The 72,089-nt window shown below is 46.8% G+C and overlaps 2 protein-coding genes across 2 annotated transcripts; both read right to left on the bottom strand.

Annotated features, from left to right (window-relative positions):
- Window positions 1-21,372: 21,372 nt before the first annotated feature.
- On the bottom strand, window positions 21,373-29,885 carry LOC142201039 (retinoic acid receptor responder protein 2-like). The gene is made up of 6 exons (XM_075271854.1): window positions 29,731-29,885; window positions 26,917-27,141; window positions 24,650-24,754; window positions 23,363-23,461; window positions 22,714-22,828; window positions 21,373-21,647 (listed from the first exon to the last, which is right to left on the bottom strand). Exons 2-5 carry the CDS (start codon window positions 27,106-27,108, stop codon window positions 22,733-22,735), a joined length of 492 nt encoding a protein of 163 aa, XP_075127955.1. The 5' UTR covers window positions 27,109-27,141; window positions 29,731-29,885; the 3' UTR covers window positions 21,373-21,647; window positions 22,714-22,732.
- An 11,187-nt stretch (window positions 29,886-41,072) lies between these two features.
- On the bottom strand, window positions 41,073-54,364 carry LOC142199981 (retinoic acid receptor responder protein 2-like). The gene is made up of 6 exons (XM_075269924.1): window positions 54,071-54,364; window positions 52,898-53,103; window positions 48,051-48,158; window positions 46,118-46,216; window positions 45,864-45,952; window positions 41,073-41,446 (listed from the first exon to the last, which is right to left on the bottom strand). Exons 2-6 carry the CDS (start codon window positions 53,057-53,059, stop codon window positions 41,425-41,427), a joined length of 480 nt encoding a protein of 159 aa, XP_075126025.1. The 5' UTR covers window positions 53,060-53,103; window positions 54,071-54,364; the 3' UTR covers window positions 41,073-41,424.
- Between the last annotated feature and the right edge of the window lie 17,725 nt (window positions 54,365-72,089).

Below are 72,089 nucleotides of genomic sequence, written 5' to 3'. Positions count from 1 at the left end.
AAGTAAGGGGCACTGTGAGGACCCCCACATCATGTACTATGGCACAAGTTGTCTAATATTTTTGGGTTACCCTGCTGTTTTAATGGTTCTGTGACTGAAAAGCCTGCAGGCAGATGGAAACCGTATCCTGATATAAAAGACGTATTTTACACGCTGTACGTCTACAGCGACATCATACAACTGTAGAGATTGCCGGAGAAAACAACCAAATTTGTCACATTACACTACACGACCCCTGACTATAGCTCGCCGTGTAAGCAGCACTTCAACTCCATTACAATTTCATTTTTAAATGATCAGGCGCGACCTATTAAATTCAAGTACAGCAAAAGCATCGCACGATTGCATTTCAGACCGGGCAAGGAGGTGACACTCTAAAATACTGTTCCAGCGTGTGTACGGCGATCCTGGCGTGTATGCCCGCTACTATGTTAAAGGGGTCGGCCACTTTCAGACCAATATTGACAAACAAATGTACAATAAAAAGATACAATTTTCCAATAGACTCTCTGTATCAATTCCTCACGGTTTTCTAGATCTCTGCTTGCTGTCATTCATTCTGTTACTTCTAGAGGATAAATGTCTGACCGTGGTCATGTGATGAGTTTTAATGGATTCTACCATTAAAAACTTTTTTCTATAGATAAGATGTCGGAGTAGTCTTTATAGAAAGGTTATTGTTCTCTTTCCTTTAGATGTGATCTCCGCTGCGCCGTTCCTTAGAAATACCGGTTTTTACCGGTATGTACAGTCCTATGAAAAAGTTTGGGCACCCCTATTAATCTTAATCATTTTTAGTTCTAAATATTTTGGTGTTTGCAGCAGCCATTTCAGTTTGATATATTTAATAACTGATGGACACAGTAATATTTCAGGATTGAAATGAGGTTTATTGTACTAACAGAAAATGTGTAATATGCATTAAACCAAAATTTGACCGGTGCAAAAATATGGGCACCTCAACAGAAAAGTGACATTAATATTTAGTACATCCTCCTTTTGCAAAGATAACAGCCTCTAGTCGCTTCCTGTAGCTTTTAATCAGTTCCTGGATCCTGGATGAAGGGATTTTGGACCATTTCTTTCTACAAAACAATTCAAGTTCAGTTAAGTTTGATGGTCGCCGAACATGGACAGCCTGCTCTCAAATGATCTGAAAACAAAGATTGTTCAACATAGTTGTTCAGGGGAAGGATACAAAAAGTTGTCTCAGAGATTTAACCTGTCAGTTTCCACTGTGAGGAACATAGTAAGGAAATGGAAGAGCACAGGGACAGTTCTTGTTAAGCCCAGAAGTGGCAGGCCAAGAAAAATATCAGAAAGGCAGAGAAGAAGAATGGTGAGAACAGTCAAGGACAATCCACAGACCACCTCCAAAGAGCTGCAGCATCATCTTGCTGCAGATGGTGTCACTGTGCATCGGTCAACTATACAGCGCACTTTGCACAAATAGAAGCTGTATGGGAGAGTGATGAGAAAGAAGCCGTTTCTGCACGTACGCCACAAATAGAGTTGCCTGAGGTATGAAAAAGCACATTTGGACAAGGCAGCTTCATTTTGGAAACAAAAATTGAGTTGTTTGGTTATAAAAAAAGGCGTTATGCATGGCGTCCAAAAAGAAACAGCATTCCAAGAAAAACACTTGCTACCCACTGTAAAATTTGGTGGAGGTTCCATCATGCTTTGGGGCTGTGTGGCCAATGCCGGCACCGGGAATCTTGTTAAAGTTGAGGGTCGCATGGATTCCACTCAGTATCAGCAGATTCTTGAGAATAATGTTCAAGAATCAGTGACGAAGTTGAAGTTACGCCGGGGATGGATATTTCAGCAAGACAATGATCCAAAACACCGCTCCAAATCCTCAGGCATTCATGCAGAGGAACAATTACAATGTTCTGGAATGGCCATCCCAGTCCCCAGACCTGAATATCATTGAACATCTGTGGGATGATTGGAAGCGGGCTGTCCATGCTCGGCGACCATGTAACTGAACTGAACTTGAATTGTTTGTCCAAAATCCCTTCATCCAGGATCCAGGAACTGATTAAAATCTACAGGAGGCGACTAGAGGCTGTTATCTTTGCAAAAGGAGGATCTACTAAATATTAATGTCACTTTTCTGTTGAGGTGCCCATACTTTTGCACCGGTCAAATTTTGGTTTAATGCATATTGCGCATTTTCTGTTAGTACAATAAACCTCATTTCAATCTTGAAATATTACTGTGTCCATCAGTTATTAGATATATCAAACTGAAATGGCTGTTGCAAATACCAAAATATTTAGAACTAAAAATGATTAAGATTAATAGGGGTGCCCAAACTTTTTCATAGGACTGTAAATTAGTTATCTTGCAGCAATGGGGGCGGGCGCCAGCGCTGAAAATGCAATGGGGGCGTCCCCACTGCTGCTAGAGAACATGCTCCTGCGACGCCTCTATCTTCTGCTGGATCCTCCCCTTCTTTCCTCGTCTTTCTTCGGCGGCATCACCTTCGATGTCTGCGCAGTCAGCTTTGACAGTTCATAGTTCTGAGGCCGCAATTGCGCGCATGTGCAGTTGTCTCTACTAGAAAGACGAGGAAAGAAGGGGAGGATCCAGCAGAAGATAGAGGCGTTGCAGGATCGTGTTCTCGAGCAGCAGTGGGGATGCCCCATCGCATTTCCAGCACTGGGACCCGCCCCCATCGCTGCGAGAGAACTTCTAAGGAACGGCGCGGCGGAGATCCCATCTAAAGGTAAGAGACGAATAGACTTTCTAAAGGCTATTCCAATGTCTTATCCACAGAATAATAGAATCCCTTTAAGTAAAATCTATTTTTCTTGCAGATGTAAGATTCTCCCGTCCCTGTCCGGTGCACTTCATGTGACTCCTGCTCTCTGGCTTATATTATGTTACTGTCAGCAGTTACTCCTTAGTTTTCTGTCTCTGCTCTCGTGTCTTCGGTCACACGAACACTCTTTGAGGAAGTATATTAGAATGTGACGACTTCATGGATTTTTATCTTCTTAGTCCTGTACAATAAATCTGCAGCGTTCTATATCATTGATACATTCTGTAATGTGATTTGTTGGACTCTTTGGCTCCTTTCTGTGACATCCCGCATCGGTTTATTCTCCTCCTTTTCTTTTGAGATCTTGTTTTGCTTCTCATTGTGTGAAATGAAGTGAAAATGAGGGGGGAGGGGGGGTCACTTCAAACGTCTGTATCTCGGGAAATATAAGACATAGAAACATTGTTTGTAATGTGATAGGAAGGAGAAGATTCCCGTATTTCTACTGCCTATAAATATCCCAATCACAACTGTTTGCAGGTAGAGCGGCCTCCATTGTATCCTATAAAGATGAGATTCTCCTGTAGGATTCTATGTTCTGTCGTTCCCTAGATATCGCCATCTGACGTCCCCCTCCCCCTTATTTCGCACAGCCCCTACTCCATACACATTGAGAAGCAGAAACAGATCTCAACAGAGAAGGAACAGAAAGAGTGAAGAGTGCAGGATGTCACAGAAAGGAGACAAACCTGCCAATAAAGTATATTTCGAATTCTGGAGAGTCCGCTGTGCACCGCGGTGTCGGAATCTAGAAGGGTTTCGCCTATACAGAGGAGGTATAGCATGCCGAAGACCGACATGGTCTGTATATAGTAGCCATCCAGATGATGAATGAGACATGCGGCATGTCTGCCATGTTACGGTCCATTCACATGGAGTAAACGCGCGCTCATTTTGGCAAAATACACAATAAAACTGTAAAAATAAGACTCCCATTGACTTCAATTACATTTTTTACATGAGCGCGCGTTTACTCTGTATAAATGGACCCTTAGAATCCCAGGAGGTGCCAAAGCGTAAGCACGTATGCGCCGGCCGCATCACTGACGTACCGTGTGACCGCTATAGTGTTGCCGCATCACGTGAGCCCAGCACATGGAGGAGACCCGCACCACATGGTATTAAATGAAATAGGGAATGCACATCTCTACTGTGAGCCCAATACATGGAGTTATAGAGAGAGAGAATAGAAATGAAATAGGATAATCCATAGAACCATCCAGACGAAATCACACCGCGCATTAAAGAAACAACGCGCGCATCTCATTATATCATCCTACATAAAACCCGGTGTAATATTACATGTAACATGTCTGCCGTCATACATCACACCATGTGTCCGTGTAGCCTGATATCGCTCGGCTTCACCACCAGAGTTTTGAGCATTCAGATTTCCGAACACATTAGTAATAGCAGGACAGCAGCTTAGGCCTCGGGATCGGAGAGGTTTTCTACAGTCTCTCTGTGATGACCCGGCCCATAATCATGACTGTTCATTAAAGGGGTTGTCCCATCACACGGATCCTATCTATACTGCTTGTTAATGTGGATGTAAGACTTTTCCTAAATACATTGCTTCAGCAAAACTGCTTTGTTTGTCCACTATATCACTTTATTCATTTTTTTGGAGGGGGGGGGTAGTTTACCCTTTGGGGGAAGGGGCCGCCAATACAGGGTTAGACCATACCTCCCAACCATCCCGATTTCCGCGGGACAGTCACGATTTGGGTGACATGTCCCGCTGTCCCGGTTGGAGGGAGGTATGTCCCGATTTCAACTCAGATCTGCGTCCAGAGGACGCAGATCTGAGTTGAACACATATGCGGCTGAAGCAAGGAACTGCGTGTCTCTCTCCCTGACACATATGCGGCTGAAGCGAGGAGCTGACCTGTGTCAGCTCCTCGCTTCGCCACTGCCGCCGGTCTCGCTGACACATATGCGGCTGAAGCGAGGAGCTAGGTCAGCTCCTCGCTTCAGCCGCATATGTGTCAGCGAGAGAGGCGCGCAGAGAGCGGCGTGGGAGCGGAGGAGAAGGTAAGTGTAATGTGGAGGTGGAACGTGAAACTGGGGGCAGATGAAGGAGGGGACGGCATGACACTGGGGACAGAGATGGGGGGGACGGCATGACACTGGGGGCAGAGATGGGGGGGACGGCATGACACTGGGGGCAGAGATGGAGGGACATGAACCTGGGGGCAGAGATGGGGGGACATGAATCTGGGGGCAGAGATGGAGGGACATGAATCTGGGGGCAGAGATGGAAGGGGGACATGAAACTGGGGGCAGATGAAGGGTGTATATGAAACTGGGGGCAGAGATGGGGGGGACGGCATGACACTGTGGGTAGAGATGGAGGGACATGAACCTGGGGGCAGAGATGCAGGGACATGAATCTGGGGGCAGAGATGGAGGGACATGAATCTGGGGGCAGAGATGGAAGGGGGACATGAAACTGGGGGCAGATGAAGGGTGTACATGAAACTGGGGGCAGAGATGGGGGGGACGGCATGACACTGTGGGTAGAGATGGAGGGACATGAACCTGGGGGCAGAGATGCAGGGACATGAATCTGGGGGCAGAGATGGAAGAGGGACATGAAACTGGGGGCAGATGAAGGGTGTATATGAAACTGGGGGAGAGATAGAGGGGGGCATATAATTTACGGGTGACTGTAGGAGGATTATACTGTGTGCGGGCACATGGAAAATTAACGAGTGGGCGGAGTCAACACAAAAGTGGGCGGGGCTAAATTTTCTGTGGTGCGCTACAAGCGCCACACATTTTGTCCCTCTTTCAGTTCTTCAAAAGTTGGGAGGTATGGTTAGATGCCGGCACAGGGTTAGACGCCGGCACAGGTGAAGCCAGCAACATCGCTATGCTTCTGCCCTGTATGAAGCCAGCAGCGGCAGAAGCGATGCTGTTATTCCGCTCCGCTCCGGGGTCACATATGCAAAGCCAAGCGGCAAGATGCCGCCGGCCCTGCGTGCACGCTCATAGACCAGTCTAGCCTTCACAATGCGAATACAGACCCGGCACCCTGTCGGGTCTGTATTCACATTGTGAAGGCTAGACTGGTCTATGAGCGTGCACGCAGGGCCGGCGGCATCTTGCCGCTTGGCTTTGCATATGTGACCCCGCCCACCAATGACGCAACAAAGCAGGAAGACAGAAGATTTCACAGAAACAAAGACAGGTTAGTATGCGACGTGGGAGTACCCCTTTAACATATCCATGTGAGCTCGTTCGCTCCACAGGGACTTTCCTACAACACAAGGGCTGATAGGAATACTCTTAGACTTTGTGGTGAATCATTGGTGACATCAAAGAGTTCTACGGATTTATGGGAATATTGCGACAGGGAAAATGTTACCACTATGACAATTAGATCTTCAGTTGCGCAGTACCAAGAAACACGTTGTTAACCCAAAAACTATATGCCTACGGCCTAGGAAAAGCCCAGACGCTGATCTCGGTACTCATAGGGGTTTGGGGTATCATGCTTGGTGTCTATGTGTCAGGGACCTCGCTGTGAACCCCGTCATGCCCCTGGCTAGACAGTATGATCATGTGATGAGGAATTATGACCATTTATTTGATTGCTAAGATGGAGGGTGGGTCTGAAGCCTGATGACGTCATTCCAGGGTGGAGCCCAGGGTCAATTTATGGTTGGACCTGGGGCAGGGCTTCGGTTTCTTCTCTCTGTTCCCTGAATCTGGACACACAATGTGAGCAAGTCGGCTGTGTGTGTGTGTATGGCCCCCTCCCCCCTTGCTGGGGGGAAGGGCGGGGACTAGGAAGCCATGTGCTTATGGACTCTGATCATGGAGTTATGGATTATGAGGAGTATGATGTAACTCTCATCTGATCATGGACTATGATGAATTCTTATGGACTTTTATACCGGTATGGACTAAAAACTCTCTTTATTGCTATGTGTTATGTGGTGGAGCTGTATGTGCCCCCACCATGGACACTATTGGACTGTAATCTCTTGCCTTATGGATACCATGCGCTGGCTGTGGAAAGGCCATGTGCCGAAGGACTGTTTCTGTTTCTAATCTTGTTACCTTACTGTACAGTATCATACCTTTCTGTAACCGTATAAGCTTGTATCCGCCAGGGTATATCTTTATGTATTTCTGGCTGACTAGTATCGGCCCTCTTGGGTTATTAAAACTTTAAAACTTTAGAAGACTCTTCTCGTATTATCCTATAAGGCCCGGTCCTCTCTCAGGTTGTGGGGGTGGACGGTAAAGATAAGAATGCGATCGCGGTTTCGCCTGTGGCAAAGACCAGGTAGGCCAGAGGCTGCGGTCGGGTGGCTAAGGTGGAGGCGGAATCCTTGCACCTTAGGGCGATCCCTCACATTCTCTATACAATTCCATGTATTGGGCTTATAGATGTGCGTCCCCTATTTCACTTAATACGATGTGATGGTTGGTGCGCGTCTCCTCCTATGCCACACTTTCCCAATTTCCCTCTTGGTGCACCCTCCATCGACGCGGGGGGCTATGAGGACTGTCATTTATGATGCCGCTCTTTATGGATCTGCCCCAATATTTGTAGATTAGGAAATGATGTAAATAAAAAGTTCTGCTTTTTTTTTTTTTTTCTTCCATTTTTTTAATGTAACCCATGACATTCTGGGGTCTGATGTTACTCTGTGTGATTGAGTATAATCTGCTGAACACTATAATAAAGGTCACACAGAAATGGGAGGAGAAGACTCTGCCCCACGAGAACAACATTAATGCCTGAAAGCTTTTCATAGGAGTCAGATAGAGGGTCAATACATTTGGATTTATAGAAGCTCATTGAGCTGCTGGGGGTCACCGTACAGGAGTCAGACACACGGCCCCGTATTCAGCTCCTTAGATAGCATTTATCCTAAATATTATTAGATACCGGGGGCAAATCCTGGTGAATCCGCTTACTAATGGGTGACATTGTACAGATGTTACTGGGGTGTATGTCAGACCATGTTACTGGGGTGTAGGTCGGCTCATCTTATTGGGGTGTAGGGCGGCTCGTGTTATCGGGGTGTAGGGCGGCCAATGTCCTAGCGTTAATGTCGATTCTACAAATGGGAGATACATAAATGTCCTCAGTTTCACTTCCAGAAATGAAAAAAGAGGAACCTTATATAAGAGCAGACCCCGACTCTGAGAAAGCAGCAGGCGAGAAGACACAGCGGAGAGCATGGCGGCCGGCGGGAGCCCCAGAGGTGACAGCACATTACCCCAGTATTATATTAGTCACAGCACATGATGCATTTTTTTAATGTTACAGGTCAAACAAATTTAACATGTTTCACTTGAAAAATCAGAAATTGTCTTCTAATGCAGTGGATGCAGCTTAAACTTTTATCACTGCACTGTGTGAATGCGCGACTACCGAGATATGGGAATATTAGTGGTAGTCAGGAGCGTAACTATCGTAGAGGCAGCAGAGGCGGCTGCCACAGGGCCCGGGCTATTAGGGGGCCCGGTGACAGCCGCTACCGCTGCGTTTTTTTTTTTAAATAGGCCGTTACGGGCCCTACTCACTTGCCGATCTTGGCTGGGCCGGGATCGGCAAGTGACACCGCGGGCCCCACAAAGACTATCATTATACTCGGGGGTCTTTGCAGACCCCTGAGTATAATGATCGGTGGATCAGGAGAGGTAAGGGAACATAACAAGCAGAGTTACTTACCTCTCCACAATCCTGCCAGGCCTCCGTCCTACTTTGTCTGACGTCTCTGACGTCACATGAACCCGGCATGCTTCCCGGGTCATGTGACGTCCGACGTCATTAAAGAAGGACAAGAGCGGCAGCCGACAGCATAGGAGCCGGGGGACAGGTAAGCAACAGTGTTTTATTTTAATGTTTTTATTCCCCCAGGTCTCTGATTATTATACTCTGGGGTCTGAAAAGATATATAGAGTTTAATAATTGTTTATGGGTGTCCACAGAGGGACATAATACTGTGTACAGGGGTCACTATGGGGGATAATACTGTGTGCAGGGGCCACTATGGGGCATAATACTGTGTGCAGGGGCCACTATGGGGTATAATACTGTGTGCAGGGGCCACTATGGGGGATAATACTGTGTGCAGGGGCCACTATGGGGCATAATACTGTGTGCAGGGGCCACTATGGGGTATAATACTGTGTGCAGGGGTCACTATGGGGGATAATACTGTGTGCAGGGGCCACTATGGGGCATAATACTGTGTGCAGGGGCCACTATGGGGTATAATACTGTGTGCAGGGGTCACTATGGGGGATAATACTGTGTGCAGGGGCCACTATGGGGGATAATACTGTGTGCAGGGGCCACTATGGGGGATAATACTGTGTGCAGGGGCCACTATGGGGCATAATACTGTGTGCAGGGGCCACTATGGGGTATAATACTGTGTGCAGGGGCCACTATGGGGGATAATACTGTGTGCAGGGGCCACTATGGGACATAATACTGTGTGCAGGGGCCACTATGGGGGATAATACTGTGTGCAGGGGTCACTATGGGGGATAATACTGTGTGCAGGGGCCACTATGGGGTATAATACTGTGTGCAGGGGCCACTATGGGACATAATACTGTGTGCAGGGGCCACTATGGGACATAATACTGTGTACAGGGGCCACTATGGGACATAATACTGTGTGCAGGGGCCACTATGGGACATAATACTGTGTGCAGGGGCCACTATGGGGTATAATACTGTGTGCAGGGGCCACTATGGGGGATAATACTGTGTGCAGGGGCCACTATGGGGGATAATACTGTGTGCAGGGGCCACTATGGGATATAATACTGTGTGCAGGGGCCACTATGGGACATAATACTGTGTGCAGGGGTCACTATGGAACATAATACTGTGTGCAGGGGCCACTATGGGACATAATACTGTGTGCAGGGGCCACTATGGGGTATAATACTGTGTGCAGGGGCCACTATGGGGGATAATACTGTGTGCAGGGGCCACTATGGGGGATAATACTGTGTGCAGGGGCCACTATGGGATATAATACTGTGTGCAGGGTCCACTATGGGACATAATACTGTGTGCAGGGGCCACTATGGGACATAATACTGTGTGCAGGGGCCACTATGGGACATAATACTGTGTGCAGGGGCCACTATGGGGGATAATACTGTGTGCAGGGGCCACTATGGGACATAATACTGTGTGCAGGGGCCACTATGGGACATAATACTGTGTGCAGGAGCCACTATGGGGGATAATACTGTGTGCAGGAGCCACTATGGGGGATAATACTGTGTGCAGGGGCCACTATGGGACATAATACTGTGTGCAGGGGCCACTATGGGACATAATACTGTGTGCAGGGGCCACTATGGGGGATAATACTGTGTGCAGGGGCCACTATGGGGGATAATACTGTGTGCAGGGGCCACTATGGGGGATAATACTGTGTGTAGGGGCCACTATGGGACATAATACTGTGTGCAGGGGCCACTATGGGACATAATACTGTGTGCAGGGGCCACTATGGGGGATAATACTGTGTGCAGGGGCCACTATGGGACATAATACTGTGTGCAGGGGTCACTATGGAACATAATACTGTGTGCAGGGGCCACTATGGGACATAATACTGTGTGCAGGGGCCACTATGGGGTATAATACTGTGTGCAGGGGCCACTATGGGGGATAATACTGTGTGCAGGGGCCACTATGGGGGATAATACTGTGTGCAGGGGCCACTATGGGATATAATACTGTGTGCAGGGTCCACTATGGGACATAATACTGTGTGCAGGGGCCACTATGGGACATAATACTGTGTGCAGGGGCCACTATGGGGGATAATACTGTGTGCAGGGGCCACTATGGGACATAATACTGTGTGCAGGGGCCACTATGGGACATAATACTGTGTGCAGGAGCCACTATGGGGGATAATACTGTGTGCAGGAGCCACTATGGGGGATAATACTGTGTGCAGGGGCCACTATGGGACATAATACTGTGTGCAGGGGCCACTATGGGACATAATACTGTGTGCAGGGGCCACTATGGGGGATAATACTGTGTGCAGGGGCCACTATGGGGGATAATACTGTGTGCAGGGGCCACTATGGGGGATAATACTGTGTGTAGGGGCCACTATGGGACATAATACTGTGTGCAGGGGCCACTATGGGACATAATACTGTGTGCAGGGGCCACTATGGGGGATAATACTGTGTGCAGGGGCCACTATGGGGGATAATACTGTGTGCAGGGGCCACTATGGGACATAATACTGTGTGCAGGAGCCACTATGGGGGATAATACTGTGTGCAGGGGCCACTATGGGGGATAATACTGTGTGCAGGGGCCACTATGGGGGATAATACTGTGTGCAGGGGCCACTATGGGGGATAATACTGTGTGCAGGGGCCACTATGGGGGATAATACTGTGTGCAGGGGCCACTATGGGGGATAATACTGTGTGCAGGGGCCACTATGGGGTATAATACTGTGTGCAGGAGCCACTATGGGGGATAATACTGTGTGCAGGGGCCACTATGGGACATAATACTGTGTGCAGGGGCCACTATGGGGGATAATACTGTGTGTAGGGGCCACTATGGGGGATAATACTGTGTGCAGGGGTCACTATGGAACATAATACTGTGTGCAGGGGCCACTATGGGACATAATACTGTGTGCAGGGGCCACTATGGGGTACAATACTGTGTGCAGGGGCCACTATGGGGGATAATACTGTGTGCAGGGGCCACTATGGGACATAATACTGTGTGCAGGGGCCACTATGGGGTATAATACTGTGTGCAGGGGCCACTATGGGACATAATACTGTGTGCAGGGGCCACTATGGGACATAATACTGTGTGCAGGGGCCACTATGGGGGATAATACTGTGTGCAGGGGCCACTATGGGGGATAATACTGTGTGCAGGGGCCACTATGGGACATAATACTGTGTGCAGGGGCCACTATGGGGTATAATACTGTGTGCAGGGGCCACTATGGGGTATAATACTGTGTGCAGGGGCCACTATGGGACATAATACTGTGTGCAGGGGCCACTATGGGGGATAATACTGTGTGCAGGGGCCACTATGGGACATAATACTGTGTGCAGGGGCCACTATGGGGGATAATACTGTGTGCAGGGGCCACTATGGGGGATAATACTGTGTGCAGGGGCCACTATAGGACATAATACTGTGTGCAGGGGCCACTATGGGGGATAATACTGTGTGCAGGGGCCACTATGGGACATAATACTGTGTGCAGGGGCCACTATGGGGGATAATACTGTGTGCAGGGCTTACTAAGGGACATAATAGAGTGCGGAGGAGGGGGTCAGTGGAGGTCTTCGGCGTCAGTTGGGATGGGGGGGGGAGGGGGGCATGTCAAAAGTTCGCCACAGGGCCCCGCCATTCCTAGTTACGCCACTGGTGGTAGTGTTATCTATACATGGAGTACTGCCCATCCTGTGTACTATACACTGTGTGCTGGTGTTATCTATATACTCTATAATATACACAGTGGCGTAACTAGGAATGGCGGGGCCCCGTGGCGAACTTTTGACATGGGGCCCCCCCGACACCAAAGATCTCGACCGAGTCCCTCCTACGCATTCCTGCGCGCTCTATTATGTTCCATAGTGGCCCCTGCACACAGTATTATATCCCATAGTGGCCCCTGCACACAGTATTATCTCCATAGTGGCCACTGCACACAGTATTATGTCCCATAGTGGCCCCTGCACACAGTATTATCCCCCATAATGGCCCCTGCACACAGTATTATGTCCCATAGTGGCCCCTGCACACAGTATTATACCCCATAGTGGCCCCTGCACACAGTATTATGTCCCATAGTGGCCCCTGCACACAGTATTATCCCCCATAGTGGCCCCTGCACACAGTATTATCCCCCATAGTGGCCCCTGCACACAGTATTATCTCCATAGTGGCCCCTGCACACAGTATTATCTCCATAGTGGCCACTGCACACAGTATTATGTCCCATAGTGGCCCCTGCACACAGTATTATGTCCCATAGTGGCCCCTGCACACAGTATTATACCCAATAGTGGCCCCTGCACACAGTATTATGTCCCTTAGTGGCCCCTGCACACAGTATTATGTCCCTTAGTGGCCCCTGCACACAGTATTATCCCCCATAGTGGCCCTGCACACAGTATTATGTCCCATAGTGGCCCCTGCACACAGTATTATGTCCCATAGTGGCCCCTGCACACAGTATTATGTCCCATAGTGGCCCCTGCACACAGTATTATCCCCCATAGTGGCCCCTGCACACAGTATTATCCCCCATAGTGGCCCCTGCACACAGTATTATCCCCCATAGTGGCCCCTGCACACAGTATTATCTCCATAGTGGCCCCTGCACACAGTATTATACCCAATAGTGGCCCCTGCACACAGTATTATGTCCCTTAGTGGCCCCTGCACACAGTATTATGTCCCTTAGTGGCCCCTACAGGACTAAATACTGTCATGTCACCCGCTGACCGCTATACCAGGACAAATTGTGGATAAAAAATCTGGTCCTGTGCATTACAATTTAGTAACTCCATGTGCCTCATATTAATAGCAGTTAACCCCATCATCTCCCTCACATTAACCCCTGTGTGCCTCACCATAAGAGTTACTGATATGTGAGAGACATGGAGGTAATAATAAAGTATCTTCATTATTATTACCCCCATATGTCTCACATATCAGTAACTCTTATGGTGAGGCACACAGGGGTTAATGTGAGGGAGATGATGGGGTTAACTGCTATTAATATGAGGCACATGGAGTTACTAAAACACAAGTAATCCCCCCATATGCCTGATAGTAATAAGTAACCCCAGTACGTACCTGTGTAGCTTTAGTTTCACTTTCCTTCTTCCTTTCTTCCTCTTCAGTGCAGGACGGCAGGGATAAGCCCCGCCTCCTCCTCTCATTGGTGGGCAGAGGACAGCAGAGAAAGGGAGGGGGGAGAGAGGGGGAGCGTCCTGCAGCGCTGACAGGAGCCAGAGCTGCAGCTCCTGTGTCTCAGCCGTTGCTGCAGCTTCAGGGCCCCCTGTTGGTGGAAAGTATTCCACCAACAGGGGGCCCCGATCATTATACTCGGGGGTCCGAAAAGACCTCCGAGAATAATGATAGCAGCGGTAGCAGCTGTCACCGGGCCCCTAATGTCCCGGGCCCTGTGGCAGCTGCTACCGCTGCTATGGTGGTAGTTACGCCACTGAATATACACTAGTTGGCGTCTTGGTGAATCAGTGAATGAGATTTCCATTGTTAGTCTCATAATCTCCAGCTGTATACGGCTGAGCACAGCAGTGACACGTATGGTCTTCTAGTGGTACCGAGTGAACTCACGCTCAATGAGTGGGGGGCAGTAAGGTTGGACCTGTAGACTAGCGCCATAGTGTCCGGGGGTTTCTTCTTACCCCTATAGCACAGGAGCAGATACATTATGTTTGGTAACATTGAGTCTAGTACTACGATAGTTATGTAGCGATCCTCGTCTGTGAGAAGATGTGGACCAACCTCGTGGTCTGATGGTAATGGGCCTATGGCTGGTGCCCAATGTCCTAAGAATCACCTACCGTAGTCAGCTCTGCTACATCACCAGTCGTAAAGCACAGTGTCTGACAAGAAATACTGCCAACATCCATGACCTACCGGAGCAGCGCTCACCATCTTATATATATATATATATATATACTTGCAGGTCCTGGACCCGGTGTAGAAGATTTGTCAAGAATCTTGTGGATTAAATCAACTCGTGATCTATCAAAAGCTGCAGATGATTCGGGGCCCGTGGCCGTCTACAACATGCACTTGGAAAGTGACCCCAACACCAAGAAATGGCAATTTGGTTCCGAAATTCCGGAGATAAATAACAAGGTCATAATGATGATTGGTGAGTCCGGACCTGCTAAGACCACCCTGGTCAATGCCCTGGTCAACTACATGTTTGGGGTCCAGTGGAAATATGATTGCAGGGTCCGATTAATTGCTGAAGAAGACCCAGTGATGACCCAAGATCCCGATCAAGAATCGAAGGTCAAGGTTTACCAGATCAACCATTGCCCAAATTTCTATATCCCATACTCCTTGACCATCATTGATACTCCGGGACTTCTGGAGAACCAAGGTCAGAAGATGGACAACCAGCAGATCCGGCAGCTCTTCTATGACTCGGAGTTGGACCACATTGATGCCATTTGTTTTGTGACCCAACCATCGATGTCCGCTTTATCTCCAACTCAGAAGTTTGTGTTTGATTCTCTCTCCGCCATGTTTGGCTCAAAGATACAAGACAATATAGTGACCTTCATGACTTCTACTGAAGATGACCAAAGACCACCAGCCCTGGCAACCAACATTCACGACCAAGGTCCATGTGATGAAGACCAACTATATCACTCCATCCTCTTCAAGTTTAACATCAACGTCTTATATGCAAATAATTCCCCTGACGTCCATGACGCCAAGATGGCCACCGAGCAGCAGTGGAACTTGGGGATGGAGAACATCAACAACTTTTTCCAATTTTTGGCCGAGACTTCCAGGGTAAATATCGTTCTACCAAAGGACAATCCCAAACTGAGCAAAGCCATCGAGATCACGGTGGATGGAATGGGGCGTAGAATCGAGGAAGTGATGGCCAAGCTGCACGAACTGGACGAGATCGAGAATAACCTCAGAGAACACGAGGTCGAAATCGAAAAGAATGAATCTTTTGAGTTCGAGGTGCACAAACAGATGAAGACTAAGGTCCGTACGATGGCCAACTGCACCAACTGCCAAGACTGCAGCTTCACCTGCCACCACCGCTGCTTTGTAGCCTACGACTGGTTTGTCCCTTTGTGTGAAATCTTTTACCTAAATTTCTTCTACTTTAAAGCGGTTTGTCGGGTTTGTGGGCACGGCGTGAGTCGACACTCCGCCCAGAGGTTTCTATGGCAGAACTTGGTCGTCCACCAGAAAGTCACTTATAAGAGTATAAAGATGAAGTATAAGAAGGAGAACGAAGATGACTTGACCTGTCAAATGGTCCTGGAGAGGGTCCAGACTGAGATAGCGCAGCTCACCAACGATGGCACCCAACTGATCCTGAAGGCAACCGATCAGATCAAGCAATTGACCTCCCTCAGGAATTCAGAAGAATTTGTTGACCAGCTCATCGAAACCGAGAGGCAAAAAAAGAAATGCGGCTACCAAGGGAGAATCGAGAGGCTGGAAAAAGCCAAATTTTGCATTAAAAGAAGATGCAGAGACCAAGATGGCTGAAAGACCACCAGTGGATGTAAGTCATCGTCTCCGATACTGCTTCTGTGTCAGTCACTAGTTTACAACATGGAGCACTCAAAGCCTCCTGGACCTCGATGGAGCTCTGAATGTGAGGCCACCTCTCCAATAAAATGGACTAATGGCTCATGAGTGTAGAGTCCGGTGGTTTCCCCGATGTCCACCCAACTACCAGATCTCCTCAAATATCAGACTGGAGGAATGTGACCTATAGGAAGGTTTCGTTAACCATAGACATTATGTAGAGATCTACAACCATCTAATCCAACATCTTATATCAATAAAATACTCACACACCTCTCCAGCTGTGCTGCCTCGTTCCTGGGACTCATCTCCTTCAGTGGTCGTAGTTAATGGGGTTTGGGGGCGGCCATGAAACTTATTATGGTGAATACTTTATATTAAATGTCTGACTTTGGGGTTGATATTCATGGCTAATAATGCTTTACTGTAGATGGTTCAGGCCAGTGAAGAGGTTAATAGTAAAATCCCTGGTGGTCTAGGATAGTAATGGAGAGGAGGTAATGGTGACATCCCTGGTGGTCTAGGATAGTAATGGAGAGGAGGTAATGGTGACATCCTCAGTGGTGTAGGATATTGGAGAGGAGATAATGGTGACATCCCTGGTGGTCTAGGATTTTGGAGATGAGATAATGGTAATATCCCTGGTGGTCTACGATATTGGAGAGGTGATAATGGTGACATCCCCGGTGGTCTAGGATTTTGGAGATGAGATAATGGTGACATCCCTGGTGGTCTAGGATATCGGAGAAGAGATAATGGTGACATCTCCGGTGGTCTAGGATATTGGAGAGGAGATAATGGTGACATCCCCAGTGGTCTAGGATATTGGAGAGGAGATAATGGTGACATCCCCGGTGGTCTAGGATAAAAAGTAATTTCTTTCTAATATCCCATGTGCTCGGGGACAGTGAAGGATCTCAGAGTAATAGCCCTGGTGGTCTAGTATAGTGAAGCTGGTAATAGTAATATTCCTGGTGGTCTGTGGTGATGAAGGAGTTAATCTGTCCATACTTGATATATAAATAAAAAAAACATCCAATTATTCCACCTCTGACTCAGTCCTAGAAATGACAAATCCTTTATGGAATAACCCTCAAAAGCACCAGAGGGGCGGGACTGTGACAACCTCATTCATCTCTGGAAAAAAACATGGCTGTCATCACCATGCTTTGAATAAATATCAGACCCGTCGGCCCTGTCCCCTCCTACCCTGCCATCACCTCCCCCTCCTCCTCATACATCACTGACACCCCATGACATCACCACCCCTCCTCATACATCACTGACACCCCATGACATCACCTGCCCCTCCTCCTCATACATCACTGACACCCCATGACATCACCTGCCCCTCCTCCTCATACATAACTGACACCCCATGACATCACCTGCCCCTCCTCCTCATACATCACTGACACCCCATGACATCACCTCCCCCTCCTCATACATCACTGACACCCCATGACATCACCTGCCCCTCCTCCTCATACATCACTGACACCCCATGACATCACCGCCCCTCCTCATACATCACTGACACCCCATGACATCACCTCCCCCTCCTCATACATCACTGACACCCCATGACATCACCGCCCCTCCTCATACATAACTGACACCCCATGACATCACCTCCCCCTCCTCCTCATACATCACTGACACTCCATGACATCACCGCCCCCCCTCCTCATACATCACTGACACCCCATGACATCACCGCCCCTCCTCATACATCACTGACACCCCATGACATCACCTGCCCCTCCTCCTCATACATCACTGACACCCCATGACATCACCTCCCCCTCCTCATACATCACTGACACCCCATGACATCACCTCCCCCTCCTCATACATCACTGACACCCCATGACATCACCTGCCCCTCCTCCTCATACATAACTGACACCCCATGACATCACCTCCCCCTCCTCATACATCACTGACACCCCATGACATCACCTCCCCCTCCTCATACATCACTGACACCCCATGACATCACCTCCCCCTCCTCATACATCACTGACACCCCATGACATCACCTGCCCCTCCTCCTCATACATAACTGACACCCCATGACATCACCTCCCCCTCCTCATACATCACTGACACCCCATGACATCACCGCCCCTCCTCATACATCTCTGACACCCCATGACATCACCGCCCCTCCTCCTCATACATCACTGACACCCCATGACATCACCGCCCCTCCTCATACATCACTGACACCCCATGACATCACTGCCCCTCCTCCTCATACATCACTGACACCCCATGACATCACCGCCCCTCCTCATACATCTCTGACACCCCATGACATCACCTCCCCCTCCTCATACATCACTGACACCCCATGACATCACCTCCCCCTCCTCATACATCACTGACACCCCATGACATCACCGCCCCTCCTCATACATAACTGACACCCCATGACATCACCTCCCCCTCCTCCTCATACATCACTGACACTCCATGACATCACCGCCCCCCCTCCTCATACATCACTGACACCCCATGACATCACCGCCCCTCCTCATACATCACTGACACCCCATGACATCACCTGCCCCTCCTCCTCATACATCACTGACACCCCATGACATCACCTCCCCCTCCTCATACATCACTGACACCCCATGACATCACCTCCCCCTCCTCATACATCACTGACACCCCATGACATCACCGCCCCTCCTCCTCATACATAACTGACACCCCATGACATCACCTCCCCCTCCTCATACATCACTGACACCCCATGACATCACCGCCCCTCCTCATACATCTCTGACACCCCATGACATCACCGCCCCTCCTCCTCATACATCACTGACACCCCATGACATCACCGCCCCTCCTCCTCATACATAACTGACACCCCATGACATCACCTCCCCCTCCTCATACATCACTGACACCCCATGACATCACCGCCCCTCCTCATACATCACTGACACCCCATGACATCACCGCCCCTCCTCATACATCTCTGACACCCCATGACATCACCTCCCCCTCCTCATACATCACTGACACCCCATGACATCACCGCCCCTCCTCATACATCTCTGACACCCCATGACATCACCTCCCCCTCCTCATACATCACTGACACCCCATGACATCACCGCCCCTCCTCATACATCACTGACACCCCATGACATCACCTGCCCCTCCTCCTCATACATCACTGACACCCCATGACATCACCTCCCCCTCCTCATACATCACTGACACCCCATGACATCACCTCCCCCTCCTCATACATCACTGACACCCCATGACATCACCTGCCCCTCCTCCTCATACATAACTGACACCCCATGACATCACCTCCCCCTCCTCATACATCACTGACACCCCATGACATCACCTCCCCCTCCTCATACATCACTGACACCCCATGACATCACCTCCCCCTCCTCATACATCACTGACACCCCATGACATCACCTGCCCCTCCTCCTCATACATAACTGACACCCCATGACATCACCTCCCCCTCCTCATACATCACTGACACCCCATGACATCACCGCCCCTCCTCATACATCTCTGACACCCCATGACATCACCGCCCCTCCTCCTCATACATCACTGACACCCCATGACATCACCGCCCCTCCTCATACATCACTGACACCCCATGACATCACTGCCCCTCCTCCTCATACATCACTGACACCCCATGACATCACCGCCCCTCCTCATACATCTCTGACACCCCATGACATCACCTCCCCCTCCTCATACATCACTGACACCCCATGACATCACCTCCCCCTCCTCATACATCACTGACACCCCATGACATCACCGCCCCTCCTCATACATAACTGACACCCCATGACATCACCTCCCCCTCCTCCTCATACATCACTGACACTCCATGACATCACCGCCCCCCCTCCTCATACATCACTGACACCCCATGACATCACCGCCCCTCCTCATACATCACTGACACCCCATGACATCACCTGCCCCTCCTCCTCATACATCACTGACACCCCATGACATCACCTCCCCCTCCTCATACATCACTGACACCCCATGACATCACCTCCCCCTCCTCATACATCACTGACACCCCATGACATCACCGCCCCTCCTCCTCATACATAACTGACACCCCATGACATCACCTCCCCCTCCTCATACATCACTGACACCCCATGACATCACCGCCCCTCCTCATACATCTCTGACACCCCATGACATCACCGCCCCTCCTCCTCATACATCACTGACACCCCATGACATCACCGCCCCTCCTCCTCATACATAACTGACACCCCATGACATCACCTCCCCCTCCTCATACATCACTGACACCCCATGACATCACCGCCCCTCCTCATACATCTCTGACACCCCATGACATCACCGCCCCTCCTCCTCATACATCACTGACACCCCATGACATCACCGCCCCTCCTCATACATCTCTGACACCCCATGACATCACCTCCCCCTCCTCATACATCACTGACACCCCATGACATCACCTGCCCCTCCTCCTCATACATCACTGACACCCCATGACATCACCGCCCCTCCTCATACATCTCTGACACCCCATGACATCACCTCCCCCTCCTCATACATCACTGACACCCCATGACATCACCTGCCCCTCCTCCTCATACATCACTGACACCCCATGACATCACCGCCCCTCCTCATACATCTCTGACACCCCATGACATCACCTCCCCCTCCTCATACATCACTGACACCCCATGACATCACCTGCCCCTCCTCCTCATACATCACTGACACCCCATGACATCACCTGCCCCTCCTCCTCATACATCTCTGACACCCCATGACATCACCTCCCCCTCCTCATACATCACTGACACCCTATGACATCACCGCCCCTCCTCATACATCTCTGACACCCCATGACATCACCTCCCCCTCCTCATACATCACTGACACCCCATGACATCACCTCCCCCTCCTCCTCATACATCACTGACACCCCATGACATCACCTCCCCCTCCTCCTCATACATCACTGACACCCCATGACATCACCTCCCCCTCCTCCTCATACATCACTGACACCCCATGACATCACCGCCCCTCCTCCTCATACATCACTGACACCCCATGACATCACCGCCCCTCCTCCTCATACATCACTGACACCCCATGACATCACTGCCCCGCCTTCTGATGTAATAATATCACACATATCTTTATTTTATGGTATTTTATTAGGTTCAGTGCACATTATTCTAGACTTGAATGCTATAGACACCCCGGGGTCACATAGCCATCTCCCATCACGCCCTCTTCTTTCGGCAGGTGGCGCCATCATCTGGGCTTCTCCGAGTCCTCTAGAGCTCAGTGTGTGATATATCTATAGTGCTGATATGCTATATACTGTACAGTACAGAGTATAGGCCGCTATGGACGGGTCTCTTCCCTCCCGTACATTGGGGGGCGCTCCATCTACATCCCACGGAGGATCTGCAATACAAGTCATACATGAGAGGAAGGTGCAAAAATACTCACACCCCTGTACTATACACTATACCGCCAGCAGGGGGCAGCGACACATCAGGAACCCCTGTAATATGTGCAGCATGTTATATACAGGTATCTACATATAGCGTATCAGTATATCACTGTGCGGGGGAGCAGGAGCCACAAAATGAAGGGAAGGGACAGCTCAGTATATAGTATCACACAGGATAGGATTAGATACACAGCTCAGTATACAGTATCACACAGGATAGGATTAGATACACAGCTCAGTATACAGTATCACACAGGATAGGATTAGATACAAAGCTCAGTATACAGTATCACACAGGATAGGATTAGATACACGGCTCAGTATACTGTATCACACAGGATAGGATTAGATACACGGCTCAGTATACTGTATCACACAGGATAGGATTAGATACACAGCTCAGTATACAGTATCACACAGGATAGGATTAGATACACAGCTCAGTATACAGTATCACACAGGATAGGATTAGATACACAACTCAGTATACAGTATCACACAGGATAGGATTAGATACACAACTCAGTATACAGTATCACACAGGATAGGATTAGATACACAGCTCAGTATACAATATCACACAGGATAGGATTAGATACACAACTCAGTATACAGTATCACACGGGATAGGATTAGATACACAACTCAGTATACAGTATCACACAGGATAGGATTAGATACAGCTCAGTATACAGTATCACACAGGATAGGATTAGATACACAGCTCAGTATACAGTATCACACAGGATAGGATTAGATACACAGCTCAGTATATAGTATCACACAGGATAGGATTAGATACACAGCTCAGTATACAGTATCACACAGGATCGGATTAGATACACAGCTCAGTATACAGTATCACACGGGATAGGATTAGATACACGGCTCAGTATACAGTATCACACGGGATAGGATTAGATACACGGCTCAGTATACAGTATCACACAGGATAGGATTAGATACACGGCTCAGTATACAGTATCACACGGGATAGGATTAGATACAGGTTCTTACCATTGGCCCATAGTCAGGCTCATTGAGAGGTCAGGAAGCCATAGGTCCCCGGTTTGAGTTCTCCTTGCTTCAGCTCCACCTCTTTGCAGCTCCTGTTCCTGTTCTCGGTTCTCCTCTGGGTACATATAGAACAGGGATCTTCATCAGGGCTTAGACATACAATGAGATAATATGCGCAGGTAGATCCAAAAACAAACATCCCACAAAATCACTCGGGTGCATTCACACGGAGTAACGTGCTGTGTGACCTGGCACGTATACGCTGTATGAGATTTTGAGCGCCATATACGCTCCCATTGATTTCAGGGGGAGTTCACACGGAGGAAAGTGGAGCGCAATCTGTCAGGTATACACGTACCGGCAGATGACGCGCTCAAAATGCTCCTATTCATTTCAATGGGAGTTAGGAGCGTATACCCCACGTTATTTTGTGGCCGTGATTATATGGCGCAAAATAACGCGGCGTATACAATCCCGGCTCCCATTGAAATCAATGGGAGCGTATACGGCGCTCAAAGTCTCACACGCCGTATATGTGCCACATCACGCGACACGTTACTCCGTGTGAATGCAACGCTGACTACATGACGTAACGGCAAAATAGATGGAAATGAATGAAAGCAAATGCAAGAAATATTGTAAATGTTACCTGATCCACCTGGTGCTCCCGGACACACTCAATGAGCTGAGACAGGACCTTATGGGAGTCGTAATAGAACTTATAGCAGCCGAAGCAATTAAATGTCCTCTGTATGGGGGAGAGAGAAGAGGTAGTCACCAACCAACATCAGTGTCTGCACCAGCAGAATAGTGAGCGCAGCTCCGGAGTATAATACAGGATAAGTAATGTAATGTATGTACACAGTGACTGCACCAGCAGAATAGTGAGCGCAGCTCCGGAGTATAATACAGGATAAGTAATGTAATGTATGTACACAGTGACTGTACCAGCAGAATAGTGAGTGCAGCTCTGGAGTATAATACAGGATAAGTAATGTAATGTATGTACACAGTGACTGCACCAGCAGAATAGTGAGCGCAGCTCTGGAGTATAATACAGGATAAGTAATGTAATGTATGTACACAGTGACTGCACCAGCAGAATAGTGAGCGCAGCTCCGGAGTATAATACAGGATAAGTAATGTAATGTATGTACACAGTGACTGTACCAGCAGAATAGTGAGTGCAGCTCTGGAGTATAATACAGGATAAGTAATTTAATGTATGTACACAGTGACCAGCAGAATAGTGAGCGCAGCTCTGGAGTATAATACAGGATAAGTAATGTAATGTATGTACACAGTGACTGTACCAGCAGAATAGTGAGTGCAGCTCTGGAGTATAATACAGGATAAGTAATGTAATGTATGTACACAGTGACTGCACCAGCAGAATAGTGAGCGCAGCTCTGGGGTATAATACAGGATAAGTAATGTAATGTATGTACACAGTGACTGCACCAGCAGAATAGTGAGCGCAGCTCTGGTGTATAATACAGGATAAGTAATATAATGTATGTACACAGTGACTGTACCAGCAGAATAGTGAGCGCAGCTCTGGAGTATAATACAGGATAAGTAATATAATGTATGTACACAGTGACTGTACCAGCAGAATAGTGAGCGCAGCTCTGGGGTATAATACAGGATAAGTAATGTAATGTATGTACACAGTGACTGCACCAGCAGAATAGTGAGCGCAGCTCTGGAGTATAATACAGGATAAGTAATGTATGTACACAGTGACTGTACCAGCAGAATAGTGAGCGCAGCTCTGGGGTATAATACAGGATAAGTAATGTAATGTATGTACACAGTGACTGCACCAGCAGAATAGTGAGCGCAGCTCTGGGGTATAATACAGGATGTAACTCAGGATCAGTACAGAATAAGTGCAATTTTTCTTTTTAAAACAGGTCCAGAGAAACAAACTTACCCCATTTTTCACCAACTCACAGTCTGGCTTACTCCAGAGATTTTTATGGCAAATTGTCTGTTTCAGAGCAAATTCTAAGTTCACAAAAATACCAGTTCTATAGTCCTAGGAGGAAACAAGAGAGAAATTGATCTGTCATAACAATTAATTGATAAATAGGAATGTCCCTCTTACGCTAGGTTCACACCTGTGACGGTTTTCTGTTCTTTGGGGCCACATGGGGACTTAAGAAAACCAATTCACTTAAAAAGCCAGTCCACCAGGAGTCTGCTCAAAAAATACTTGTAGAACTTTTCTCTCCGCATTTTTAAAGCAGAATGGGCAACCAAATTCCAAAAGTAGAGCAAGCGGTGACATGAATCTAGTTTAATTATTATTATAGTGTTCCTATGTACAAGAATATAACTACTATAATACTGCTCCTATGTACAAGAATATAACTACTATAATACTGCTCCTATGTACAAGAATATAACTACTATAATACTACTCCTATGTACAAGAATATAACTACTATAATACTACTCCTATGTACAAGAATATAACTACTATAATACTGCTCCTATGTACAAGAATATAACTACTATAATACTACTCCTATGTACAAGAATATAACTACTATAATACTGCTCCTATGTACAAGAATATAACTACTATAATACTGCTCCTATGTACAAGAATATAACTACTATAATACTGCTCCTATGTACAAGAATATAACTACTATAATACTACTCCTATGTACAAGAATATAACTACTATAATACTGCTCCTATGTACAAGAATATAACTACTATAATACTACTCCTATGTACAAGAATATTACTACTATAATACTACTCCTATGTACAAGAATATAACTACTATAATACTACCTCCTATGTACAAGAATATAACTACTATAATACTGCTCCTATGTACAAGAATATAACTACTATAATACTACTCCTATGTACAAGAATATAACTACTATAATACTGCTCCTATGTACAAGAATATAACTACTATAATACTACCTCCTATGTACAAGAATATAACTACTATAATACTACTCCTATGTACAAGAATATAACTACTATAATACTACTCCTATGTACAAGAATATAACTACTATAATACTACTCCTATGTACAAGAATATAACTACTATAATACTACTCCTATGTACAAGAATATACAGTAACTACTATAATACTACCTCCTATGTACAAGAATATAACTACTATAATACTACCTCCTATGTACAGGAATATAACTACTATAATACTACTGCTCCTATGTACAAGAATATAACTACTATAATACTACTCCTATGTACAAGAATATAACTACTATAATACTACTCCTATGTACAAGAATATAACTACTATAATACTACTCCTATGTACAAGAATATACAGTAACTACTATAATACTACCTCCTATGTACAAGAATATAACTACTATAATACTACCTCCTATGTACAAGAATATAACTACTATAATACTGCTCTTATGTACAAGAATATAACTACTATAATACTACCTCCTATGTACAAGAATATAACTACTATAATACTACCTCTTATGTACTAGAATATAACTACTATAATACTACTCCTATGTACTAGAATATAACTACTATAATACTACTCCTATGTACAAGAATATAACTACTATAATACTACTCCTATGTACAAGAATATAACTACTATAATACTACCTCCTATGTACAATAATATAACTACTATAATACTGCTCCTATGTACAAGAATATAACTACTATAATACTACTCCTATGTACAAGAATATAACTACTATAATACTGCTCCTATGTACAAGAATATAACTACTATAATACTGCTCCTATGTACAAGAATATAACTACTATAATACTACTCCTATGTACAAGAATATAACTACTATAATACTACTCCTATGTACAAGAATATAACTACTATAATACTACCTCCTATGTACAAGAATATAACTACTATAATACTACTCCTATATACAAGAATATAACTACTATAATACTACCTCCTATGTACAAGAATATAACTACTATAATACTACTCCTATGTACAAGAATATAACTACTATAATACTACTCCTATGTACAAGAATATAACTACTATAATACTACCTCCTATGTACTAGGATATAACTACTATAATACTACTCCTATGTACTAGGATATAACTGCTATAATACTACTCCTATGTACTAGGATATAACTGCTATATACTGCCCCCTACGTGCTGTTTGCCTCTCCTTCAGGACACTTACTATCTCGATGGCTTTCTTCAGTTCGGTCACTTTGAATCCGTTCTTGATGTGATCCTTCTTATGGAAATACTCCATGATCATTTTCAGCGCTTTGTTCTGGATCTCTGACAACTCTTCTGTTGTGCTCTGACTTTCGGTGCTGACAACCAGTAGAGCAGATACGATGCCCCAGGCTATGGCCGCTGTCTTCATGGTGAGCAGTGTCAGTTTCTTTGTTCCCTGTGACTTGTAGAAGACAATAATAGATTATTTGCACTGATCTACTAGATATTACATATTACATCTGTGGGAGTCCAACCGCCAGGACCTCTGCAGATCAGCTACTCCAGGACAATGCGGCTATAGGTAATGGTGACAATTCTAGGAGCCGCGCTGCTCACTGGCCATATAGAGTATTAGGGTTTAGGTTGTGCAGTGGTGAGCAGCATGGCTCCTGATATATTATTACCTTTAGCCAGTCTGTCTTGGTACAGCTGATCTGCAGGGGTCCTGGCAGTGGGCCCCTAGACACCCCAGTACGACACTGGACCCTCAGAGCACCAGTACATGGCAGCCGTGAGTGTCCTCTTCTGACCCCGACTTTCCCCCGGTCCGGCCTCCTCTTGGCATTGAACATGGAGATCTTTACTCTATGTATTGTTTGGGGCTGTTGTCACCATCACTGAGGCCCTTTTACTACCTCCTGCTTTACTGCTAATGTTTGTCCATGGAGACTGGTGGAAATGGCCGACACCATCAATGAATAGCGGGTACCGGTATGTCTGCTCATGTAGTGACAGTGTGAATTGGTACGTCACGTCTTATACTCCAGTCACAGCCAGAGCTGCAGTCATGAGAATAAAGGACTGCTTATTATTAGAGATGAGCGAGTAGTATGCGATCAAATACCTCGCTGCCATAGGAATGCGTGTAAGCGGCCGAACACCAAGGGGTAAAGCGCATCGAATCTTCCTATGGCAGCGAGGTAATCGATCAAATACTACTCCCCCATCTCTAGTTATTGTCCCTTATATACTGGGCCGTAATACAAAGGGTTAAGAATTCTTGTTTATCCCAAAACAACAAAACTGCTTTCCCTCAGGACACATTTAGTCACCGACCAATGGAGGAAACAATTAGTCACTGTTTACAGGAAGCGACAACATTCCAGCAGCGAGGGGCGCCGCAACACCAACCTGAGAGTGATCTGCAACATGGAGGTGAAAGCTATTACTATCTGTTATCAGCCATGTCAGGAGAGGAGAGGCCGACTGTAGGACAGGGGAATACAATCTATTACTATCTGTTATCAGCCATGTCAGGAGAGGCCGACTGTAGGACAGGAGAATACAATCTATTACTATCTGTTATCAGCCATGTCAGGAGAGGAGAGGCCGACTGTAGGACAGGGGAATACAATCTATTACTATCTGTTATCAGCCATGTCAGGAGAGGAGAGGCCGACTGTAGGACAGGGGAATACAATCTATTACTATCTGTTATCAGCCATGTCAGGAGAGGCCGACTGTAGGACAGGGGAATACAATCTATTGCTATCTGTTATCAGCCATGTCAGGAGAGGAGAGGCCGACTGTAGGACAGGAGAATACAATCTATTACTATCTGTTATCAGCCATGTCAGGAGAGGAGAGGCCGACTGTAGGACAGGAGAATACAATCTATTACTATCTGTTATCAGCCATGTCAGGAGAGGCCGACTGTAGGACAGGGGAATACAATCTATTACTATCTGTTATCAGCCATGTCAGGAGAGGAGAGGCCGACTGTAGGACAGGAGAATACAATCTATTACTATCTGTTATCAGCCATGTCAGGAGAGGCCGACTGTAGGACAGGGGAATACAATCTATTACTATCTGTTATCAGCCATGTCAGGAGAGGCCGACTGTAGGACAGGGGAATACAATCTATTACTATCTGTTATCAGCCATGTCAGGGGAGGAGAGGCCGACTGTAGGACAGGGGAATACAATCTATTACTATCTGTTATCAGCCATGTCAGGAGGGGAGAGGCCGACTGTAGGACAGGGGAATACGATCTATTACTATCTGTTATCAGCCATGTCAGGAGAGGAGAGGCCGACTGTAGTACAGGAGAATACAATCTATTACTATCTGTTATCAGCCATGTCAGGAGGGGAGAGGCCGACTGTAGGACAGGGGAATACGATCTATTACTATCTGTTATCAGCCATGTCAGGAGAGGAGAGGCCGACTGTAGTACAGGGGAATACAATCTATTACTATCTGTTATCAGCCATGTCAGGAGGGGAGAGGCCGACTGTAGGACAGGGGAATACAATCTATTACTATCTGTTATCAGCCATGTCAGGAGAGGAGAGGCCGACTGTAGGACAGGGGAATACAATCTATTACTATCTGTTATCAGCCATGTCAGGAGAGGAGAGGCCGACTGTAGGACAGGGGAATACAATCTATTACTATCTGTTATCAGCCATGTCAGGAGGGGAGAGGCCGACTGTAGGACAGGAGAATACAATCTATTACTATCTGTTATCAGCCATGTCAGGAGGGGAGAGGCCGACTGTAGGACAGGGGAATACAATCTATTACTATCTGTTATCAGCCATGTCAGTGACATTTACATTCCCTTATTATTCTCCGTATATCCTTATCATTAGAATTTCCGACCCTTTACATATCACGGAGGAGATGATACATTTGTTGTCCTGGAAAAGACACTTTCACGTACAAACAATAGTCCTGAAGTACAAATAACCCAAAAAGAGATTCCAGAATCAGTAACTGAACAGGAAGAATCAGGACAAGACACAGAAGTCATGTAATACGTACACAGCTCCACACGGTGCGGCTCTCGACTGTCCTGGGGTCCCTCCGTGTACAGACTGGGGGGATTATGGCAGTATGAGAGGAAGCGAGCGATAGGAGGGGAAAAGGAGGAAGCAGCGGTGACCTCACGAGAACAACAACTCCAACAACGGAAGGACAAAGTGACTGCAGAGACCCGAACTGTGAAGAGTCTGGTGACTGCTCCGAAGCCTCTCATGTCTTGATGTTTTGCCAACTATTTTAAAGGGGTCGGGTCCGGCTGTAAAGAAGGCGACTCTGAATGCTTTACTAATTTTATTATATGAAGAATCAGTGATTACTAGAGATGAGCGAACAGTGTTCTATCGAACTCATGTTCGATCGGATATTAGGCTGTTCGGCATGTTCGAATCGAATCGAACACCGCGTGGTAAAGTGCGCCATTACTCGATTCCCCTCCCACCTTCCCTGGCGCCTTTTTTGCTCCAATAACAGCGCAGGGTAGGTGGGACAGGAACTACGACACCGGTGACGTTGAAAAAAGTAGGCAAAACCCATTGGCTGCCGAAAACATGTGACCTCTAATTTAAAAGAACAGCGCCGCCCAGGTTCGCGTCATTCTGAGCTTGCAATTCACCGAGGACGGAGGTTTCCGTCCAGTTAGCTAGGGCTTAGATTCTGGGTAGGCAGGGACAGGCTAGGATAGGAAGGAGAAGACAACCACAACAGCTCTTGTAAGAGCTAAATTCCAGGGAGAAGCTTGTCAGTGTAACGTGGCACTGACGGGCTCAATCGCCGCAACCCAGCTTTCCCAGGATCCTGAATGGAATACACTGTCAGTGTATTCCCGTATACCCGATATATACCCCCGATACCCGTTCCAACGGTGTGCCCCCCCCCTTTCACCCCAGAAATACCCTGCAAGTCCCCTAGCAATAGAATTGGGGCTATATACACCCACTATTTTTGCTACTGCCATATAGTGCCAGTTTCTGACTGGTAATTCAAAGAATATATTGGGGTTATAAATACCCTCATTTCTTGCTACTGGTATATAGTGCCATTGTCTGACTGGGAATTCAAAGAATATATTGGGGTTACGTGCACCCACAATTTTTACTACTGGTATACAGTGCCATTGTCTGACTGGGAATTCAAAGAATATATTGGGGTTATAAATACCCTCATTTCTTGCTACTGCCATATAGTGCCAGTTTCTGACTGGTAATTCAAAGAATATATTGGGGTTACGTGCACCCACAATTTTTACTACTGGTATACAGTGCCAATTTCTAACTAGGAATTCAAAATGCGCAAGGCTCCCGGAAAGGGACGTGGACGAGGCCGTGGGCGAGGTCGGGGGAATGGTTCTGGGGAGCAAGGTAGCAGTGAAGCCACAGGGCGTCCCGTGCCTACTCCTGTGGGGCAGCAAGCATTGCGCCACTCCACAGTGCCAGGGTTGCTTGCCACATTAACTAAACTGCAGGGTACAAACCTTAGTAGGCCCGAGAACCAGGAACAGGTCTTGCAATGGCTGTCAGAGAACGCTTACAGCACATTGTCCAGCAGCCAGTCAGACTCTGCCTCCTCTCCTCCTATTACCCAACAGTCTTGTCTTCCTTCCTCCCAAAATTCCGAAGCTTTACAGAACAATAACCCAAACTGTCCCTGCTCCCCAGAGCTGTTCTCCGCTCCTTTCATTGTCCCTCAACCTGCCTCTCCACGTCACGATTCCACGAACCTAACAGAGGAGCATCTGTGTCCAGATGCTCAAACACTAGAGTCTCCTCCATCTCCGTTCGATTTGGTGGTGGATGACCAGCAACCCACCCTCATCGACGATGATGTGACGCAGTTGCCGTCAGGGCATCCAGTTGACCGGCGCATTGTGCGGGAGGAGGAGATGAGACAGGAGTTGGAAGAGGAAGTGGTGGATGATGAGGACACTGACCCGACCTGGACAGGGGGGATGTCAAGCGGGGAAAGTAGTGTGGATGTTGAGGCAGGTGCAGCACCAAAAAGGGTAGCTAGAGGCAGAGGCAGAGGTCAGCAGCTTAGGCGAAGCCAGGCCACACCCGGAATCTCCCAAGATGTTCCAGTTCGTACCCAGCCCCGAAAAACTCCCACCTCGAGGGCACGTTTCTCGAAGGTGTGGAGTTTTTTCAAGGAATGCGCCGAGGACAGATATAGTGTTGTCTGCACAATTTGCCTCTCGAAATTGATTAGGGGCTCTGAGAAGAGCAACCTGTCCACCACTTCAATGCGCCGTCATTTGGAATCCAAGCACTGGAATCAGTGGCAGGCAGCAACGGCAGGACAAAGGCCACCTGCCGTTCACGCCACTGCCACTGCCTCTGCCACTGCCTCTGCCACTGCCACTGCTGACTGTGCTGGCGATGCACTCCAGAGGACGAGCCAGGACACCACTTCATCTGCCTCCGCCACTTTGTTGACTTCTCCCTCATCCTCCCCTGTTCCTGTCTTATCTCCTTCTCCTGCACCATCAAAGGCACCATCAGGCGCTTCTTTACAACAACCCACCATCTCTCAGACATTGGAGCGGCGGCAGAAATACACTGCTAACCACCCACACGCGCAAGCCTTGAACGCCAACATCGCTAAACTGCTGGCCCAGGAGATGTTGGCGTTCCGGCTTGTTGAAACTCCCGCCTTCCTGGACCTGATGGCAACTGCGGCACCTCGCTATGCCGTCCCTAGCCGTCACTACTTCTCCCGGTGTGCCGTCCCCGCCTTGCACCAGCACGTGTCACTCAACATCAGGCGGGCCCTTAGTTCCGCGCTTTGCACAAAGGTCCACTTGACCACCGACGCGTGGACAAGTGCATGCGGACAGGGACGCTACATTTCACTGACGGCACACTGGGTGAATGTAGTTGAGGCTGGGACTGCTTCCCAAACTGGCCCGGTGTACCTCGTCTCCCCGCCTAACATTCCTGGCAGGGACACGAGAAGAACACCCCCCTCCTCCTCCTCCTCTACCGCCTCCTCCTCCGCCACCGCCTCCTCCTCCGCCACCGCCTCCTCCTCCGCTGTTAGATTGACCCCAGCTACGAGTTGGAAACGTTGCAGCACTGGCGTTGGTAGACGTCAGCAGGCTGTGCTGAAGCTGATCAGCTTGGGGGACAGACAGCACACTGCCTCCGAGGTGAGGGATGCCCTCCTCGATGAGACGGCAATATGGTTTGAGCCGCTGCACCTGGGCCCAGGCATGGTCGTTTGTGATAACGGCCGGAACCTGGTAGCAGCTCTGGAGCTTGCCGGACTCCAACATGTTCCATGCCTGGCCCACGTCTTCAACCTAGTGGTGCAACGTTTCCTAAAGAGCTACCCCAATGTTCCAGAGCTACTGGTGAAAGTGCGGCGCATGTGCGCCCACTTTCGCAAGTCGACAGTAGCCGCTGCTAGCTTAAAATCACTCCAGCAACGCCTGCATGTGCCACAACACCGGCTTTTGTGCGACGTCCCCACACGCTGGAACTCAACGTTTCAGATGTTGAATAGAGTGGTTGAGCAGCAGAGACCTTTGATGGAATACCAGCTACAAAACCCTAGGGTGCCACAAAGTCAGCTGCCTCAGTTTCACATCCATGAGTGGCCATGGATGAGAGACCTTTGTGACATCCTACGGGTGTTTGAGGAGTCCACAAGGAGGGTGAGCTCTGAGGATGCGATGGTGAGCCTTACAATCCCGCTCTTGTGTGTTCTGAGAGAATCCCTGATTGACATCAGGGATAACTCAGATCACACAGAGGAGTTAGGGATAGCATCCGATCCGTCACAGCTGGAGAGTAGGTCCACACATCTGTCCGCTTCATCGCGTTTAATGGAGGAGGAGGAGGAGGAGGAGGAGGAGGAAGAAGAGTTGTCCGATGATGTGATGGTGATACAGGAGGCTTCCGGGCAACTTCGAATCGTCCCATTGTTGCAGCGCGGATGGGTAGACATGGAGGATGAGGAGGAAATGGAGATTGAACTTTCCGGTGGGGCCAGAGGAGTCATGCCAACTAACACTGTGGCAGACATGGCTGAGTTCATGTTGGGGTGCTTTACAACCGACAAGCGTATTGTCAAAATCATGGAGGACAACCAGTACTGGATCTTTGCTATCCTTGACCCCCGGTATAAAAACAACATCTCGTCTTTTATTCCGGTAGAGGGGAGGGCCAATCGCATCAATGCTTCCCACAGGCAATTGGTGCAGAATATGATGGAGATGTTTCCAGCATGTGACGTTGGCGGCAGGGAGGGCAGTTCCTCCAGTAGGCAACCAAGTGCTCACCGGTCCACACAAACGAGGGGCACACTGTCTAAGGTCTGGGACACCTTGATGGCACCCCCTCGCCAAAGTGCCGCCACGGAGGGTCCTAGTGTCACCAGGCGTGAGAAGTATAGGCGCATGTTGCGGGAATACCTTTCCGACCACAGCCCTGTCCTCTCCGACCCCTCTGCGCCCTACACGTATTGGGTGTCGAAGTTGGACCTGTGGCTTGAACTTGCCCTATATGCCTTGGAGGTGCTGTCCTGTCCTGCCGCCAGCGTCCTATCTGAGAGGGTGTTCAGTGCAGCCGGTGGCATCATCACTGACAAGCGCACCCGTCTGTCAGCTGAGAGTGCCGACCGGCTCACTTTGATAAAAATGAACCACCACTGGGTAGAGCCGTCATTTTTGTGCCCACCTGTGTAAAGCACCCCAACATGAAACTCCATGTCTGTACTCAACCTCTCCAATTCCTCCGCATCCTCATACTCATCCACCATAAGCGTTGCACAATTCTGCTAATACTAGGCTCCCTCCACCCTGATTTCCCCCAACTCTGCTGGTTAGAGGCTCCCTCCACCCTGATTTCCACCAACTCTGCTGGTTAGAGGCTCCCTCCACCATGAATTGGTCCAAACTGGGCTGTTTAGCGGCTCCCTCCACCATGAATTGGTCCAAACTGGGGTTTTTAGAGGCTCCCTCCACCATGAATTGGTCCAAACTGGGGTTTTTAGAGGCTCCCTCCACCATGAATTGGTCCAAATTGGGGGTTTTTAGAGGCTCCCTCCACCATGAATTTGCCCAAACTGGGCTGTTTAGAGGCTCCCTCCACCATGAATTGGTCCAAACTGGGGTTTTTAGGGGCTCCCTCCACCATGAATTTCCCAAAACTTGGCTGTTTAGAGGCTCCCTCCACCATTAATTGGTCCAAACTGGGCTGGTTAGAGGCTCCCTCCACCATGAATTTGCCCAAACTGGGCTGTTTAGAGGCTCCCTCCACCATGAATTTGCCCAAACTGGGCTGTTTAGAGGCTCCCTCCACCATGAATTGGTCCAAACTGGGTTTTTTAGAGGCTCCCTCCACCATGAATTGGTCCAAACTTGGCTGTTTAGAGGCTCCCTCCACCATTAATTGGTCCAAACTGGGCTGGTTAGAGGCTCCCTCCACCATGAATTTGCCCAAACTGGGCTGTTTAGAGGCTCCCTCCACCATGAATTGGTCCAAACTGGGTTTTTTAGAGGCTCCCTCCACCATGAATTGGTCCAAACTGGGCTGGTTAGAGGCTCCCTCCACCATGAATTTCCCAAAACTTGGCTGTTTAGAGGCTCCCTCCACCATTAATTGGTCCAAACTGGGCTGGTTAGAGGCTCCCTCCACCATGAATTTGCCCAAACTGGGCTGTTTAGAGGCTCCCTCCACCATGAATTTCCCAAAACTTGGCTGTTTAGAGGCTCCCTCCACCATTAATTGGTCCAAACTGGGCTGTTTAGAGGCTCCCTCCACCATGAATTGGTCCAAACTGGGCTGTTTAGAGGCTCCCTCCACCATGAATTTGCCCAAACTGGGCTGTTTAGAGGCTCCCTCCACCATGAATTTGCCCAAACTGGGCTGGTTAGAGGCTCCCTCCACCATGAATTGGTCCAAACTGGGTTTTTTAGAGGCTCCCTCCACCATGAATTTGCCCAAACTGGGCTGGTTAGAGGCTCCCTCCACCATGAATTGGTCCAAACTGGGCTGGTTAGAGGCTCCCTCCACCATGAATTTCCCAAAACTTGGCTGTTTAGAGGCTCCCTCCACCATTAATTGGTCCAAACTGGGCTGGTTAGAGGCTCCCTCCACCATGAATTTGCCCAAACTGGGCTGTTTAGAGGCTCCCTCCACCATGAATTGGTCCAAACTGGGGTTTTTAGGGGCTCCCTCCACCATGAATTTCCCAAAACTTGGCTGTTTAGAGGCTCCCTCCACCATTAATTGGTCCAAACTGGGCTGGTTAGAGGCTCCCTCCACCATGAATTTGCCCAAACTGGGCTGTTTAGAGGCTCCCTCCACCATGAATTTGCCCAAACTGGGCTGGTTAGAGGCTCCCTCCACCATGAATTGGTCCAAACTGGGTTTTTTAGAGGCTCCCTCCACCATGAATTTGCCCAAACTGGGCTGGTTAGAGGCTCCCTCCACCATGAATTGGTCCAAACTGGGTTTTTTAGAGGCTCCCTCCACCATGAATTTGCCCAAACTGGGCTGGTTAGAGGCTCCCTCCACCATGAATTGGTCCAAACTGGGCTGGTTAGAGGCTCCCTCCACCATGAATTTCCCAAAACTTGGCTGTTTAGAGGCTCCCTCCACCATTAATTGGTCCAAACTGGGCTGGTTAGAGGCTCCCTCCACCATGAATTTGCCCAAACTGGGCTGTTTAGAGGCTCCCTCCACCATGAATTTGCCCAAACTGGGCTGGTTAGAGGCTCCCTCCACCATGAATTGGTCCAAACTGGGCTGGTTAGAGGCTCCCTCCACCATGAATTGGTCCAAACTTGGCTGTTTAGAGGCTCCCTCCACCATTAATTGGTCCAAACTGGGCTGGTTAGAGGCTCCCTCCACCATGAATTGGTCCAAACTGGGTTTTTTAGAGGCTCCCTCCACCATGAATTTGCCCAAACTGGGCTGGTTAGAGGCTCCCTCCACCATGAATTGGTCCAAACTGGGCTGGTTAGAGGCTCCCTCCACCATGAATTTCCCAAAACTTGGCTGTTTAGAGGCTCCCTCCACCATTAATTGGTCCAAACTGGGCTGGTTAGAGGCTCCCTCCACCATGAATTTGCCCAAACTGGGCTGTTTAGAGGCTCCCTCCACCATGAATTGGTCCAAACTGGGGTTTTTAGGGGCTCCCTCCACCATGAATTTCCCAAAACTTGGCTGTTTAGAGGCTCCCTCCACCATTAATTGGTCCAAACTGGGCTGGTTAGAGGCTCCCTCCACCATGAATTTGCCCAAACTGGGCTGTTTAGAGGCTCCCTCCACCATGAATTGGTCCAAACTGGGGTTTTTAGGGGCTCCCTCCACCATGAATTTCCCAAAACTTGGCTGTTTAGAGGCTCCCTCCACCATTAATTGGTCCAAACTGGGCTGGTTAGAGGCTCCCTCCACCATGAATTTCCCAAAACTTGGCTGTTTAGAGGCTCCCTCCACCATTAATTGGTCCAAACTGGGCTGTTTAGAGGCTCCCTCCACCATGAATTGGTCCAAACTGGGCTGTTTAGAGGCTCCCTCCACCATGAATTTGCCCAAACTGGGCTGGTTAGAGGCTCCCTCCACCATGAATTGGTCCAAACTGGGTTTTTTAGAGGCTCCCTCCACCATGAATTTGCCCAAACTGGGCTGGTTAGAGGCTCCCTCCACCATGAATTGGTCCAAACTGGGCTGGTTAGAGGCTCCCTCCACCATGAATTTCCCAAAACTTGGCTGTTTAGAGGCTCCCTCCACCATTAATTGGTCCAAACTGGGCTGGTTAGAGGCTCCCTCCACCATGAATTTGCCCAAACTGGGCTGTTTAGAGGCTCCCTCCACCATGAATTGGTCCAAACTGGGGTTTTTAGGGGCTCCCTCCACCATGAATTTCCCAAAACTTGGCTGTTTAGAGGCTCCCTCCACCATTAATTGGTCCAAACTGGGCTGGTTAGAGGCTCCCTCCACCATGAATTTGCCCAAACTGGGCTGTTTAGAGGCTCCCTCCACCATGAATTGGTCCAAACTGGGGTTTTTAGGGGCTCCCTCCACCATGAATTTCCCAAAACTGGGCTGTTTAGAGGCTCCCTCCACCATTAATTGGTCCAAACTGGGCTGGTTAGAGGCTCCCTCCACCATGAATTTGCCCAACCTGGGCTGTTTAGAGGCTCCCTCCACCATGAATTGGTCCAAACTGGGTTTTTTAGAGGCTCCCTCCACCATGAATTGGTCCAAACTGGGCTGTTTAGAGGCTCCCTCCACCATGAATTTGCCCAAACTGGGCTGGTTAGAGGCTCCCTCCACCATGAATTGGTCCAAACTGGGTTTTTTAGAGGCTCCCTCCACCATGAATTTGCCCAAACTGGGCTGGTTAGAGGCTCCCTCCACCATGAATTTGCCCAAACTGGGCTGTTTAGAGGCTCCCTCCACCATGAATTGGTCCAAACTGGGGTTTTTAGGGGCTCCCTCCACCATGAATTTCCCAAAACTTGGCTGTTTAGAGGCTCCCTCCACCATTAATTGGTCCAAACTGGGCTGGTTAGAGGCTCCCTCCACCATGAATTTGCCCAAACTGGGCTGTTTAGAGGCTCCCTCCACCATGAATTTGCCCAAACTGGGCTGGTTAGAGGCTCCCTCCACCATGAATTGGTCCAAACTGGGTTTTTTAGAGGCTCCCTCCACCATGAATTGGTCCAAACTTGGCTGTTTAGAGGCTCCCTCCACCATGAATTTGCCCAAACTGGGCTGGTTAGAGGCTCCCTCCACCATGAATTGGTCCAAACTGGGTTTTTTAGAGGCTCCCTCCACCATGAATTTGCCCAAACTGGGCTGGTTAGAGGCTCCCTCCACCATGAATTGGTCCAAACTGGGCTGGTTAGAGGCTCCCTCCACCATGAATTTCCCAAAACTTGGCTGTTTAGAGGCTCCCTCCACCATTAATTGGTCCAAACTGGGCTGGTTAGAGGCTCCCTCCACCATGAATTTGCCCAAACTGGGCTGTTTAGAGGCTCCCTCCACCATGAATTTGCCCAAACTGGGCTGGTTAGAGGCTCCCTCCACCATGAATTGGTCCAAACTGGGCTGGTTAGAGGCTCCCTCCACCATGAATTGGTCCAAACTTGGCTGTTTAGAGGCTCCCTCCACCATTAATTGGTCCAAACTAGGCTGGTTAGAGGCTCCCTCCACCATGAATTGGTCCAAACTGGGTTTTTTAGAGGCTCCCTCCACCATGAATTTGCCCAAACTGGGCTGGTTAGAGGCTCCCTCCACCATGAATTGGTCCAAACTGGGCTGGTTAGAGGCTCCCTCCACCATGAATTTCCCAAAACTTGGCTGTTTAGAGGCTCCCTCCACCATTAATTGGTCCAAACTGGGCTGGTTAGAGGCTCCCTCCACCATGAATTTGCCCAAACTGGGCTGTTTAGAGGCTCCCTCCACCATGAATTGGTCCAAACTGGGTTTTTTAGAGGCTCCCTCCACCATTAATTGGTCCAAACTGGGCTGTTTAGAGGCTCCCTCCACCATGAATTTGCCCAAACTGGGCTGTTTAGAGGCTCCCTCCACCATGAATTTGCCCAAACTGGGCTGGTTAGAGGCTCCCTCCACCATGAATTGGTCCAAACTGGGGTTTTTAGAGGCTCCCTCCACCATGAATTTGCCCAAACTCTGCTGGTTAGAGGCTCAATCCACCCTGATTTTCAAAACAAATGTTGGTGCCAACCTCAACTTACTACAAGGGCCAAATTCACTGCTGGTGACAAGCTCTCCTCACTGCAAGTGCCAAATACACATGTTTCAAGGTGTTTTCCTACTGTCAGAGAGGTGGTATTAAGTGTGTAAAGTGTGTAGTTGTTAGGCTGTGATGTTGGAGTAATAGAGGGTCTTTGGTGTGTTAGATGCCCCCAGACATGCTTCCCCTGCTGTCCCAGTGTCATTCCAGAGGTGTTGGCATCATTTCCTGGGTTGTCATAGTGGACTTGGTGACCCTCCAGACACGGATTTGGGTTTCCCCCTTAACGAGTATCTGTTCCCCATAGACTATAATGGGGTTCGAAACCCGTTCGAACACACGAACATTGAGCGGCTGTTCGAATCGAATTTCGAACCTCGAACATTTTAGTGTTCGCTCATCTCTAATAATTATTGCAGCCGCTATAGATTCTGCCTCTGGCTTTCTTCACAGCTTCACGTGCCTGTGTGTCAGTCTGTACTGTTCTTTTTGAGAGAATGAGCAGTTCTATAGAAGGTCCAGGGTGTAGCGGATTTTACTGGGTGTTACTGGGTTCCAGGTGTAGCGGGTATCTACTGGGTTTTACTGGGTTTCGGATGTAGTGGGGTCTACGGGGTGTTACTGAGGCCCTGGTGTAGCAGGATCTACTGGGTGTTGCTGGGGTTTGTGTGTAGCTGAGTCTACTGGGTGTTACTAGAGTCCAGGTGTCGCGGGGTCTACTGGATGTTACTGGGTTCTGGGTGTAGCGGGGTGTACTGAGTGTTACTAGAGTCCAGGTGTAGCGGGGTCTACTGAGTGTTACTAGAGTCCAGGTGTAGCGGGGTCTACTGAGTGTTACTAGAGTCCAGGTGTAGGGGGGTCTACTGAGTGTTACTAGAGTCCAGGTGTAGCGGGGTCTACTGAGTGTTACTAGAGTCCAGGTGTAGCGGGGTCTACTGAGTGTTACTAGAGTCCAGGTGTAGCGGGGTCTACTGGATGTTACTGGGTTCTGGGTGTAGCGGGGTCTACTGAGTGTTACTAGAGTCCAGGTGTAGGGGGGTCTACTGAGTGTTACTAGAGTCCAGGTGTAGCTGGGTCTACTGAGTGTTACTAGAGTCCAGGTGTAGTGGGGTCTACTGAGTGTTACTAGAGTCCAGGTGTAGCGGGGTCTACTGAGTGTTACTAAGGTCCAGGTGTAGCGGGATCTACTGAGTGTTACTAAGGTCCAGGTGTAGCGGGATCTACTGAGTGTTACTAGAGTCCAGGTGTAGCGGGGTCTACTGGGAGTTACTGAGGTCCAGGTGTAGCGGGGTCTACTGAGTGTTACTGGGGGTTCATTGGTAGAGGGGTCTACAGGATGTTACTAGAGTCCAGGTGTAGCGGGGTCTACTGAGTGTTACTAGAGTCCAGGTGTAGCGGGGTCTACTGAGTGTTACTAGAGTCCAGGTGTAGCGGGGTCTACTGAGTGTTACTAGAGTCCAGGTGTAGCGGGGTCTACTGGGTGTTACTAAGGTCCAGGTGTAACGGGGTCTACTGGGAGTTACTAAAGTCCAGGTGTAGCGGGATCTACTGAGTGTTACTAAGGTCCAGGTGTAGCGGGGTCTCCTGAGTGTTACTTATCTTTCTCCTTCAAGCAGACATTTTACTCCATTACTTTGAATGTTCTTTATTGATATTATACATTACAGACAATGCTGTGCTCTCGGCCCGCAGAGCTTACAATCTACATTACGGTGCGGGTATTCAATGGCTCACAGTTTATGTACTGCATTAGATCTGTGAGGAGCGGGACATTCAACTGGAATCATAAATGGATTCCCACTACAGTCCTTGGCCACGTCTTCCACCCCTTACTCCTCCTTTTCCAACTTCTGCTGACTCCACATATAAGGATCCCAAGGTAACAGCTCGTATGAGTATACAATAGTGTCCATGGGATAAGACGTATATAGTATAGGTCATATTATTACACCTGGAGGTCAGGTGTACAGTATCATATGGAGGTTAGGGCTAATATTGTCCTCGAGGTCCCCTGAGAAGACAAAGAAAGTGAAGATGTCATCACCATGATCTTCATTTTGTAATCAGTAGTGTCCCAGTCCCTTGTGTCCAGTAGTTTGGTGTCCTGCTCCCCGGTGTCCAGTGGTTTAGTGTCCTGCTCCCCGGTGTCCAGTGGTTTAGTGTCCTGCTCCCCGGTGTCCAGTGGTTTAGTGTCCCGCTCCCCGGTGTCCAGTGGTTTTAGTGTCCTTCTCCCCTGTGTCCAGTGGTTTAGTGTCCCGCTCCCCGGTGTCCAGTGGTTTAGTGTTCTAGTCCCCGAGGTCCAGTGGTTTAGTGTCCCACTCCCCGGTGTCCAGTGGTTTAGTGTCCCGCTCCCGGTGTCCAGTGGTTTAGTGTTCTAGTCCCCGGTGTCCAGTGGTTTAGTGTTCTGGTCCCTGGTTTCCAGTGGTTTAGTGTCCCGCTCCCCGGTGTCTAATGGTTTAGTGTCCCACTCCCCGGTGTCCAGTGGTTTATTGTCCTGCTCCCTGGTGTCCAGTGGTTTAGTGTCCTGCTCCCTGGTGTCCAGTGGTTTTTGTGTCCCGCTCCCCGGTGTCCAGTGTTTTAGTGTCCCGCTTCCCAGTGTCCAGTGGTTTAGTGTTCTAGTCCGTGGGGTCCAGTGGTTTAGTGTCCCGCTCCCCAGTGTCCAGTGCTTTAGTGTCCCGCTCCCCAGTGTCCAGTGGTTTAGTGTTCTAGTCCCCAGTGTCCAGTGGTTTAGTGTCCCGCTCCCTGGTGTCCAGTGGTTTAGTGTCCCGCTCCCCGGTGTCCAGTGGTTTAGTGTCCCGCTCCCCGGTGTCCAGAGGTTTAGTGTCCCACTCCCTGGTGTCTATTGGTTTAGTGTCCCCCTCCCCGATGTCCAGTGGTTTAATGTCCTGCTTCCCAGGGTCCAGTGGTTTAGTGTCCCGCTCCCCGATGTCCAGTGGTTTAGTGTTCTAGTCCCCGGCGTCCAGTGGTTTAGTGTCCCACTCCCCAGTGTCCAGTGGTATATTATCCCACTCCCCAGTGTCCAGTGGTTTATTGTCCTGATCCCCAGTGTCCAGTGTTTTAGTGTCCCGATCCCCAGTGTCCAGTGGTTTAGTGTCCCGCTCCCGGTGTCCAGTGGTTTAGTGTTCTAGTCCCTGGTGTCCAGTGGTTTAGTGTCCCACTCCCCGGTGTCCAGTGGTTTAGTGTCCCGGTGTCCAGTGGTTTAGTGTCCCGCTCCCGGTGTCCAGTGGTTTAGTGTTCTAGTCCCCGGTGTCCAGTGGTTTAGTGTCCTGGTCCCTGGTTTCCAGTGGTTTAGTGTCCCACTCCCCGGTGTCTAATGGTTTAGTGTCCCACTCCCCGGTGTCCAGTGGTTTATTGTCCTGCTCCCTGGTGTCCAGTGGTTTTTGTGTCCCGCTCCCCGGTGTCCAGTGTTTTAGTGTCCCGCTTCCCATTGTCCAGTGGTTTAGTGTTCTAGTCCGTGGGGTCCAGTGGTTTAGTGTCCCGCTCCCCAGTGTCCAGTGCTTTAGTGTCCCGCTCCCCAGTGTCCAGTGGTTTAGTGTTCTAGTCCCCAGTGTCCAATGGTTTAGTGTTCTAGTCCCCAGTGTCCAGTGGTTTAGTGTCCCGCTCCCTGGTGTCCAGTGGTCTAGTGTCCCGCTCCCTGGTGTCCAGTGGTTTAGTGTCCCGCTCCCCGGTGTCCAGTGGTTTAGTGTCCCGCTCCCCGGTGTCCAGAGGTTTAGTGTCCCACTCCCTGGTGTCTATTGGTTTAGTGTCCCCCTCCCCGATGTCCAGTGGTTTAATGTCCTGCTTCCCAGGGTCCAGTGGTTTAGTGTCCCGCTCCCCGATGTCCAGTGGCTTAGTGTTCTAGTCCCCGGTGTCCAGTGGTTTAGTGTCCCACTCCCCAGTGTCCAGTGGTATATTATCCCACTCCCCAGTGTCCAGTGGTTTATTGTCCTGATCCCCAGTGTCCAGTGTTTTAGTGTCCCGATCCCCAGTGTCCAGTGGTTTAGTATCACACTCCCTGGTGTCCAGTGGTTTAGTGTTCTAGTCCCTGGTGTCCAGTGGTTTAGTGTCCCACTCCCCGGTGTCCAGTGGTATAGTGTTCTAGTCCCCGGGGTCCAGTGGTTTAGTGTTCTAGTCCCCGGTGTCCAGTGGTTTAGTGTTCTAGTCCCCGATGTCCAGTGGTTTAGTGTCCCGCTCCCCGGTGTCCAGTGGTTTAGTGTCCCGCTCCCCGGTGTCTAATGGTTTAGTGTCCCGCTCCCCGGTGTCCAGTGTTTTAGTGTCCCGCTTCCCAGTGTCCAGTGGTTTAGTGTTCTAGTCCGTGGGGTCCGGTGGTTTAGTGTCCTGCTCCCCAGTGTCCAGTGCTTTAGTGTCCCGCTCCCCAGTGTCCAGTGGTTTAGTGTTCTAGTCCCCCAGTGTCCAGTGGTTTAGTGTTCTAGTCCCCAGTGTCCAGTGGTTTAGTGTCCCGCTCCCTGGTGTCTAGTGGTCTAGTGTCCCGCTCCCTGGTGCCCAGTGGTTTAGTGTCCCGCTCCCCGGTGTCCAGTGGTTTAGTGTCCCGCTCCCTGGTGTCTATTGGTTTAGTGTCCCCCTCCCCAATGTCCAGTGGTTTAATGTCCCGCTTCCCAGGGTCCAGTGGTTTAGTGTCCCGCTCCCCGATGTCCAGTGGTTTAGTGTTCTAGTCCCCGGTGTCCAGTGTTTTAGTGTCCCGCTCCCCAGTGTCCAGTGGTTTATTGTCTCCATCCCCAGTGTCCAGTGTTTTAGTGTCCCGCTCCCCAGTGTCCAGTGGTTTAGTGTTCTAGTCCCCAGTGTTCAGTGGTTTAGTGTCCCGCTCCCTCGAGGGTCCTGCTCCCCAGTGTCCAGTGATTTAGTGTCCCAGTCCACGGTGTCCAGTGGTTTAGTGTCTCGCTCCCCGGTGTCCAGTGGTTTAGTGTCCCACTCCCCAGTGTCCAGTGGTTTATTGTCCCGGTCCCTGGTAACTAGTGGTTTAGTGTCCCTATTATCTGTGTCTATTGGTTTAGTGTCCTGGTCCCTGGTGTCCAGTGGTCTAGTGTCCCGCTCCCTGGTGTCCAGTGGTTTAGTGTCCTGCTCCCTAGTGTCCAGTGGTTTAGTGTTCTAGTCCGTGGGGTCCAGTGGTTTAGTGTCCCGCTCCCCAGTGTCCAGTGCTTTAGTGTCCCGCTCCCCAGTGTCCAGTGGTTTAGTGTTCTAGTCCCCAGTGTCCAGTGTTTAGTGTTCTAGTCCCCAGTGTCCAGTGGTTTAGTGTCTCGCTCCCTGGTGTCCAGTGGTTTAGTGTCCCACTCCCTGGTGTCCATTGGTTTAGTGTCCCCCTCCCCGATGTCCAGTGGTTTAATGTTCCGCTTCCCAGGGTCCAGTGGTTTAGTGTCCCGCTCCCCGATGTCCAGTGGTTTAGTGTTCTAGTCCCCGGCGTCCAGTGGTTTAGTGTCCCACTCCCCAGTGTCCAGTGGTATATTATCCCACTCCCCAGTGTCCAGTGGTTTATTGTCCCCATCCCCAGTGTCCAGTGGTTTAGTATCCCGCTCCCTGGTGTCCAGTGGTTTAGTGTTCTAGTCCCCGGTGTCCAGTGGTTTAGTGTCCCACTCCCCGGTGTCCAATGGTTTAGTGTTCTAGTCCCCAGTGTCCAGTGGTTTAGTGTCTCGCTCCCTGGTGTCCAGTGGTTTAGTGTCCCACTCCCTGGTGTCCATTGGTTTAGTGTCCCCCTCCCCGATGTCCAGTGGTTTAATGTTCCGCTTCCCAGGGTCCAGTGGTTTAGTGTCCCGCTCCCCGATGTCCAGTGGTTTAGTGTTCTAGTCCCCGGCGTCCAGTGGTTTAGTGTCCCACTCCCCAGTGTCCAGTGGTATATTATCCCACTCCCCAGTGTCCAGTGGTTTATTGTCCCGATCCCCAGTGTCCAGTGGTTTAGTATCCCGCTCCCTGGTGTCCAGTGGTTTAGTGTTCTAGTCCCCGGTGTCCAGTGGTTTAGTGTCCCACTCCCCGGTGTCCAATGGTTTAGTGTTCTAGTCCCCAGTGTCCAGTGGTTTAGTGTTCTAGTCCCCAGTGTCCAGTGGTTTAGTGTCCCGCTCCCCGGTGTCCAGTGGTTTAGTGTCCCGCTCCCCGGTGTCCATTGGTTTAGTGTCCCCCTCCCCAATGTCCAGTGGTTTAGTGTCCCACTCCCCAGTGTCCAGTGGTTTATTGTCCCGGTCCCTGGTAACTAGTGGTTTAGTGTCCCGATTATCTGTGTCTATTGGTTTAGTATCTTGCTCCCTGGTGTCCAGTGGTTTAGTGTCCCAGTCCCTAGTAGTCCCAGTTTTCTTTTCCCTCCATCTTTTCTTCCTTATCAGAAGGACCTGCTACCATGTGACCTCCGGCTCCTTCTCAGTGACCTGAGTGAGTTCTGTAAGTCCCTGGTCCTTCTCCTCTGCCCTTTTTACCCCCCACTGACATCCCAGGAGGGGTCTCACCTCTGGAAGTCGTACATGCCCACATTGTAGGTAGGTTTTTTGCCTTTCAGTTTCGCGCACGCCCTGCGCCTTTCTTTCTTCACTTGTTTCTATAGATTGGGGCAAAATAATCCATTTTAGTGAATTCCAGAGAGCGGGCAGATTAGCTCAGATTTTCTGGATTATTCTATGTCTAGAAGTTGGATTACTGGAGTTTCTGGATTAGACGTTGGGTTTGCAGTCTAGATGTTTCTATGGGTTACAGAATCACTCACCATCTTTGCCTGACTTTGGCGCACACATTTCTTATACCCCGTCTTCAGTAGATCTCCGCTGGGGGCAAACGTGAAGCATCCAAGGCAGTTATATGTTCTCTGCAAGTACAAGGTATGTTTACAGGTACATATATACTGTATACACACCCCTATGTATAGCTACATATACAAGACACACAGATGTCATACACCCATACACAGGCGGCTACACGCACATACAGTCCTATGAAAAAGTTTGGGCACCCCTATTAATCTTAATCATTTTTAGTTCTAAATATTTTGGTGTTTGCAACAGCCATTTCAGTTTGATATATCTAATAACTGATGGACACAGTAATATTTCAGGATTGAAATGAGGTTTATTGTACTAACAGAAAATGCGCAATATGCATTAAACCAAAATTTGACCGGTGCAAAAGTATGGGCACCTCAACAGAAAAGTGACATTAATATTTAGTACATCCTCCTTTTGCAAAGATAACAGCCTCTAGTCGCTTCCTGTAGCTTTTAATCAGTTCCTGGATCTGGATGAAGGGATTTTGGACCATTCCTCTTTACAAAACAATTCAAGTTCAGTTCAGTTTGATGGTCGCCGAGCATGGACAGCCCGCTCTCAAATGATCTGAAAACAAAGATTGTTCAACATAGTTGTTCAGGGGAAGCATACAAAAAGTTGTCTCAGAGATTTAACCTGTCAGTTTCCACTGTGAGGAACATAGTAAGGAAATGGAAGAGCACAGGGACAGTTCTTGTTAAGTCCAGAAGTGGCAGGCCAAGAAAAATATCAGAAAGGCAAAGAAGAAGAATGGTGAGAACAGTCAAGGACAATCCACAGACCACCTCCAAAGAGCTGCAGCATCATCTTGCTGCAGATGGTGTCACTGTGCATCGGTCAACTATACAGCGCACTTTGCACAAATAGAAGCTGTATGGGAGAGTGATGAGAAAGAAGCCGTTTCTGCACGTACGCCACAAATAGAGTTGCCTGAGGTATGAAAAAGCACATTTAGACAAGGCAGCTTCATTTTGGAAGAAGGTCCTGTGGACTGATGAAACAAAGATTGAGTTGTTTGGTCATACAAAAAGGCGTTATGCATGGCGTCCAAAAAACACAGCACTCCAAGAAAAACACTGTAAAATTTGGTGGAGGTTCCATCATGCTTTGGGGCTGTGTGGCCAATGCCGGCACCGGGAATCTTGTTAAAGTTGAGGGTCGCATGGATTCCACTCAGTATCAGCAGATTCTTGAGAATAATGTTCAAGAATCAGTAACGAAGTTGAAGTTACGCCGGGGATGGATATTTCAGCAGACAATGATCCAAAACACCGCTCCAAATTGACTCAGGCATTCATGCAGAGGAACAATTACAATGTTCTGGAATGGCCATCCCAGTCCCCAGACCTGAATATCATTGAACATCTGTGGGATGATTGGAAGCGGGCTGTCCATGCTCGGCGACCATCTAACTTAACTGAACTTGAATTGTTTTGTAAAGAGGAATGGTCCAAAATACCTTCATCCAGGATCCAGGAACTGATTAAAAGCTACAGGAAGCGACTAGAGGCTGTTATCTTTGCAAAAGGAGGATCTACTAAATATTAATGTCACTTTTCTGTTGAGGTGCCCAGACTTTTGCACCGGTCAAATTTTGGTTTAATGCATATTGCACATTCTCTGTTAGTACAATAAACCTCATTTCAAACCTGAAATATTACTGTGTCCATCAGTTATTAGATATATCAAACTGAAATGGCTGCTGCAAACACCAAAATATTTAGAACTAAAAATGATTAAGAAGATTAATAGGGGTGCCCAAACTTTTTCATAGGACTGTATATACACAACCTCACAAGTGCATAAATACTGCATAGAAGTGAACTGTATAGAGATAACCTATAGATATAGTGCAGTATAGATATATGAGCACCTCACCTTGGCTCTCGGTATAGGGGTGCACTCTGGTTTCATCCAGTTGTGGTTCTTACAGTTCATCTGTTTCATTGTGAATTTTACTTTAACAAAAGTCCCATCGGATTGTTCCTGAAGGTGAAGAAATAATGAAAGAAGATTCTACAGAATCCGGAATATAATAATAGTGATAGAAGATTCTACAGAATCAGGAATATAATAATAGTGATAGAAGATTCTACAGAATCAGGAATATAATAATAGTGATAGAAGATTCTACGGAATCCGGAATATAATAATAGTGATAGAAGATTCTACGGAATCCGGAATATAATAATAGTGATAGAAGATTCTACAGAATCCGGAATATAATAATAGTGATAGAAGATTCTACAGAATCCAGAATATAATAATAGTGATAGAAGATTCTACAGAATCAGGAATATAATAATAGTGATAGAAGATTCTACAGAATCCAGAATATAATAATAGTGATAGAAGATTCTACAGAATCCAGAATATAATAATAGTGATAGAAGATTCTACAGAATCCGGAATATAATAATAGTGATAGAAGATTCTACAGAATCCGGAATATAATAGTGATAGAAGATTCTACAGAATCCGGGATATAATAATAGTGATAGAAAATTCTACAGAATCCGGGATATAATAATAGTGATAGAAGATTCTACAGACTCCGGAATGTAATAATAGTGATAGAAGATTCTACAGAATCCGGAATGTAATAATAGTGATAGAAGATTCTACAGAATCCGGAATATAATAGTGATAGAAGATTCTACAGAATCCAGAATATAATAATAGTGATAGAAGATTCTACAGAATCCGGGATATAATAATAGTGATAGAAGATTCTACAGACTCCGGAAAGTAATAATAGTAATAGAAGATTCTACAGAATCCGGAATGTAATAATAGTGATAGAAGATTCTACAGAATCCGGAATGTAATAATAGTGATAGAAGATTCTACAGAATCCAGAATATAATAATAGTGATAGAAGATTCTACAGAATCCGGAATATGATAATAGTGATAGAAGATTCTACAGAATCTGAAATATAATAATAGTGATAGAAGATTCTACAGAATCCGGAATATAATAATAGTGATAGAAGATTCTACAGAATCCGGAATATAATGATAGTGATAGAAGATTCTACAGAATCCGGATTATAATAATAGTGATAGAAGATTCTACAGAATCCGGGATATAATAATAGTGATAGAAGATTCTACGGAATATAATAATAGTGATAGAAGATTCTACAGAATACGGACTGTAATAATAGTGACTGAAGATTCTACAGAATCCGGAATGTAATGATAGTGATAGAAGATTCTACAGACTCCGGAATGTAATGATAGTGATAGAAGATTCTACAGAATCCGGAATATAATAATAGTAATAGAAGATTCTACAGAATCCGGAATATAATGATAGTGATAGAAGATTCTACAGACTCCAGGAGATATTAATAGTGATAGAAGATTCTACAGAATCCAGAATATAATAATAGTGATAGAAGATTCTACAGAATCCGGAATATGATAATAGTGATAGAAGATTCTACAGAATCCGGAATATAATAATAGTGATAGAAGATTCTACAGAATCCGGAATATAATGATAGTGATAGAAGATTCTACAGAATCCGGATTATAATAATAGTGATAGAAGATTCTACAGAATCCGGGATATAATAATAGTGATAGAAGATTCTACGGAATATAATAATAGTGATAGAAGATTCTACAGAATCCGGAATATGATAATAGTGATAGAAGATTCTACAGAATCCGGAATATAATAATAGTGATAGAAGATTCTACAGAATCCGGAATATAATAATAGTGATAGAAGATTCTACGGAATCCGGAATATAATAATAGTGATAGAAGATTCTACGGAATCCGGAATATAATAATAGTGATAGAAGATCCTACAGAATCCAGAATATAATAATAGTGATAGAAGATTCTACAGAATCCGGAATATAATAATAGTGATAGAAGATTCTACAGAATCCGGAATATAATGATAGTGATAGAAGATTCTACAGAATCCGGATTATAATAATAGTGATAGAAGATTCTACAGAATCCGGGATATAATAATAGTGATAGAAGATTCTACGGAATATAATAATAGTGATAGAAGATTCTACAGAATACGGACTGTAATAATAGTGACTGAAGATTCTACAGACTCCGGAATGTAATGATAGTGATAGAAGATTCTACAGAATCCGGAATATAATAATAGTAATAGAAGATTCTACAGAATCCGGAATATAATGATAGTGATAGAAGATTCTACAGACTCCAGGAGATATTAATAGTGATAGAAGATTCTACAGAATCCAGAATATAATAATAGTGATAGAAGATTCTACAGAATCCGGAATATGATAATAGTGATAGAAGATTCTACGGAATCCGGAATATAATAATAGTGATAGAAGATTCTACAGAATCCGGAATATAATAATAGTGATAGAAGATTCTACAGAATCCGGAATATGATAATAGTGATAGAAGATTCTACGGAATCCGGAATATAATGATAGTGATAGAAGATTCTACAGAATCCGGGATATAATAATAGTGATAGAAGATTCTACGGAATATAATAATAGTGATAGAAGATTCTACAGAATCCGGAATATGATAATAGTGATAGAAGATTCTACAGAATCCGGAATATAATAATAGTGATAGAAGATTCTACAGAATCTGGAATATAATAATAGTGATAGAAGATTCTACGGAATCCGGAATATAATAATAGTGATAGAAGATTCTACGGAATCCGGAATATAATAATAGTGATAGAAGATTCTACAGAATCCAGAATATAATAATAGTGATAGAAGATTCTACAGAATCAGGAATATAATAATAGTGATAGAAGATTCTACAGAATCCGGAATATAATAATAGTGATAGAAGATTCTACAGAATCTGGAATATAATAATAGTGATAGAAGATTCTACGGAATCCGGAATATAATAATAGTGATAGAAGATTCTACGGAATCCGGAATATAATAATAGTGACAGAAGATTCTACAGAATCCAGAATATAATAATAGTGATAGAAGATTCTACAGAATCAGGAATATAATAATAGTGATAGAAGATTCTACGGAATACGGACTGTAATAATAGTGACTGAAGATTCTACAGAATCCGGAATGTAATGATAGTGATAGAAGATTCTACAGAATCCGGAATATAATGATAGTGATAGAAGATTCTACAGACTCCAGGAGATATTAATAGTGATAGAAGATTCTACAGAATCCGGAATATAATGATAGTGATAGAAGATTCTACAGAATCCGGAATATAATGATAGTGATAGAAGATTCTACAGACTCCAGGAGATATTAATAGTGATAGAAGATTCTACAGAATCCAGAATATAATAATAGTGATAGAAGATTCTACAGAATCCGGAATATGATAATAGTGATAGAAGATTCTACGGAATCCGGAATATAATAATAGTGATAGAAGATTCTACAGAATCCGGAATATAATAATAGTGATAGAAGATTCTACAGAATCCGGAATATGATAATAGTGATAGAAGATTCTACGGAATCCGGAATATAATGATAGTGATAGAAGATTCTACAGAATCCGGGATATAATAATAGTGATAGAAGATTCTACGGAATATAATAATAGTGATAGAAGATTCTACAGAATCCGGAATATGATAATAGTGATAGAAGATTCTACAGAATCCGGAATATAATAATAGTGATAGAAGATTCTACAGAATCTGGAATATAATAATAGTGATAGAAGATTCTACGGAATCCGGAATATAATAATAGTGATAGAAGATTCTACGGAATCCGGAATATAATAATAGTGATAGAAGATTCTACAGAATCCAGAATATAATAATAGTGATAGAAGATTCTACAGAATCAGGAATATAATAATAGTGATAGAAGATTCTACAGAATCCGGAATATAATAATAGTGATAGAAGATTCTACAGAATCTGGAATATAATAATAGTGATAGAAGATTCTACGGAATCCGGAATATAATAATAGTGATAGAAGATTCTACGGAATCCGGAATATAATAATAGTGATAGAAGATTCTACAGAATCCAGAATATAATAATAGTGATAGAAGATTCTACAGAATCAGGAATATAATAATAGTGATAGAAGATTCTACGGAATACGGACTGTAATAATAGTGACTGAAGATTCTACAGAATCCGGAATGTAATGATAGTGATAGAAGATTCTACAGAATCCGGAATATAATGATAGTGATAGAAGATTCTACAGACTCCAGGAGATATTAATAGTGATAGAAGATTCTACAGAATCCGGAATATAATGATAGTGATAGAAGATTCTACAGACTCCAGGAGATATTAATAGTGATAGAAGATTCTGTAGAATCCAGAATATAATAATAGTGATAGAGGATTGGGACATTCCCGCCACATATTGGCCACTGTACTCACACACCAGTATATATTAGTCCTTGAGTCTTCTCACTTATATCTATGTCTTCCAGGATGGGACCCGTTGGACTGAGACCCATTTACCCCTTCTTATCCACACTGATCCCGTTTAACCCCCCCGATTCCCTGTGATCTCTCCTGATCCCCTCAATCCCTGTGACCCCCTTTGACTCCCTTGATCCCCTCTGGTCTGCCCTAATTCCCCCTTATACCCCCCAATAGCCCCTGATCTCCTCTGACCCCCATTTCATAGCCCTGATCCTCCCTCATCCCCCCTGATTCCCTCTGATTTGCCCTGATGCCCCTCGATCCCTCCTTCTCGAGCCCCCCTGTTCCTCACTCACCTGATACACCGTCTTCTTTTCAGAGAACAATTGGAAGGCTTCTCTGATGTTGCTGTTCTTATGGAAATCCTCCCTGACCAGTCTGATCGCCTCCTTCCCAACGTCTACATCGGCCCCCATGGCCATCACCAGTAGAGCGGAGATCCACCACCAGCTGCCCATGGCGCTCTGCACCAGTCAACGCTTGTCCAAATCTTCTGGTAATTCTGGAGGATGTAAACATAATACCTACTGAGTCCCACCACACACTATAATGTCCCCCATGTGGCCTCTGCTCTGTATAATGTCCCCCATGTGGCCCCTTCTCTCTATAATGTCCCCCATGTGGCCTCTGCTCTGTATAATGTCCCCCATGTGGCCCCTTCTCTCTATAATGTCCCCCATGTGGCCCCTTCTCTCTATAATGTCCCCCATGTGGCCCTTCTCTATAATGTCCCCCATGTGGCCCCTTCTCTCTATAATGTCCCCCATGTGGCCCTTCTCTATAATGTCCCCCATGTGGCCCCTTCTCTCTATAATGTCCCCCATGTGGCCCCTTCTCTCTATAATGTCCCCCATGTGGCCCCTTCTCTCTATAATGTCCCCCATGTGGCCCTTCTCTATAATGTCCCCCATGTGGCCCCTGCTCTCTATAATGCTTCTTTAGGTGGTCCTACATAGTACGATGTGCCCAAACAGTATAATGTGTCGCTTAGTACAAGGTCCCAAACTGCACAATGTCTCCTACATGGTGCCCATAGTATAAAGCCCCCTGCACCATAAAAGGTCACATCAGTGGCCCCAAACAGTATAATGTCCTCTAGATGGCCCCACAAATTATAATGCCCCATACACAGTCTATTGTCCCCTTAGTGGTCCCCCATAATATAATGCCCCCTCTGTTCCCTGTTCTATCTGCAGAGAGATAATGTTGAAACTGGGATTCACTGCCTGGACCAGCAGCCAAAATACAGATCAGGGCCGTCTGCGGGGGCCCCGGTGGGCACCTTATGGCTACTATATGCCCCGCTGTCCAGCATTGTCCACACATCTCTGCTGCTTATTATCACATTACAGGGGCTCTCTGATTCCATATGATGGGGGTCCCCCACCTCCTGCCCTGCCCCATACCTCCCTATAAGGTCCATCACTGTATACAACACATCACCATCACATAGAGAAGCGATTACTTACCTGTCAGCTACAGACCGGCTGCTTATAGGGGGTAGTCAGTGACTAATGGGGGCAGCGTGGTGACAAGATCCCGCAGATATCCAGGAAGACACCTGATGTTGTGGGAAGTGAGCGGAGGAGGAGGTGGGGGAATTCTGGAGGAAAGTGAAAGAAAAATAAACTGAAAGTGGATCCCGGCCAAATCCTGAAGATCTTGTTTCCTCTGTGTATTGTGCAGGGCGCGGCCACAGTGGTAAAGTCTATGGGCCCGGCAACACAGGGGTTAAGTCAAGGGAGCGGCAAGTCAGTGTCTGTGTCATGTAATACCCAGGGATGAAAGAGCGCCCCCCCTGTGCACGTGATGCCTCCAGTACTGCAATGCAAGCCCATGGCCAGCAGTGGCGCTGTATCTGGAGAAGACCCTGCCTCAAATCATAGACAATGCCCTGAAGGTGTTCTGTCACCTACGACTAATCATTAATAGAGTTACAATGTATCCAATCTAGACAATGCTCTGTGAGCTCAAGCGCCTGGACTCCAGACTGATACATTGTAACAAGTACACGCCGTGGACACTACTACATGTAACTGATACAATGTAACAAGTACATGCCGTGATCATTACTACATGTAACTGATACATTGTAACAAGTACACGCCGTGGACACTACTACATGTAACTGATACAATGTAACAAGTACATGCCGTGATCATTACTACATGTAACTGATACATTGTAACAAGTACACGCTGTGGTGACTACTACATGTGACTTATACATTGTAACAAATACACACCATGGCCACTACTACATGTAACTGATACAATGTAACAAGTACACACCGTGGTCATTACTACATGTAACTGACACAATGTAACAAGTACACGCCGTGATCACTACTACATGTGACTGATACATTGTAACAAATACACACCGTGGTCACTACTACATGTAACTGATACATTGTAACAAGTACATGCTATGGTCACTACTACATGTAACTGATACAATGTAAAAAGTACACGCCGTGGTCATTACTACATGTAACTGATACATTGTAACAAGTACACGCCGTGGTCACTACTACATGTAACTGATACAATGTAACAAGTACACACCGTGGTCACTACTACATGTAACTGATACAATGTAACAAGTACATGCTGTGGTCATTAATACATGTACATGTCACGAAGGACAATAAGGAGCCTGGTCTGGAAATAAAGATATATAGTATAATGTCCCATAGTGGCCCCTCCATATAGTCCTAGGAGCCCTGACAGTGTCATACACTATGTATTATAGATATATATAGTCCTAGGAGCCCTGACAGTGTCATACACTATGTATTATAGATATATATAATCCTAGGAGCCCTGACAGTGTCATACACTATGTATTATAGATATATACACTGTACACTGCTGACTTCAGGCACAACTCCTCCAGCTGTTACTTACAGAAGTCCTCCGATGTCTCTGCTATAGTCGGCCTTATCACTGATGGCGATGATAGGGAATACAGAGACTTAAACCGGGATTTTGTTGAATGGTGCCAGCAGAACCAGCTCAGGATTAATGCTGGGAAGACCAAGGAGATGGTGGTGGACTTTAGTAAACGGAGAGGTGCTCCGACCCCGGTGGAGATCCAAGGAACATGTATTGAGATAGTCAGGACCTATAAGTACCTGGGCGTGCTCCTCAATAATAAACTAGACTGGGCTGATCACCTGGAGGCGCTGCACAGAAAGGGCCACAGCAGACTCTACCTGCTCAGGAGGCTGAGGGCCTTCGGAGTCCAGGGGCCACTTCTTAGGGCCTTCTTCAACTCTGTGGTTGCCTCAGCCATCTTTTTCGGTGTGGCCTGCTGGGGAAGCAGTATATCAACCAGGGACAGAAATAGACTTGACAGGCTGATCAGGAGGGCCAGCTCTGTCCTGGGGAGCCCCTTGGACCCAGTACAGGTGGTGGGTGACAGAAGGACACTGTCTGTGGTGACCTCCATGCGGGAGAACAAGTCCCACCCCATGTATGGGACCCTGATGGGACTTGGCAGCACTGTAAGTGACCGTCTGCTTCACCCCAAGTGTGAGAAGGAGCGCTATCGCAGGTCCTTCCTTCCAACCGCGACCAGGCTGTATAATCTACATCAGACCAAGCGAAGACACTCCGCACAGAGAACTAATGATTATGAGGATGACCATGAGGTCTTCCTCTTTCTCTTCTGTTTTTCCTTAGCTGCCATGGACTCCTAGTATATCTTCTCTTCTCAGCTTATCTGTGTCTACGTCTGTAACATATTACTCTGTATTATCCTGTATCTGTATTACTATGCTGCTGTAACACGCTGAAATTTCCCCAAGGTGGGACTATTAAAGGATTATCTTATCTTATCTTATATATAGTCCTAGGAGCCCTGGCAGTGTAATACACTATGTATTATAGATAGATATATATATAGTCCTAAGAGCCCTGACAGTGTTAAACACTATGTATTACAGATATATATAGTCCTAGGAGTCCTGACAGTGTCATACACTATGTATTATATATATATATATAGTCCTAGGAGCCCTGACAGTGTCATACACTATGTATTATAGATATATAGTCCTAGGAGCCCTGACAGTGTAATACACTATGTATTACAGATATATATAGTCCTAGGAGTCCTGACAGTATTAAACACTATGTATTACAGATATATATAGTCCTAGAAGTTCTGACAGTGTCATACACTATGTATTATAGATATATAGTCCTAGAAGCCCTGACAGTGTCATACACTATGTATTATAGATATATATATAGTCCTAGTAGCCCTGACAGTGTCATACACTATGTATTATAGATATATATAGTCCTAGGAGCCCTGACAGTGTCATACACTATGTATTATAGATATACACTCACCGGCCACTTTATTAGGTACACCTGTCCAACTGCTCGTTAACACTTAATTTCTAATCAGCCAATCACATGGCGGCAACTCAGTGCATTTAGGCATGTAGACATGGTCAAGACAATCTCCTGCAGTTCAAACCGAGCATCAGTATGGGGAAGAAAGGTGATTTGAGTGCCTTTGAACGTGGCATGGTTGTTGGTGCCAGAAGGGCTGGTCTGAGTATTTCAGAAACTGCTGATCTACTGGGATTTTCACGCACAACCATCTCTAGGGTTTACAGAGAATGGTCCGAAAAAGAAAAAACATCCAGTGAGTGGCAGTTCTGTGGGGGGCGGAAATGCGTTGTTGATGCCAGAGGTCAGAGGAGAATGGCCAGACTGGTTCGAGCTGATAGAAAGGCAACAGTGACTCAAATAGCCACCCGTTACAACCAAGGTAGCCAGAAGAGCATCTCTGAACGCCGCACAGTACGTCCAACTTTGAGGCTACAGATGGGCTACAGCAGCAGAAGACCACACCGGGTGCCACTCCTTTCAGCTAAGAACAGGAAACTGAGGCTACAATTTGCACAAGCTCATCGAAATTGGACAATTGAAGATTGGAAAAACGTTGCCTGGTCTGATGAGTCTCGATTTCTGCTGCGACATTCGGATGGTAGGGTCAGAATTTGGCGTCAACAACATGAAAGCATGGATCCATCCTGCCTTGTATCGGTAACGGTTCAGGCTGGTGGTGGTGGTGTCATGGTGTGGGGAATATTTTCTTGGCACTCTTTGGGCCCCTTGGTACCAATTGAGCATCGTTGCAACGCCAAAGCCTACCTGAGTATTGTTGCTGACCATGTCCATCCCTTTATGACCACAATGTACCCAACATCTGATGGCTACTTTCAGCAGGATAATGCAATGCCATGTCATAAAGCTGGAATCATCTCAGACTGGTTTCTTGAACATGACAATGAGTTCACTGTACTCCAATGGCCTCCACAGTCACCAGATCTCAATCCAATAGAGGAGCATCTTTGGGATGTGGTGGAACGGGAGATTCGCATCATGGATGTGTAAGCCGTGTACCGAGGTGGGCTCCCCAGGATACAGCAAATCTGGACAATACACAAATCGTTGGAGCCATTGGTACGTTTTGGCACTCCCAAAATGGGCCCCACTCTCATGGGCTTCCTGAGCGGCTACTGGTCCCAATGACATCGGGATGACAATCTGTTGCCGTTGCTGCAGCTCTGACTGTATGTATATGGTCCGACATAGGAGTCCCTGGATGACAACCAGCTTATCCCACTGTCTCAGTAACTTCTGACCCTCTTGGGTTAAGCTAGCCCGCTCATTCGGCCGTGGCCAGATCTTAGTCCGGATCCACTCTTTCACTTTACATAGGTCCGGACAACTATTTTGAACCCTTTCCCAATCTTCCAATGTCTTCCCCAGCACCATCGGCATCCCTGAAGCCACCCCACTTGAATGGGTTATGTTCTGGAATGGCGGTATTCTGCCGAGGTGTGGGATTTCACTGTCTTCTAGCCCTTCCTCTCCACTCTTGGTTGGCAACCCCACAGGGACTCGGGAGAGGGCATCAGCGTTGCCATTCTCTCTCCCTGATCGGAACTGGATACGGTATTGATACTTGGAAAGGCAGGACATCCACCTCTGCTCAAGGGCACCTAACTTAGCGTTCTCTAAGTGTGCTAAAGGGTTATTGTCTGTCATCACAATCACTTCTGCACCCGTCAGATACTCTGTGAATCTTTCAGTCATGGCTCATACAAGTGCCAAAAGCTCCAACTTAAAGGAGCTGTAGTTGTCGGGGTTACGCTCTGACTCCCTTAAGGACCGGCTGCCATAGGCAATCACCCTCTCACGTCCATCTTGAACTTGAGATAGCACAGCTCCCAAACCATGTAGACTTCCATCAGTGTACAACAGGAATGGCTTATCAAACTGTGCATAGGCCAGGATCAGGGTACTGGTCAGAGCTTTCTTTAACCCCTCAAAGGCTTCTTGCTGTCGTGGCCCCCACTCAATGGGGCGATTCTTGGGTCCACCAGCTGTGCCTCTCAGTAGTTCATTTAGGGGGCCAGCCCGATGAGAGAACTTGGGTATGAATCTCCTGTAATAACCGGCCAACCCTAGAAAGGCTTGTACTTCACGCAGGGTTCTTGGTTGGGGCCACTTCTGGACAGCCTCCACCTTGCTGGGCGCAGGTTGTACCCCTTCCGGAGTGACTACATGTCCCAAGTACTCTATTCGCTGCTGGAATAGTTGACACTTCTTGGGCTTGATTTTTAGCCCATGATCACGCATTCGCCCTAGGACCTGCCGCAGCTTTTCGAGATGATCTTCAAATGAGGACCCAAACACTACAACGTCATCCAAATATATCAATACCGACTCAAAGTTTAGGTCACCCAAACAGAGTTCCATCAACCGCTGAAATGTCCCTGGGGCATTGGACAGACCGAAAGGCATTCTGTTAAACTCATAGAGTCCCATGGGTAAGATAAACGCTGTCTTGGCCTTGTCCTTTTCGGCCACTGGCACTTGCCAATATCCACTGGCCAAGTCAAGCGTTGAGAAATACTTGGCATGACCGAGGGAGGATAGTGACTCTTCAATCCGTGGAAGGGGGTATGCATCACGGACGGTCTTAGCATTTAGTTTCCGGTAATCTATGCAGAAACGGAGACTTCCGTCTTTCTTCCGCACCAAGACCACCGGAGCAGCCCATGGGCTCTTACTCTCCTGGATCACTTGATTCTCCAGCATGCTAGCCACCATTTCTTTCACCTCCTGATACATCTTGGGGGGAATCTGCCTATACCGCTCCCGAATAGGCGCAGCGTCGCCAGTGGGGATTTCGTGTTCAATGGCGGTAGCACACCCGAAGTCTTCATCGTGTCTTGAAAACGCCTCCTGGAATTCCCACAGAGTATCCTCCAGAAGCTTCTGTTGTCCCGGGGTCAGAGACCGGCGATCTACTCCCATCAGAGACATGATCACTTGGCCATTCCACTCTGCCGTTGGAGCCTGCCTTTGCTTGACCTTCACAGCATAGGTCCAAGACGACCTCCCATCAGGCTGCAACGTGAAGCTCTTCCGGCGAAGGATGTCACCCCCGGGCACGTGAACTTCAGCCAGCAGAGTATTCCCAGGCACGAACAACTCACTGTCCAGAACGTTGAGACAGCGTATAGGCACACACCCATCCTTCACAGTGGCAAGTGCTCAGGCTACCAGAGGGCGGGTCTGCGTTTCTCCCTGCAGGGCAGGCTCTATCAAGACCTCTAGTCCATTTAATGGTCGTCCAGCCCCCACCGGAAGCATCACAATATTTTCCTGTCGCGGTGGAATCTTCATTGGGGCACTCAGCGGCACCTTCACGTATCCAATGGAGCGCCCTGCCATGGTGCTCTTCTGCAAACTACAGCTCCTCACCATCTGCTGTAGGACCTTCTGAGTCGGCCGGTGTGTGGTGGCCCGCTGCCAGTATTTAGGTCCTTCCTTTGCATAAAGGTGATGATCTAGGTCTCTCAGCACGTTCATGCCCAGCGTCACATCGAGTCCTCTCCTGGACGGATGGTCTATCAGCACGATCCCCTTTTTGCCAATGTCTTGCCCAAACAGCCGGACCCGCATCCAGACGATCCCTTGTACGTCCATCGCACCATTGTTGGCAGCTATCAACCGGATGACACTTCCATCCTCTGGCTCCATCATATGTCCGAAGTGTCTCTCGAAGAACTCCAGGGGCATCAGGGTGCACTCCGATCCAGTATCAACTAAGCAGCGTACCTTCTGGCCCTCCAGCTCAGCTTCCATAACGGGGCTGCTAGCATATAGATCGCATTCATCACATACGGGGCTTGATTGTTGGTGAACCACCACAGGACGCCCCGTTACTGCGGCGGTCGGGAGTTTAAAGCCGGCTCGGGTTCCACCTCCCCCTTACACTCTCTGGCGATATGGCCATACTGTCTGCAACTCCAGCAGAGGGGTCCCCTTGATCCCTGTCCAGCTGATGAGCCTCGGTTGGTAGGTCCTCGGCCATGGTGTACTCTCAGCGGGGGAGAGTAGGACGATGCGGTCATTTCTGGAACCATGGATTGACCTGCTCGCATCTGGGACACCTCCAGTCGGAGTTCTCTCATTTCTGCCCGTAGAGCCTGGACTACATCCTTTAAGGACCCTGGGTCTTCAGGACCTCCTCGGGTCCCTGTCACTTGGGTGCTACTCACAGCCTTCACATTCACAGCCACGGGCGCTTCTTCCCTCTCTACAGCAGCCAGGTAAACATTATAGAATGTCAGGTTGGCATCTGCCTGGATCATCTCTTGCAGTTTATCCTGTAACAACTTATTGGATAACCCTAGGATGAATTGATCTCGTAGCAGCCGGTCCACTTCTTTGAAGGCTCCCATAGCCTCTGAGTCCCGTCGCTGCACTTCATTCAGCATCTCTTGTAAGGCGTTAGAGTATTGCGTTAAAGTCTCACCCTCCCTCTGTGACCGATTGAAGAAGTTGCTCCGCAACTGCGCTACCTTGGCACGCCCTCCCTGAGCTCCCTCTAGCAGAGCAAATATTTTTTCTAAAGTGTCTCTTTCCGATTCGGGCCGTACCATCACTGTCCGTCTAGCGTCACCTTCAAGGGCCCCTAATGCTATCTCTGCACGCAGTTCCGGTATCAGGTTGCTCAGTCTAACTATACTTCGTACCCTTTCAGTCCAGTCCTGCAACGTCATATTATTACCGTCAAACTTTGGCAGATGCTGCATTAGTGCCCCGGCCGATAAGTACCCCACTTGGGCCGGCATCCCCAGCGCTGGGGCTTGCTGTGCAGGGGCACCCTGGACCACCACAGCTGGTGCCAGGGGATTCTCTCCCGCCACATTCCCGTCCATGAGGGTCGCTGTATCCTGCCGACTACGCCAAGTTGTAAGCCGTGTACCGAGGTGGGCTCCCCAGGATACAGCGAAGTCACGAACAAAGGAAGTGAGTCCAATTCAATTTAACCAAGATAGGACTTTACTTAGTTTAGATAACCTCTTTTGTCCAAAAGAACACTCCCAGGTATTACATTTACACAGCCTAGAGGCCGGGACCCTGGTGTTATACAGCCCGGTGCCCACTAGTGTGGCCTTCAATATACTCCAAGCTTTTACCTCCCTGCAAGCTGCGCCTATGCAGCTGCCTGTTACCTGTTATTACCCTATTACACAGGAACAATTCAGTGTGTGTGACACAGGCATCCAGCGGTGTAACACCAGGGTTTACAATCTTATCACAATACTACTAAATTCCCCCCAAACCAAGTACAACTAAGCAAGTATAATGGTTAGTTAGCTTGCAAGCCAAACAGTGTAAAGTTAAACTAAATGTTGCTCCCAGACTTCCTTACAAGTCCCTCTCTGGGAGATATAACTCTGTAGAAATCCTCTGTGACTTAGTCCTTTTACCAGACAGGTAGATAGTTCACCAGTATTGCAGCCTGGGGTGATGATTATACCGAACTAACTAACTACAGGCTTTTTACTCAGTCCCAGCAATATGGTGCCAAACTTGCCGTGTGGTGCGTGCACGCTTACTTCTGTTGGGTACCTTTTAGTCTCTGTTAGCATCAGGGTGAAGAGGAGCTCCTCGGACAGCATGCGGTCTCACTGACAGTCTCACTTCTCAGCCAAGTCTCTGACAGTAATCTTCTCCTTAGGATGGTGTCTGGACAGACTCTGAAAGTCTCAAATCCTCAGCTATTCTTGCAGTGGCTTCTCCCTCCAAGGACCCTCTCTGCACAGTGATGTCTCCACAGCTCTCTCTTCTCCTCTAGAGTCCAGCACACTCTGACTCAAAATGGCTCCTAGAACCTTCCTACAACGATCAGGGTCTCCACATCAATCTTCCAGGGGCATGCAGCCTTTTTCCTTTTACTTGTTATCTCGCAACAGCGACCTCTTGTGGTCAAACAACAAAATGTCAGGTTATGAAAACACCAACTCAATTACACATTGCACATTCACTACACAGGGGCTGTTTCACCCTCTTACAGATGTGCAGCCGACAAATCTGCGACTGCAACTGTGTGATGCCATCATGTCAATATGGACCAAAATCTCTGAGGAATGCTTCCAGCACCTTGTTGTATCTATGCCACGAAGAATTGAGGCAGTTCTGAAGGCAAAAGGGGGTCCAACCCGTTACTAGCATGGTGTACCTAATAAAGTGGCCAGTGAGTGTATATAGTCCTAGGAGCCCTGACAGTGTCATACACTATGTATTATATATATATACACTCACCGGCCACTTTATTAGGTACACCATGCTAGTAACGGGTTGGACCCCCTTTTGCCTTCAGAACTGCCTCAATTCTTCGTGGCATAGATACAACAAGGTGCTGGAAGCATTCCTCAGAGATTTTGCTCCATATTGACATGATGGCATCACACAGTTGCAGTCGCAGATTTGTCGGCTGCACATCCATGATGCGAATCTCCCGTTCCACCACATCCCAAAGATGCTCCTCTATTGGATTGAGATCTGGTGACTGTGAAGGCCATTGGAGTACAGTGAACTCATTGTCATGTTCAAGAAACCAGTCTGAGATGATTCCAGCTTTATGACATGGCATTGCATTATCCTGCTGAAAGTAGCCATCAGATGTTGGGTACATTGTGGTCATAAAGGGATGGACATGGTCAGCAACAATACTCAGGTAGGCTTTGGCGTTGCAACGATGCTCAATTGGTACCAAGGGGCCCAAAGAGTGCCAAGAAAATATTCCCCACACCATGACACCACCACCACCAGCCTGAACCGTTACCGATACAAGGCAGGATGGATCCATGCTTTCATGTTGTTGACGCCAAATTCTGACCCTACCATCCGAATGTCGCAGCAGAAATCGAGACTCATCAGACCAGGCAACGTTTTTCCAATCTTCAATTGTCCAATTTCGATGAGCTTGTGTAAATTGTAGCCTCAGTTTCCTGTTCTTAGCTGAAAGGAGTGGCACCCGGTGTGGTCTTCTGCTGCTGTAGCCCATCTGTAGCCTCAAAGTTGGACGTACTGTGCGGCGTTCAGAGATGCTCTTCTGGCTACCTTGGTTGTAACGGGTGGCTATTGGAGTCACTGTTGCCTTTCTATCAGCTCGAACCAGTCTGGCCATTCTCCTCTGACCTCTGGCATCAACAACGCATTTCCGCCCCCCACAGAACTGCCGCTCACTGGATGTTTTTTCTTTTTCGGACCATTCTCTGTAAACTCTAGAGATGGTTGTGCGTGAAAATCCCAGTAGATCAGCAGTTTCTGAAATACTCAGACCAGCCCTTCTGGCACCAACAACCATGCCACGTTCAAAGGCACTCAAATCACCTTTCTTCCCCATACTGATGCTCGGTTTGAACTGCAGGAGATTGTCTTGACCATGTCTACATGCCTAAATGCACTGAGTTGCCGCCATGTGATTGGCTGATTAGAAATTAAGTGTTAACGAGCAGTTGGACAGGTGTACCTAATAAAGTGGCCGGTGAGTGTATAGTCCTAGGAGTCCTGACAGTGTCATACACTATGTATTATAGATATATATATAGTCCTAGGAGCCCTGACAGTGTCATACACTATGTATTATAGATATATATAGTCCTAGGAGCCCTGACAGTGTCATACACTATGTATTATAGATATATATAGTCCTAGGAGTCCTGACAGTGTCATACACTATGTATTATAGATATATATATAGTCCTAGGAGCCCTGACAGTGTCATACACTATGTATTATAGATATATATAGTCCTAGGAGCCCTGACAGTGTCATACACTATGTATTATAGATATATATAGTCCTAGGAGTCCTGACAGTGTCATACACTATGTATTATAGATATATATAGTCCTAGGAGTCCTGACAGTGTCATACACTATGTATTATAGATATATAGTCCACTGTGGCCCCTGCAACCTCTATTATGCCTCACTGTCTATTGTTCCACTGTGTGGCATAATAGAGACTGTAGGGGCCACTGTCACATAATATATATATATATATATATATATATATATATATATATATATATATATATATGTGTGTGTGTGAGGAGTCAGAGATGTCTGGGTTGCAAACTTTACAGAGACAAGTCACAGCTGGAAGACGTGGTCATGGCGGTCCAAAGGGAAGAGACGGGAGATGTGGGAAGACGTCTCCTGTAACAAAATATTACCGCACTGTAGTTACTGTAATGTTATCCATAGAACCCCCCCCCCTCTTCCATTCGCTGCCTGGTGCAGAGGATCCAAAGACAAAACTCCCCCTTCCCCGGTATTCAGTCCGGGGGGGGAGGCATCTTTTGATCGTCCGCCTCCGGCAGCAGAGAGGCGAGGTTCCCCTGTAGCAGCGCATATGATTGGTGACTTTTCGCACCTGTCACCAGACATTGATCCGCACTGTGATCTGTTGTGTGAAGCTGAATGGAGAAGAACTAGTAAGATCTGTGACTATGCAGTGATGTGTAACCGCCAAGCCTGCGCCCTCTCCGGGACTATCTGTAACACCAAGGCTGCACTAAACACTTATTACAGTTACCTGAGGACTCTCACTGTCTTATAGCACCATTGTTGTGTAGGGGCCCGGGATATAATGTCAGTAACCCGGATCCTATACATGCACCCTCCAAAGCAGCAGCAACCACCATCCAAAGGTAGAGTCATATCTGCAGTATTAGATGAAATCACCAGGTGGCGTTATTGTACATATATATTACACAGTATCAGACCTGCAGTATTAGATAATATCACCAGGTGGTGGTATTGTAGATATATAATATACAGTGTTAGACCTCAAACCCCCAACCCACGAACCCTGTACCCATCATCCCCCTCCACCACCCCCAACCTTCTTTTTGCTTTGGCAATACCAAACATTTTATTCTTCGGTAATGCTAATAAAGATCATTTGTATCTTGTATCTTGACCTGCAGTATTAGATGACATCACCAGGTGGCGGTATTGTACATATACTGTATATTACACATTGTCGTATCTGCAGCACTAGATATATCACCAGATCGCGGTATTGTACATATATATTACACAGTGTGGTATCTGCAGCACTAGATGACATCACCAGGTGGCGGTATTATAGCGATGACGCGGTAAGGTTTCCTTCTATAGTTTATTATCACAGGTCATGTGACCGTCACTGACATTGTCGCTGCTGTTATTATTATTACAGTCTGATTAACCCCTGAACGCCCAGTAGCTCATTTTATTAACCCATGAATATCCAACTGAGGTATCGGGCGATCACATGATAATATGTAATAATATGTAAAAGAAGTCATGGCCGGCTGTGTCCGCTCCCGGCCTGCTTACTGATGGTTTCCAGGTCACCGCAGATTATTCTACTTTGTTATATAAAGATAAAGCGTCGCTTTAATAAAAAGTCAGTGATAGAGCTGTAATAAGATTAGATACGTGGGGGCGGAGCCCAGAGCTTATAATCTACAGGACAGGGGCGTATCTCATCACATAGCAGAGCCGGCGGAGTTGTGCGGTGACCCTCCAGGCCGGACCCTCCTCCTCCTCCTCCTCGTGGTCCCTCTGTGTCTGTAGGGAGAAGAAGAAGCCACGTCTCAGTATTAAGCTGCGGCAGGTGGCCCCCGAGGGCCCCACAATCAGCATCACCCCAAAATCCTAATACCAAGATGGCCACCAGTATATCTCCCACACAGGTCGTCACCCAGCTTTCCAGAACAAGACAGGATATCATTCACATTCATCCCAAGGTTACCGGTGGCTTAGTCCTCCTCACTGGAGCTGGAACTGTCTGGAGCGCCCCCTAGAGCCGATCTACAGCCAAGATGGCGGCAACGATTCCCTGCCCTGAGCTGTATGGACTGCAGCCTGCTGCGGGGTCTCATCACTGGTACCTGGGGGGAGGGGGATAGGATTAGATACACCGCTCATCAGACTGTATCACACAGGATAGGATTAGATACACGGCTCAGTATACAGTATCACACAGGATAGGATTAGATACACCGCTCATCAGACTGTATCACACAGGATAGGATTAGATACACGGCTCAGTATACAGTATCACACAGGATAGGATTAGATACACCGCTCATCAGACTGTATCACACAGGATAGGATTAGATACACGGCTCAGTATACAGTATCACACAGGATAGGATTAGATACACCGCTCATCAGACTGTATCACACAGGATAGGATTAGATACACGGCTCAGTATACAGTATCACACAGGATAGGATTAGATACAGCTCAGTATACAGTATCACACAGGATAGGATTAGATACACCGCTCAGTATACAGTATCACACAGGATAGGATTAGATACACAGCTCAGTATACAGTATCACACAGGATAGGATTAGATACACGGCTCAGTATACAGTATCACACAGGATAGGATTAGATACAGCTCAGTATACAGTATCACACAGGATAGGATTAGATACACCGCTCAGTATACAGTATCACACAGGATAGGATTAGATACACAGCTCAAAATACAGTATCACACAGGATAGGATTAGATACACCGCTCATCAGACTGTATCACACAGGATAGGATTAGATACACGGCTCAGTATACAGTATCACACAGGATAGGATTAGATACACAGCTCAGTATACAGTATCACACAGGATAGGATTAGATACACCGCTCAGTATACAGTATCACACAGGATAGGATTAGATACACGGCTCAGTATACAGTATCACACAGGATAGGATTAGATACACAGCTCAGTATACAGTATCACACAGGATAGGATTAGATACACAGCTCAGTATACAGTATCACACAGGATAGGATTAGATACACAGCTCAGTATACAGTATCACACAGGATAGGATTAGATACACAGCTCAGTATACAGTATCACACAGGATAGGATTAGATACACCGCTCATCAGACTGTATCACACAGGATAGGATTAGATACACGGCTCAGTATACAGTATCACACAGGATAGGATTAGATACACCGCTCATCAGACTGTATCACACAGGATAGGATTAGATACACGGCTCAGTATACAGTATCACACAGGATAGGATTAGATACACCGCTCATCAGACTGTATCACACAGGATAGGATTAGATACACGGCTCAGTATACAGTATCACACAGGATAGGATTAGATACACAGCTCAGTATACAGTATCACACAGGATAGGATTAGATACACAGCTCAGTATACAGTATCACACAGGATAGGATTAGATACACAGCTCAGTATACAGTATCACACAGGATAGGATTAGATACAGCTTAGTATACAGTATCACACAGGATAGGATTAGATACACGGCTCAGTATACAGTATCACACAGGATAGGATTAGATACAGCTCAGTATACAGTATCACACAGGTTAGGATTAGATACACAGCTCAGTATACAGTATCACACAGGATAGGATTAGATACACAGCTCAGTATACAGTATCACACAGGATAGGATTAGATACAGCTTAGTATACAGTATCACACAGGATAGGATTAGATACACGGCTCAGTATACAGTATCACACAGGATAGGATTAGATACAGCTCAGTATATAGTATCACACAGGATAGGATTAGATACACGGCTCAGTATACGGTACCACACAGGATAGAATTAGATACACAGCTCAATATACAGTATCACACAGAATAGGATTAGATACACAGCTCAGTATACAGTATCACACAGGATAGGATTAGATACACGGCTCAGTATACAGTATCACACAGGATAGGATTAGATACACAGCTCAGTATACAGTATCACACAGAATAGGATTAGATACACAGCTCAGTATACAGTATCACACAGGGTAAGATTAGATACACGGCTCAGTATACAGTATCACACAGGATAGGATTAGATACACAGCTCAGTATACAGTATCACACAGGATAGGATTAGATACAGCTCAGTATACAGTATCACACAGGATAGGATTAGATACACAGCTCAGTATACAGTATCACACAGGGTAGGATTAGATACACAGCTCAGTATACAGTATCACACAGGATAGGATTAGATACACAGCTCAGTATACAGTATCACACAGGATAGGATTAGATACACAGCTCAGTATACAGTATCACACGATAGGATTAGATACACGGCTCAGTATACAGTATCACACAGGATAGGATTAGATACACAGCTCAGTATACAGTATCACACAGGATAGGATTAGATACAGCTCAGTATACAGTATCACACAGGATAGGATTAGATACACAGCTCAGTATACAGTATCACACAGGGTAGGATTAGATACACAGCTCAGTATACAGTATCACACAGGATAGGATTAGATACACAGCTCAGTATACAGTATCACACGATAGGATTAGATACACGGCTCAGTATACAGTATCACACAGGATAGGCTTAGATACACAGCTCAGTATACAGTATCACACAGGAGAGGATTAGATACACAGCTCAGTATACAGTATCACACGGGATAGGATTAGATACACGGCTCAGTATACAGTATCACACAGGATAGGATTAGATACACAGCTCAGTATACAGTATCACACAGGATAGGATTAGATACACGGCTCAGTATACAGTATCACACAGGATAGGATTAGATACACAGCACAGTATACAGTATCACACAGGATAGGATTAGATACACAGCTCAGTATACAGTATCACACGGGATAGGATTAGATACACAGCTCAGTATACAGTATCACACAGGATAGGATTAGATACACAGCTCAGTATACAGTATCACACGGGATAGGATTAGATACACAGCTCAGTATACAGTATCACACGATAGGATTAGATACACGGCTCAGTATACAGTATCACACTGGATAGGATTAGATACACAGCTCAGTATACAGTATCACACGGGATAGGATTAGATACACGGCTCAGTATACAGTATCACACAGGATAGGATTAGATACACAGCTCAGTATACAGTATCACACAGGATAGGATTAGATACACGGCTCAGTATACAGTATAACACAGGATAGGATTAGATACACAGCTCAGTATACAGTATCACACAGGATAGGATTAGATACACAGCTCAGCAGACTGTAACACACAAGGTAGGATTAGATACACAGCTCAGTGTACAGTATCACACAGGATAGGATTAGATACACAGCTCAGTATACAGTATCACACGGGATAGGATTAGATACACAGCTCAGTATACAGTATCACACAGGATAGGATTAGATACACGGCTCAGTATACAGTATCACACAGGATACGATTAGATACACAGCTCAGTATACAGTATCACACAGGATAGGATTAGATACACGGCTCAGTATACAGTATCACACAGGGTAGGATTAGATACACGGCTCAGTATACAGTATCACACAGGATAGGATTAGATACAGCTCAGTATATGGTATCACACAGGATAGGATTAGATACACGGCTCAGTATACGGTATCACACAGGATAGAATTAGATACAGCTCAGTATACAGTATCACACAGGATAGGATTAGATACACGGCTCAGTATACAGTATCACACAGGATAGGATTAGATACACAGCTCAGTATACAGTATCACACAGGATAGGATTAGATACACAGCTCAGTATACAGTATCACACAGGATTGGATTAGATACACAGCTCAGTATACAGCATCACACAGGATAGGATTAGATACACAGCTCAGTATACGGTATCACACAGGATAGGATTAGATACAGCTCAGTATACAGTATCACACAGGATAGGATTAGATACACAGCTCTGTATACAGTATCAAAAAGGATAGGATTAGATACACAGCTCTGTATACAGTATCACACAGGATAGGATTAGATACACAGCTCAGTATACAGTATCAAAAAGGATAGGATTAGATACACAGCTCTGTATACAGTATCACACAGGATAGGATTAGATACACAGCTCAGTATACAGTATCACACAGGATAGGATTAGATACAGCTCAGTATATGGTATCACACAGGATAGGATTAGATACACGGCTCAGTATACGGTATCACACAGGATAGAATTAGATACAGCTCAGTATACAGTATCACACAGGATAGGATTAGATACACGGCTCAGTATACAGTATCACACAGGATAGGATTAGATACACAGCTCAGTATACAGTATCACACAGGATAGGATTAGATACACAGCTCAGTATACAGTATCACACAGGATTGGATTAGATACACAGCTCAGTATACAGCATCACACAGGATAGGATTAGATACACAGCTCAGTATACGGTATCACACAGGATAGGATTAGATACAGCTCAGTATACAGTATCACACAGGATAGGATTAGATACACAGCTCTGTATACAGTATCAAAAAGGATAGGATTAGATACACAGCTCTGTATACAGTATCACACAGGATAGGATTAGATACACAGCTCAGTATACAGTATCACACAGGATAGGATTACATACACAGCTCAGTATACAGTATCACACAGAATAGGATTAGATACACAGCTCAGTATACAGTATCAAAAAGGATAGGATTAGATACACAGCTCAGTATACAGTATCACACAGGATAGGATTAGATACACAGCTCTGTATACAGTATCAAAAAGGATAGGATTAGATACACAGCTCTGTATACAGTATCACACAGGATAGGATTAGATACACAGCTCAGTATACAGTATCACACAGGATAGGATTAGATACACAGCTCAGTATACAGTATCACACAGGATAGGCTTAGATACACGGCTCAGTATACAGTATCACACAGGATAGGATTAGATACACAGCTCAGTATACAGTATCACACAGGATAGGATTAGATACACAGCTCAGTATACAGTATCACACAGGATAGGATTAGATACACAGCTCAGTATACTGTATCACACAGGATAGGATTAGATACACAGCTCAGTATACAGTATCACACAGGATAGGATTAGATACACAGCTCAGTATACAGTATCACACAGGATAGGATTAGATACACAGCTCAGCATACAGTATCACACAGGATAGGATTAGATACAGCTCTGTATACAGTATCAAAAAGGATAGGATTAGATACACAGCTCAGTATACAGTATCACACGATAGGATTAGATACACAGCTCAGTA

This window comes from Leptodactylus fuscus, chromosome 4, assembly GCF_031893055.1.
Source record: "Leptodactylus fuscus isolate aLepFus1 chromosome 4, aLepFus1.hap2, whole genome shotgun sequence".
NCBI classification, from domain to species: Eukaryota; Metazoa; Chordata; class Amphibia; order Anura; family Leptodactylidae; genus Leptodactylus; species Leptodactylus fuscus.
This window is presented reverse-complemented; position numbering and strand designations above follow the sequence as displayed.

Coding starts and splice junctions, on each gene's coding strand:
- LOC142199981 (XM_075269924.1), bottom strand. CDS start 53,059: ATGGGCAGCTGGTGGTGGATCTCCGCTCTACTGGTGATGGCCATGGGG. Junction 45,953..46,117: donor GCCAAAGTCAGGCAAAGATG/GTGAGTGATTCT, acceptor CCCAATCTATAG/AAACAAGTGAAGAAAGAAAG. Junction 41,447..45,863: donor GGCATGTACGACTTCCAGAG/GTGAGACCCCTC, acceptor TTGTCTTCTCAG/GGGACCTCGAGGACAATATT.
- LOC142201039 (XM_075271854.1), bottom strand. CDS start 27,108: ATGAAGACAGCGGCCATAGCCTGGGGCATCGTATCTGCTCTACTGGTT. Junction 24,755..26,916: donor TGAAGAAAGCCATCGAGATA/GTAAGTGTCCTG, acceptor GTTTCCTCCTAG/GACTATAGAACTGGTATTTT. Junction 22,829..23,362: donor GGGAGCACCAGGTGGATCAG/GTAACATTTACA, acceptor ATATGTACCCAG/AGGAGAACCGAGAACAGGAA.